This window comes from Lepidochelys olivacea, assembly GCF_965140295.1.
Source record: "Lepidochelys olivacea isolate rLepOli2 genome assembly, chromosome: 17".
NCBI lineage: Eukaryota > Metazoa > Chordata > Testudines > Cheloniidae > Lepidochelys > Lepidochelys olivacea.
The window spans coordinates 10,454,338-10,524,199 of NC_140427.1; the positions used below are offsets into that span (position 1 = coordinate 10,454,338).

Consider the following 69,862-nt stretch of genomic DNA (forward strand, 5'->3'; position numbering starts at 1 on the left):
CTCGGTAAAAGGGCACTTTAATACCAGTCTCCTGTGTGCTGGAGTCAGATCTGCTCACTGTTAACAAGTTTTTGCTCTTCTTAGCCCTGTAGTGCCAATTCGGCTATGGGCGAGTCATCTGGGTTCTATTCTGCCTCATGCATGTTCAGCAGAATTGTTGGCTAAGTTGCAATCTTTGCTGCAGCTGTCATGAGAGGCAGAAAGAGCACAGCTTGATTTTTTCAGGTCCTAGACTCTGTGTGCATGTGGTGGTGTGAACCTTGTTAAGTGAGCAGATTGCGGGGTGTGTGTGTGTGTGTGAAACCCTGATCCATTGGAGTCAATGGCCAAACCTAATGTAGTCAGGATTTCACCATTGATATATGTCACCGAGGGAGTGGGCAACCTCACAAGGTCATTTTCAGAGTCACTATTCTGAATAACATAGACATAGACTTACAATCACACTTTTAATCTTGGAGGGGGAGGGGAATGTTATAAACCAGTGGCCCTTATGTTAGACCTACCAAATGCATTGGGCTTATGCAAAGTCTAGCAGCATCACTTGACCAATTCAGAGAATATGGCTTTTTAAATATTTATGCCAGTGGGGAAAATTTCCCTACCAACTTGCCTTGGCAAAAAAATAAGAGACGTTTTCAGTAAATCAGTGACTGAAACCATTTGCATTTTGGTTCTGTCAGTATGGCCAGATTCCAGACACATTTTGGAACATGGGAACAATATAAGCAAGCAATGTAACGATATCCTCTCTCTCCCCATCTGAGCTGCTAGGTTACAGTTCAGTGGGTGTAATCCTAGGCGATGAAATTTCTCATTGGCAGAGAGCATTATGAATTAAAAATTCAAAAACAAAACAAAACCCCTTAGGCCACTGTACAGTTCCAGAACAAAAAATACAGTTTAAAACGGAAAGGAAAGTCACATGACTGTTAGGCTGTATATAGAAAGTTCCCAGCACATGTATATACAAGACATCCATTTAACAACAGAGTGTTATTGCTATGCGTCCATTTCCAATCTAGTTGTGAAGCTTTACAAGTCAACATTAAACATATTATACAAAGCATGTAGATTTCAATTCTTACACTCCCTGATATGTGCCTCTACATATAGAGATATACAGTATAGATATCATTTCTATTTATCCTTTCTGACTCACAGGGAGTCTGTGAAAGTGCTGGATAAATGCAGTGTACAAATCTCCTTTTTTAATATATATCTTACACTCTGATAGTTAATGTATACTCAGACACTAGAGAGTCTACAAACACGCTCATCCATCAACAGTAGTTAGAAAACATACATGTTTCATTGGGTGTGTGTTATTCCTTTGGACTCTCTGTGTCTGACATTACGCTTCAGATTAAGAAGTGGGACCGCTGACTTTCATTTTTGATCATTTATATAAATACAAAGATTAAAAAACCATAGATTCTTTTCAACGTATCTGCTTTGATCTTAGTGTTTTCTCTTCAAAACTAAATATATATTTATATATAGCCTCCCCACAAAAACACAGCAATGAATAAAAAGGCCAATAACAAAGTTTAGGGGCTTATCCTGCAAGCTCGTAGGCAAGAATTCCCACATAAGGGGCTGCAGGGTCTGGCCCTTACAACTAACTTCAAACGACATTATTAATAAAGGGCAAATCCTGATGTCCTTACTCAGGGCTAGATTGCAATATCCTTAATCATGGCAAGTGGGATCTTGCCCACCTGAGTGGGCATTACAATCTAGCCCTCAGTTTTTAATGAAAGAAACTCTTCAGTGAAACCTTTAGTGATGTCAGCAGGAGTTTTGCCAGAGGCATGAGTGAATGAACATTGAGTAGGGGCTTCAGGATTTAGCTCATAGGAATAGAAAGTGCTCCATTTAGCTCCTCTGTCTTGTCTATGGCTCATCAAAAACACTGTCCTTGCTCCTCCTCCTCAGTTGCACTGGTGCAAATCAGAAGTAATGCCATCGACATCAATGGGGTTACAATGGTCTAAGCAAGGTCAGCATCAGGCCCAATATTGCATGCATTTTGTATGTTTGTTGTTTTTTGGCTAATGACATTTATACTGAGGGTGACCAGATGTCCTGATTTTATAGGGCCAGTCCCAATATTTGGGGCTTTTTCTTATATAGGCCCTTATTACCCCCCACCCCGTCCCAATTTTTCACACTTGCTATCTGGTCATCCTATTTATACCCTCCCCCCCGCTATCTCCGTGTAATCTCTGATCAGGATTTTGCAAGGTTGCAGTGATACCTGCTGGCGAGGCATACCGCCACTTGGCTTCAGAGTACGAGTAGCTTGCATGCAGAGCTAAAGGGAAGATGTGGGCAGGAAGCAGGACAGGGGAAGAATAGTTGTAGAGAGCTGGAAATTAAATAAACTCCTTGAATGAGCCCATAATTATCAGTAAAGCAGGAAGGCTCCTTCAGCTCGGATGGAGTTGTTCCATTTACATACCAGCCACTGAGAAATAGATGATTGGTGGGAAATTATTTACAAAAGAGAACTATTGGACTCCTCTCTCTTTTTTATACTGAAGTCCGCTACAGTCTCTGCATCAATGATTTGATAATAAACATTTAGCTGAGTCTGCTCTTTAGGATTGTCCAGAAATGAAAAGAGAAGCCATGCAAATCACAACTAAAATAAAACCCAACTAAAACAGTGCACAGTGAATTTATTAGCTCCTCTAGTATTAACCTCCCCCTCTCCTCCCTCCCCACACACACAAAGAAAGAATGTTCTCAGCAGAACCTCTGTGAACCTGAGAGAAATAACCATTTACAAAGATGAGGTTCAAATCTTAATCAAGTCGAAGGGATACTGTGTTTCCACAGCTATAACTTGCACAGTGCAATGCAAATTGCTTATTGCTTTCACCGCTCTCCCGCAGATTGTGTCATCAGAGCAGGATAGTGAACAATCTGTGTTCACTATGCGGTAGAAATCGTATTACATTGCTTTGCCAGCAGAGGGCCTTCTCTTTTTAATCATCCTTAAGAGAAACAGACAACAGAGCATCTCATCATAGCGTTATAGGAAAACTGGACCCATAAAGTAGGTGTCCCTTAGAGTGTGCATATTTTTCTCTTGTTAATAACCTGGATGTCTAGTATAAATGCTCCTGATTTCTCCACAGACCTCTTTGCCTGGGCTTCTGAGGCAGTTTTAGCCACGAGTTGATGAGAAGCTTAACAAACAAGAGAATTGTGTCCAGCAAAATGAGCATTATAGTAGCCCAGTCTCCCAAGCAAGCGTGCACTGATGACACACCATTGTTGGGGCCAGATCCTCAGCTGGTGTAAAGGGGTGTAGCTCCACTGAAGCTGCATCCCAGAAGTCCTAACTGAAGCAGCTTGTGTGATTTTTTTTTTCTTTCAACACAAACTAATTCATTTGGTATAATTCCAGTGGAGTAACTGAGCTGGACTCTCCTCTCAGTAATGCGGGGATCACTTAGAGTGGGATCCATGGAAACACTTAGGTGCCTAAATCCTGGGGTTGGCTCCACAAAACTCCCACTGAATCTGGTAGGCACCTGAACTTACTTGATGCCTAATTTTTTTCAGGGCAGGGTAAAAGTCCCTGACTCCCTAGGTGCCTAGGTTTTTGCTTCTGCATTGCTGCCTCCCTCTAGGCAGCCGAGTGCCTGTCTCCCACCTAAGCCCCAGAGCAATCTGGAACCAGGGCAAGATAGTTGTTTCCCCACCAAAGTCACCTGTAGGGCCTGAGCCTGGAGGCTAACCACTGGGCCCTACTGGGCTGCAGAGTCATTCCCTCTCTCTGGCCCACTGACTGGTTTAGTATTTATCTACTGTGGAACAGTCATTGGGTCAGACAGAGGGCGAATGACTCTATATCCCAGTGGTTGCAGCACCCACCTGGGAAGCAGGAAACCCCGAATCCTGTCCCCCTGCTCCAACCCTCTTTGATTATGGATCCACAGTGGAACAGCTTCCACAGAAGGGAGCCTGACGTCAGAAGTCCTCTGAGAGATGGGATCCTTTCTCCCCTCCTCCTCACCCGACAGAGGTGGGCATTGAATTTAGGACACACCCATCCTCAACGCTTCCCACTGGCTAGCTTAGGCAGCTCCCCGCCTAGCAGGCTGGCTTTTGTGGATCTCATCCTTAGGCGCCTCTCTCCCCATTCACTGTACAGGGAGCCGAGATGACAAAGTTGAGCAGGGTGTTTTTCCTGGATTTTGTAGGTGCTTAAAAATTAGGAGCTACACTGCCCGAGTTCCTCTGTGGATCCCACCCTTCCCTCCTACATTTCAGGGTGAGTGTTAGCATGCCCATTGCAACATACAGTTACAGATCTCTCACTAGCTGCTTGGCTAGCACAATAAATAGGATGAGATAATCACCCTGGATTATTTCGTCCTTCCTCACACCCCTAGTTAAGCCTCATTTTATTCCTTTGCCAGGTGTAAACTCGCACCACGGGTTGTCACTAATTCAACAGCTCACTGACACCTCCAGGGACCAAGCAGGAGCAGAGCAGTGATTAGAAAATATAGGGGAAGGCGATCTTGAAGAGGAGGCAAGATTCAAACAGGATGCCCTGTTCATGCCAGAAAGTCCGGCTGTCAGGAGAAATAAATGGCCCCAGTAGCTTTGCTGGCAGAAGAAGCAGCTATGCCCAGTGTAATGATTACAGCGGACACATGCTGCACAAAGACAGCTTTGAACAGCACTGGACTGGAATCTAAAATGACAGTCTATTACTTCAGTGTAGTGAGTCAACAGAAGGAGTCTAATGAGCTGTTTCTCAAAAACAGAAGGCAGCTTGCAATCTAGTAAAGGGCCCCGAAATGACTGGATAACTGTACTACTCCTGCCCGTTTGCAGCTCACGCAGTCAGAGGTGTACCTGCAGCATGTGCTGGCAGAGCCACGCTCCCTTTTGTCTAGCTAGCCTGGCTACAACGAGCAGCTAGATTGAAGCTCGTGTTGCTATTCCAGCTCATGCTGCAGTCACATCTCTGATTGCAGTGTAGACACACCCTAAGAGGTGCAGCGCTGTATCTTTTTCCTACATCCTTCGGTTTTTTGCTTTGGAAGTGGTCAGACACTTAGGGACAGATTTTCAAAGTGCAGATAGGGACCTTATGTGATATTCGAAAGCAGGCATCTGTCATGGAAATCAAGGGGATTTAGGTGCTTAACAGGCTTAGGCACTTTTGAAAATCACACTTGGGACCTAGTTACATCTTCGGGCGCTAAATACCTTAGTGAATCTGGCCCTTAGGGCTTAATTGATAAACCAGTCCTGCTCTATACAGAGGTCTTCACAGATGAAGCCATGGCATTTCATACTGAATTCAAAACTGTGTTTAAAGATCACAGGTCAAGAACACATATCCCATAGAGGGCCAGGAAAGATTTAAAGGAACAGATAATCTTCTCTTTCAAAGAAAAGGTACAAAAATGCAATTTTCTGCCTCAGTAGAATAAATCTTCAATTCTGAATTTTATTTTTATAATTCAAAAAGTTGGGCTAGTAATTGTTACCTAGAATCTGATAAAAGTATTTTAATATAATATATAAATATTGCACTTCAAAAATAGATACCTTTGTATATGCATGAGCACTACATGAGCGACCTCAAATTATTGGTAATTAGGGCTGGTCAATTAGGACCAGATTTTCTAAGAGGTTCCAAACTGGCTTTGGAAAAATGGAGTCTGCATTATTTTCCTATAGGCACCTATATTCACATGCAAATTGAGTAGCTAGCCGGATATGTGGGATGAAATCCTGGCCCTAATGAGGTCAATGGATAAATTTCCATTGATTTTAATAGGTCTGGCATTTTAGCCCTGGTTACTAGATATTCACACATACGTACACAAACAGCCATGCCTGCAAAAAAAAAAAAAAAAAAAAAAGTGCCCAGTTTTAGTGGGTTGTGTTTGCAAATGTGTCCCTAAATATCTAAACAGCAAGTGACTGGTTTGCTGTTTGTAATATTTAACCCAGGCATGTATTTGTGCACTGGTAAGTCACAGTCAGAGCCACTAACTTAGCCACACTTCCAGCAGCCAATATAAAGGAGAGTGTAGAAAAAAAAAAGCTAATTGGTTAGAACAGGTAGTCAAAAACCACATGGGTCAAAATTTTGCTCTCAGTTACTGCAGAGTAACAGAAGATCCTGCAAGGTGCCGAGCATCCACTGAAGTCCTAAAATCAGAACTCGGTTCTCTGTCTAATCTTCACAATAATTTTTCCTTCCTCTAATTGTTAAGCCGTTGCAGGATGCTAAAGGCACATCACAGATTTTGGAGCTTTATATTGGAGGCTAAAGCCTTCAGCTTATTCATGCCTTTTGTTTTGAACTTAGGTAGTGTTGAATGGGTGAAGTGACACGCCTGAGGTCTGAGGGAGCTGTTGAAAAATACCAGAGATTCAGTGGGGTCCAAGGATAATACCATAAGGAGTCAGTGAGCGAACAAGAAGGCTCTAGCTCCTGAAGAGTCTTGGGAATCAAGAAGTGACCATAAAAGGTCCACAGGGCAGAATAGGAGCCTCTGTGGGTCTGGGGTTGTTGAAGCAGTAGGGTCAGAGGGACCATGGAAGATGACAATAATTTCTGGAAGGTCCAAGAGAAAAATCAGATGATCTCACCTCTTCAACAAAGGGCCAGTTTTAGACCCTTTGATCAGGGCTGGATTGACACCTTACGTACCCCTAGGCACAGCACCTTCAATGCCCCCCTCCCCCCACCCCTACAGCTGACCTTCGTGTTGCACACAGTTTTAGAAAGCTAAGGTGTCCCTAGAACGCTGGCACCCCTAGGCACATGCCTACTGTGCCTAATTGGGAATCTGGCCCTGTCTTTGGTTCTGGTTATCTCTTGTTGCTTCTTTTTCCTTCTATACATTTTCATAGCCTAACAAAACCAACCAACCAAAGATACTTCTGAATTTCATTTTGAAAATATAGCTTGTAAATAAATAGGATTATAGTACAATAGCAACAGATGCTCTAGGACATGTGATATTGGATAACTTCTCAGGTAGGACCCCACTCACAGCTTTGTGCCTCCCAGTGGGCACAAATAGCTTAGCAATGCAACACCCACTGGTGCATCTTAGTGTGCTTCAACAATCATAACCATCATGTGCATAAGAACTCTTCAAGGGTGTGACCCAAAGCCCACTGAATCAATGGAAATGCTCCTATTGACGCTAATGGGCTTAGTGGGGGAGGAGGGGATAATGATGTCGTTAGGGCACTAGGCTGGGACTCAGAAGCCCCGGGTTCCATTTCTGACTCAGCTTCACACTTCCTGGGTGAACTGAGGTAAGTCACTTCATCTACCCTGTGCCTGGGATCTCCATCTGTTAAATGGGGATAAGAATAGCACTTCCATACCTCCCTGGGGTGTTGTGACTGGAAGGTGCTCAGATACCACGGTATTGAGGACCATGTAAGTACCTATCTAGAAAGATGGGGCTCAAGCCCCGAAGAAGACAGATTTGTGGTTTCCTTATCACTTCCCTTCAGTATCACAGAAGAAATGAGTGGTTAGCTCTGCCACAAAATGTTTGCAATGTATGAGATCTCATCCTCAAGTAGCTCACTGCTAATTTGGTTACTTAGTCTTCTGAGCAGGACTTCAGTGGGGAACTATTGCATGCTTAGTAACTTAACTTAAAAACAAAATCCTGGTGTCTAAGCGGAGTAGTAACAGACAGTGATTACTAGGGAACTCTGCCTGGAATGTGGAGTAACTAAGACACATTTAGAAAACCTGCTGTAATAACATGCAAAACAAAAGTATTGGCCAAGGTTATAAAAAATGACTATTGACTTTGAGTGCCCACCTAGAGATAACTTAAATGGGCCTGGTTTTCAGATCAGCTTCTGAAAAATCAAACCCCTTTGAGATATCTCATGCTGGGCACCCCAAAAATAGAGATGCCCAAAATCAATGGTCACGTTTCAAAATCTTGTCCATTCAGTTTTGCATAATTATTAAAAAGGAGGAATTTGGGTGAAAATATGAATTTCAACATTGTTGAGTGTCTATTTCAGACTTGACTGGCTTGGCCATACTGTTTCTGCAGATGATTTAAAAATCCTTCTTAGACTAAATTGACCGATTGTCATTCAACTGCCGACATTCTCCAGAACCTGGAATACCATATATATTAGACATTTTGGGCCAAATTCATCCCTGTCCCAACTCCAGTGATGTCATGAAGTTAGAACCAAAGATGAGTTTGGTGCATCCTGCCACGTTCACCATCAGTGCAATTCTGCCATTCCCCCCACCCCCGCCACCCTCCACCACTACCTATGCCAATGAAAATAAGAACAGTTTTACCTAGAAGGAACAATGATAACAATAACGGTAAGAGATTTTAGTCTCAGAAAGCTTAATTTTTATGAAAGGGAAGCTCTAGACAATTGTTAATAACCATTCCCTCCGTGCTCAAACCTTCTCTCCACGTTCCACATCTGTGCCCATCTTCTCTTGGAGTCAACTCCAGGACAACATTTCAAATGCCCTCAGCACTGCTTGCCCTCCCGCTCACCTGCCCCACCATCCCTTGGGATAAGACAGCCATTCCATGGTCATCCTAAATGGAGATATTAGACGAGTCAGATTGTTTCTAGCTCCTTGAGGGAATCCAAACTGAACAGTATTTTACTTCTTGATGGGATGGCGGGGAAGAAATCTTTGTAGGCCGCAGTCTCTTTTTTGGTATAGCCAAACTCATCTTCTGCATTTAGCAGCCACACTGTTCCACTTTCTCTGTTTTTACTCCAAGCCTTTTGAATTCCTGGGGCTGGATCCATGCTGTTTGCCTTTCTCACCCTTCGAGGGCTTGGGTTTGGCTGAAGGCCTGGTGCTAGTACCTTCTGCTTGCTCCTGGGAATGAAGACAGGAGGGTCTCTGCAGACTTGAGCCCCCAGCAGCACTGTCACTCGGATCAGCCCCTGCTCTGCTAAGGGCCTGGGCTTTGGGGTCAAATTTCTGCCGATGGGGAGCATGGTGCCTTTTAGTGTATAAAAAAAGTGCTGGGTCGGGCATGGGGTCTGCCTCTTCGAAGCTGCTCATCCTCTCCCTCAGGAAGGAGTCCTTGATGACTCCCTTGCTACAGGAGCAGTCAGTCACCAGCCTCCGAACTTGAGACTTGTGGATTCGTTTTTTGGGCCTCGTCTCACTGGAAGGCTGCATAGGGAATGGTTTGTCCGGAGGCCTGTCGGAGGAGGGCTTGCCACCTTGCTGGGAGCCATGCAGTTTCTGTTTGGTGGCATGCAGCTGGAAGGAGAGATAAGCAGCAGCCTCCGTCTGCTTCTGCAGCTCCGTGTTAAGGATAGTCACCCGGTGGCTTCTTCTCTTCAGCTCCTCAAGGAATTTCCTCTCCTTGTTCCTGAGGTTGCATCTCAGTGCAGACACCAGGGTCTCCTTATGTCTGAGCTCCTTCCTCAGCTCCAGATTATCCTTCTCCTTCTCATGCAGCTGGGCTTCCATGATCTTGCACTTCTCCTCCAGTTCCCGATCAATGTCATCTAAGGAGAACAGGACAATAATCAGTGTTCAAAATGACATCATCAGTTTGCAGTGAAATGAATTTGAAGGGTGGGGAAGGATTGGACAGGATAGCTCAGGAGATATATGGAGCCCTTCAACTCCTCCTGTAGGCTGCATGCAAACTGAGGGACGTAAACAAAAATTATGCAGGAAGCTGAAATGCTGTCCCATTCCCCTAGTGCAAATGACTCTTTTAAAACCTCAGTTTCATGATTCTTTATTCCATATGTAAATAATTTTCAGTGATAAAAGTAAGGGGATGCTGAACTTGTGTGGAACATAGATAACTCTGGCACTGAAGTAATAACATGTCCCGTGAAACAAGCACTATGTCCCTGACCCCTAATTTAAATGTAATCTTGAGCCAAACACAGCATCCTTTTTCCACCACTACTGTTCTCACTTAAATGTATCATATACACAACTGAAGCCAGAACCTTCGGTCTGCTGATGGTATCTTATGAAGCAAGCCTGCTTGATATGCTGAATACAGTGATATTTTACGAACGGGAGACATTATTCTTTGGCTGTACAAGTTTAATCCTGCGCTTGTGTGTTCTCAGCGCTGACCTTGGAGCAGAGCCCTGCAATGGAGTTTATGGGTCAGGAGAAAAAGAGAAAAAAAAATGCTGAAAAACCATCAGCTAAACTTATTCGAAGGTGTCATTGACCTTTTTCCAGATACTACACAACCTGATTAGAGGGAATGGAGGATGTTAATCCAGGATTAGAGAGGAGCTAGGAGCATGGTCGACTGATAACCTAAGGAGGGAAAAAAATATAAGTAAAAAACCCTCGGCTGTACAGAAATTATGTGCATTTTTTTGCTTTGCTGAAGGGACTGGACCTTTGTACCCAGAGAGATCTGGAGAAACAGCTCTCCATGTCACTATACACCTTCATGCTTCAAAGTTCAAGCCAACTACTAGCTGCTGTTAGGAAGGCTCTTCCTCTCTGGGCAGGTTATTCCATCATTGTCCATTACTGAGATTCCTGCACCTTCCTTTGAAGCATCTGGTTCTGGGCACCATCAGAAACGAGGCACCCTGACTAGCTGGACCATTGGTCTGATCCTCTATGGAAATTCCTATGGTTCTATTAACTGTTCACTGACATGTTGTTTGGTAGTTGTTGTTCTGGGGCTTTTTTTTTTTTTTTTTTTTTGCATTCATGGTTATTTCCCATTATCTCTGAAGGAACTAAAGATTCCCCTCTATCCTCTTATTATTGGGGCTGGGATTTTCAAGAGAGTCTAAGAGATCTAGAAACCTAACGCTAAATAGATTTTGGTGCCTAACTCCATAGGTTCCCCTGAAAATCCCAGCCTGGGTGAACAGGGCTGCTTTCGACACACAGGCAGACCCTCATGGAACAGTCTTATTTTTGTTCTGTTTTGTCTTAAGCATCAGCCTTGCAACGTATCAGGCTGGCTCTCCGTTCTCCTACCCTCATTTTAGGCCAGTGAGTCCAGTGAAACTGATGATGTTGCTTGGCTGTGTACGTGGCGCTTTTGACACCAAAGAAGAGGAAGTCAGATTGTCACCGATCAAGATTCATAAAAAGGGCAGGATATTAAAGAAGAGAGGGAGAGAGATCTTTGTAATAAAAAAATCTAAGAACCAACACACAGCAGTTACTAAAAAATGTTAATGGCGTCTGCCAGTTGTCAGGCTGTAAACATGTTCACAATCTCTAGCAGATGTAATGACATAATGTTCCTTTGTCTCAACTCGCCCTCAGTTACAGTAATGATGGAGGGGCGGGGGAAGAGCGATGGAGTATAAACACAGATCATGAGCCAGTTTCTGCTCCTGAGGGTTGGACGGGTACAATGGAAGGCAGAAATTAACCCACCCTTTGCAAACTCAGAGCCCTGATATTTTAAGGTTCTCCCAGTACCCTTCTGAGCAGTGAACATTTGCCATGGAAGCTGTTAGCAATGTTGAATAATATCATTAGTAATTCGGTACCAGCACAAGGATTCTTTTTCTTGGCAGTTCTAGTCACAACATGAAAGGCCCTGTATCATTTTTCAAAGCACAAGCAGGAGGGGTGATAAGCTGCTCCAGGGCTGATCTGAGTGAACACTGTAGGGAGAATTCTCCGCATGTTTGACATTGGCTCTGCAGGTTTTTCACTGGCACTTTGCACTTGTGACAAGTTCCAGGGAAACACCAGGCAGAATCCAGGTCTCTCCTTTCTCACCTCTACCCTCAAACAGGACTCCAGCAAGGCCCCAGATTACTGTAGAATCCAGACGTCCTCAAAGCAGAGGCTGCTCTGAGGTTCACACCCAAAATTTGACTCCTAAACCCATTTCACATCCACTCCGACTGGCTGCCTTCCAGTGAATTTGCCACACCTATGTCAGCTCCTTTATTGATTCAAGCCAAACAGATTTACCAGTAGGGTGCGGCTTGTTCTCTCGAGCATGCAGAGAAAAGAATATGCAGCCTCAAACCTACCGTCCTCCTGAATGACGAGGCAATAGCCAGGAATACCATTTCCAAAACCGGAGTGGGGCAAGGGATAAAAGGTGGTTTAAGGCAGGATTATGATATAAGGCAGGACCTGCATAAACTTACTTTTGCAGCTTACTACATTTGAGGATATAGAAGGAATCAATTCCCATTCCCTGCTTCCCGGTATAAATGATCCAGCTCCATAAATGGGCTATTCGCTGGAAAGGCATTGGACTAGGCTTTCAGAGACCTTGGCTCTTCTGTATGACCTTGGACCCTGGTTCACCTTTTGTCTGGCTTGTCTCTTTAGATTGTAAGAAGTTTAGGGCAAGGTCTGTCTTTTCCTATGTGTTATCTAGCACCTGGCACAATAAACCTGTTTGCTTGGGGCCTCTAAGTGCTACCATAATACAAATAATAACTAGGATCCAGTCCCTAGGGTTAGAGGGGGTGAGAAATCAGTACGTACAGTGCACTGCTGGCTGGAACAGCCTGCGGGCCTGGCCCTAGGGAGGGGGGAGGGCTGTGCCTACATATTGGTGCCCCCACGGTAGCCTAAGTGGCTAACGCAGGAGTGGAGGCAATAAAATAAATAGGAAAGCACGTGGCAGGGGTAAGAGGAGCAGCAGCAGCCTCCTGGGGAGGGGAATGGGAAGAGGGGTCTAAAAAACCGATGCCTGCACCTAGGGCCCTAGGTGATTTTCTCACTTTCTCCACAAACGTATCAGGCTGGCTCTGGTGGGCCGGCAGCTCTATGTGAGAGGATGGTCAAGCACTCGGGGTGGGGGAACAAGTCCATCCAGGGGATGCTGGGCTGGGAGGAAGAGTCTTCCTAGGAGAGGGGAACGGAGAAAGTTTTGGTGGGTCTGGACCCCTAGTGAGCCTTAGCATTGGAAGAGAAGATTGTCTAATAGTCAGAGCAGAGGACTGAGACTATGGAGACCTGGGTCTGTTGCTGGCTGTAATAGCGGCAAGTCACCTGGCTTTTCCATGCCCCAGTTCTTAGCACTCTCATGCCTTTAATCCACCTCTGTATCCTTCTGACCCCAGCTTCACCCTGCCTTGGCCGTCTGTTCTTCATTTTGCTGGCTTTGCTCGGTGAAATCCCTTTTGCTGCCACCTGGCTTTCCCCCCGGGAGAGCTGGTATTCTGTAACCTAGCCTGTGATCATTCTGGGAAGGAAGCAGATGCAGCCCTTTGCCATATCCCCCAGCATTTCAAGTGGCTAAAGTGGAAAGCCATTGGGCACTGCAAATTCCTGTTGAGCCATCCTCACTGCAGCTGCGGGCCCCGCTGAGTCCATGCCAGGCTTGGGCCCCGCCGAGTCCATGCCAGGCTCAGCCCCCGCTTTCCAGCCCAGCCCACCCCAGGGTAGCATCCATCCCCATCTCTGAGCTCCCCTGAAGCCACGGAGCACACCCAGGGGCAGCTGGAGCCATTGCCCTCCCTAACTCTGCCCCTGCCTATGGTACGCACCGTGCAGAACCTGGGTACCACTGAATGGCACAGGGCTTGAGGGTCAAAGCAGGATGGTCCCACAAAGCCCGGGAGTATTGGGAGGTGTCCCTCACTCTCCTTTGCCCCCACCCTTGCATTAGGCACAATCAAATCATTGCACAATATCTTTATTAAGGATGGTGAGAACGGCCATGGAGCTGCAAACCCACCACACAAACACACAACAGACTCTCACACTCGTCTGTATTCCTATGAAAGATCAACATAAATAGCCACTGTGGCGTGCAGAGATTTACTGAACTAGCCCATTCTCCTTCGGAGTCTCTCCCCTAGTGTCCCGTCCAGTCAAGGTCTGATTGCTGCTATGGCGTGCGCCAAGCACCGGACAGGAGAACCCGCCCTGAAGTGAGCGGATCCCTCAGCATGACAAGCATCTGCTGAGCACCATGGCGTGCTGGGTGTTCCGCGTGTTGTCAGCATTTCTCTCTGTGCCTGTTTGCTCACTGCACAGTCACCCCTGGTTAATAATGCGTAGCCTGTTTGCCTTCTTTCGGTTCCTGTCAGCAACTGACTGCCAGAGCCTTGAAGTGCTGACAGGACTTTTAAAACAGAGATGCTGGAGGTAGCAGCCAGCTTCTCAGTGGCTCCCACCCCAATATTCCCTTCCCACACTTTGTCCTGATGACTGACGGCTTCGCTGCTCGGCCTTCTGTGAGTCATGTCAGAGCTGCCCAAAAAACAGAGCCTGGCTTTACAGGCAGAATGTGAAAGTCTGTGAAGCATGTGGTCTAGCAGACTCAGCCCGCCTCAGTGCCAGGCGCACAGTACTCAAGAGAATAATCAGCGGTTCTCTAATTTCATTGCACTGCGGCCCCCTTCTGACAACAAAAATCACCTCATGACCCCATGAAGGGGGACTGAAGCCTGAGCTCACCTGAGCCTCGCCACCCTGGGTAGGGGATTTAAAGCCCAAGCCCGAGGCAAGGAACCTGTAACCTGAGCCCTGCCACCCAGGGCTGAAGTTCTCGGGCTTTGGCCCCAGGCCCCAGCAAGTCTAATGCCAGCCCTGGCAACCCCATTAAAACGGGATCATGACCCACTTTGGGGTCCCAACCCACACTTTGAGAACTGCTATGATAGTTAGATCTGACCCCTTTTGTGGCTATGGCCTCATCCCCTTGTCTTCTCTGTGTTTCATTTTCCTACCTCCATGGGTGGGGACAATAACATATGGTGTACTGAAAACTGGTAAAATTAAAAGCTATTCCTGGTCCTGCGTGCAGGCTAGAGGGCTCTGTAGGGAAGTGTGTGATCTGGCTCCTCAGCACAGCAGTCAGTCTGCAGAGAGCAGCCTAGAGCAAGGTGGGGTTAGTTATGGTGCATTGCCCTCGGGATCAGCCTGCTTTCTCTCTCTCTCTGCTTTTAGTTTTTGTGTGCTAAATTTCTGGATATTAAGAAATAAAGTAGCATAACGTTGCAACCTTCCAGCAAGAGTATTTTATATTTTTATCTAATTGCTCTGTGTGTATGCCATGGTTATAACATGACACTTACTCATCCAGCTCACAGAGGTGTGGTGATGAAGCTTCATTAGTTAATGTCTGTAAAGCAATTTGGATAATACTTTACATTTCTATAATCCCTTCTGCCTGGTGATCTCAGAGGGTTTTAAAACATTAATGAAATGATGCCTCATAGCACCCCACTGAGGCAGGGAAATGATCACTACTTTACAGATGAGGAAGCTGAGGGACAGAGAGATGAAGCGTTTGCCCAAGGTCATCACGAAGTTTGTGGTGGAACCAAGAATGTCTCAGAAGTGAGCTGTAGCTCACGAAAGCTTATGCTCAAATAAATTGGTTAGTCTCTAAGGTGCCACAAGTCCTCCTTTTCTTTTTGCGGATATGGACTAACACAGCTGCTACTCTGAAATCAGTTCTTTTGACACACACCTAGCCACAGGACCATCTTTCCTTTGCAAAAGCAAAACACGATGTAAGTGAGAAGTATGACCATTTTTATTGTGTATGCGTAAGTCCATTGTTAGGAAAAGATCTTACTTCTACCCTTAGCATCACCTCAGAATACAAGAAAGGTAAGAGAGATTCAAAGACATGAGTGCTCTTATACAGTGTGGGTACAACCTGGAAGGTTCAGAATTGTGATTTGATTTGGACAGGAATCCTGAAGTGCATATGGTCACATGAACCTCTGAATGCTACAAAACTGGGAGGGAAAGTTCCTAAGAACAAGCTGTCTTGTGAGTTATCCTGTCATTTACTGCTTCTGGTTGGTTCAGAAATTTCAACTCTTTTGCGGCAGGTGAGAACCTGACACGGGGAGAAAAACTGAATTACAATGATTAAGGGAGAGGTTGTCAAAAGAGCTCCTCTCTTGAATGGAGTAAGAGCCTAATCATGATGGTAAATGATGTAGAAAATGGTGTGTCCATTCAGCACCATGAAACATTACAGCAGAAAATAAATGATCCAAACTCTCCCAGTGTTTTGGGGCATATGGAGCTGCAGTTTCAGTTATGGGTCATTTCAGATACTGGCAGTCACTCATGCTTTAAATGTTAAGGTAGCCCCACCATTCCAAATATCAATCAAGCCTTGTAGCTTAAAATGTTCTGTTCTTTCCCGCCTATGAATTTGTTGCTCATGAAACTAACTCAAGCCAGGCATAAGTGCAAACTGTTGCCGGGCAAACCTCCACCCCCCAGCTCTACCGGTGTAACTTGCTCTTGACCGAAAAGACCCCACTGTTCCAATGCTAGACCTCTCTCAAACAGGGATTGTGAATCACATGGTGGTTTAGAACACCCCACCTATTTTCACATGGGGTTTGACCAGGATTTGACCCAGGGTCTCTAGAGGGGAAAGGTGAGTGTATTAGCCCTCAAGTGCATCAGCCAGCCCTGGACAGAATTATCACATGACTGTTTTCTTTACAGCACCAAACAGTCTTTTTACTAGTTCCCTACTTGACAGAGGCAGCATTAAGGGAAGACTTGCTAATTAGCAATTGTCTACACTATCGTGTATTCACTGTGGGAGCTATGAAACAAGCACAGTTTGAACTATCACTAATAATAGCAACGATGCAGTATTCACCTCCTTTCCCACCAGGAGCAGCTGCATCAGTGCAGGGGGAGGTCGCTCTGTATGCCTTTCAGGGGAAGGTTGCTCTGTATGACGGCTGCCAGTGGTGGCTTCCCAGGAGGTGTGCTAAATCAGTGCATCTCCTGGGTGTTCAGACCCTGCCCGCTCCCTGTCTGGTTTGCCCATTTTATAGGTTGTTCTGACTGTCTCTAGGCCATGAGGGGTGGTAGGGCATGTAGCCTCTGCTACTATGCCTCTCCCCACATCTAGGCAAACTTTCTGCCACTGCGGTTCTGCTTTCAAATCATAGAGCAACGAAGGGAATGAATTTGGCCAAGTCTATATAAAGAGAGCAACCATCTGCTACTTAAAAGCAGCCACTTCTGGGGTGAAACTCAGCAGCGCTTGTACATGCAGTAATTGTGGACACAGTGTTCACACACAGCAGTGCATATGGGTGTTTTTGTGGCCCCAAAAGGTCCAACATTCAGTGTTATATTTGCTGCAAAAGACTATAGCCGTGCTAATGGAAGTCACAGTTTTGGAAACCTGAAACGAAAAGGAAAAGAAACAAGAAGCAGCCTGCATGACCTTCACCCTCTCTCCCTAACTGCAAACTCAGCATCAATAAAATGTACGATCCTGAGATGGAACAGGTCTGCCCGAGGCACACGGCCACACAGAATTGTCCCATACCTGACAGAGAAAAATAGCCTGTATGAAGTTTTTTGTAGGCATGGTAATAACTCATTATGGAGCCCGGTGACGTTTTCCTTGCTCAGCAATGCTGCAGCTGGCTTTTGCAAATGGTCACATACAGCAGGGTTTATTCAGGGAGATTTTACTTTTTCGATAATGGGCTTCTGTTGAAAGGGGAGCTTGCTAACACAGGTACTTTGTAATAGGATACAGAATACATGGGGAGTGATCCTCAGCTAGCACCATTCTATCTGGCCTTTGCATCTACATCATCAGCTCAAGTCTCCTCGTGGGTCTGAATCTGATGGCTTCCTACACTGTCAGGCATCACGTAAGGCTTGAACCAGTCTCTGCCATCTCTGTCTACCACACTGTTTGCCAGAATGGCTACCTTTGTGTTTCTATAACTTAACTTGTTTACAAGGATACGTTGTTGGCCTATTGCTCAACCCCCCAACCTGGAGGTTCAGAGAACTGCTTTTCATCTGGTGCCTACCCTTTGGCCTGGCCCTACCAGGGGTCAAAACTCCCACTGGCATATTTCTCATGGTCATTGCCTTCTCACTGCTTCAAGGGGTTGCGCCCAGGGAAGGCCACTCAGGTCAGAGGCAATCAAAATTGTTCCCACCTTTTAGCCTAGGCGAGATAAGGCCTATCCTATCCTAGGCCTGCTGGTTCCTTTCTTTAGATTTGGATGGCTTTCAGTCTATTGTCTAAACATGACAGACAGGCGCAGATCTAAGGGTGGTCGCCATGCACAAATATCTGAAGGAAGGAAACCCCAACGAAGGAGAAGGCGGTACAAAGAAGGGTGACTAGGAGTGATGGGAAAGAGAGGACCATTTAGGCTGAATAGTGTGATGCTGTCTCCAACACTGAAAATCTATCAACCTGTGGAATAGTCTTCACAAGTACGATGGTGGAAGCCTCTCTGCTATAGACGTTTAAAACGTGGCTGGGCAAAGCATTAGGTAATATACTTTGAGGAATAGCCCTGAGGGGTAGGTTGGTTGGTGGGTCTGTCTGTCTCCATCCAGATACACATAATACAAACACTTAGTGAGAGACAGTGATTCCCCGAAGAGTCTAAATCAGTGGTCTCCAACCTTTTTACACCCAAGATCACTTTTTGAATTTAAGGGCAACCCAGGATCTACCCCACCCCTTCCCCAAGGCCCTGCCCCTTCCCCAAAGCCCCACCCCGCTCACTCCATCCTCCCCCCCACCCGCATTGCTCGCTCTCCCCCATGCTCACTCACTTTCACCAGGGGTTTGGGGTTTGGGAGGGGGTGTGGGCTCTGGGCTGGGGCCGAGGGGTTCGCAATGTGAGAGGGAGCTCTGGGCTGAGCCTGGGGCAGGGGATTGGGGTGCAGGAGGGGGTGAGAGGTGCAAGCTCTGGGAGGGAGTTTGGGTAGAGTAGGGGGCTCCAGGCTGGGGCAGAGTGTTGGGGTGCAGGAGGGGGTATGGGGTGCTGGCTGTGGGAGGGGCATCAGGTCTGGGTCTTGGGGTGCAGAGGGGGTTCGGGGTGCAGGAGGGTGGACGGGATGCTGGCTCCGGGAGGGGGCTCAGGGCTGGGGGTTGGGGTCCAGGAGGAGGTCTGGGGTGCTGGCTCTGGGACGGGGCTCAGGGCTGGGGGTTGGGGTGCAGAGCGGGTTCGGGGTGCGGGAGGGGGTATGTGATGCTGGCTCCGGGAGGGGGCTCAGGGTTGGGGGTTGGGGTGTGGCACTTGCCTCCAGTGGCTCCCGGTCTGCAGTGGAGTGTGGCTGCCGCTAAGGCAGGCTCCCTGCCTACCCCGGCACCACAAGGCTCCCGGAAGGGGCCAACGCGCCCCTGCAGCCTGCGGGGCACGTGGCTCCGCGCGCAGCCCTCTCTACCAGCACCGCCCCCGCAGCTCCCATTGGCCACGGCTCCCCGTTCCCGGCCAATGGAAGCTGCGGGGGCAATGCTTGCAGGCAGGAGCAGCGCGCAGCCTCACTGCACCGCCGGACATCGCAATCGACTAGGAGATCCTCTAGGATCGATTGCGATCGACCGGTTGGTGACCACTGGTCTAAACAGACAAGACAGACAAAGGGTTGGAGGAAGGACGTATAGCTCTTTGGGGGAAGGGACCATCTTTTTGTTCTGTGGTTGTACTGTGCCTAGCACAATGGGGCCCTGGCCCATGTCTGGAGCTCCTAGGTGCTACCACAATACAAATAATAGTACTTTATAATTCATAATAATTATGATTATCCCCATTTTACTGATGGGAAACAGACACAGGAAGGCCTCAGGCTAGATTCTATGCTGCACCTCTCAGGGTACACTGCCCAGGAGGCCCTGCCCAAGAGGAGTGACGGCAAAGGTGCCCTAATTTATAACAGGATGCCCTGCAGCCCAGAATAGCTGTACTGCCAAGGACTCCAACCACTCCCCGTCCCTGGCAGGCCTGGACCGTGGCAACATGTGAGACAAAGCCTGAGTGTCCACCTGCCCCGCCTCTCAGTTGCTAACCCTCCCTGATCCCTAGCTGATTTCACTGCAAGCCCCAAAAAGCAACCACTCTCTTGTGAAACTGGCCAGTTGTCGAAGGGCTACCTCTCAGTCTGTGCTGGTAAATATGCACGGGCTTGTTTAAGTCGTTCATAATCAATATCCACCTTTTACGATTTGCTTTATGGCCTCCTCTCTTAAGTGTCTGCTGTGGAGAAAAATACTTTATAATGAGATATTAAGGGAGGTGGTTGCATCTGGTAATTATTACATAAATGGCATTTGAAGAGCAATTATTTGATGGCATCTTAATTTAGGTTGTTGCCCCATAAATATAGTGAGCAGCACTATATTTGCTGCTCACAAGCAGCTGAAGTGCTGGATGCGAGGAAGAGCTGTGTGGGTGGTACTCATGGAAATTAGGTACCCCATGCGGGCACACTCGATGAGTCAGCCACCGATCGCACCTATGACGCAGCAAAACAGATCTGACGATGTACATTTGCATCCAAGAATCCTGTGGAGGCAGCAGCCCAGTCTGACAGCTCCTGTCTGCCTCATGTCAAGTATTTGAGCGCTACGGAGCCGTTTGGGTGTGATGTGGAAGCTACGTCAGTCTTCCTTTGCAAGAAGGACATGTGTAATCCGCTTAGTCTGGGCTGCGCTGGCAGTCAAATGCCAGCTACTGATGGGAGTGGCTGGCTCGGTTTAGCAGCTTTGTTCCTCCCACCGGGAGACTGAAACTTGGGAGAAGGGGTCAGGAGAGGAAAGGGGCTGGGTTTACGACTTCCAGGAGCAACAGTCCTGGTGACGATGAAAGGCCTTTAAATTCTGCAGTGAAGAGGCAAGGAGCATTAGCATTCTGGAAACGCAAAGCAGGGGGTGGGGCTTGCACCCAACCCGCTGAATCCTCACCCTCCACTCAGCAAACTTGGGAACGTTCAGATCTGCAGCTAAACTTTGCAAACTGCCTGATTTCCCTGGATATGGACTCCCTCTACTGAGGACGATGGGAGCTCAGAGCCCTCAGCACCTTGCAAAAGCCTATCATATGTGCATATCAGCACCTCCTAATGTTTATGGCCAACTGTACTGTTTTCCAGAGGTGCTGAGCAAACCCAACACCTGTTGGAACTCAGTCCCCTTCAGGAATCAGGCCCCGAGCTCTCATGTGTGTCAGCCAGCAACCGCCTGCCTTCTGTTCAGTTTTGTGGGCTCTCATTCGCTGAGAACTGTAGGTTGCTTCAAAGCCCTGTACTGCGGCATGTTTGCTTTTTCTCACAGCAGCAAGCACCCAAGGGGGGTTGGAACTGCCCAGGCACTGTAGAGGGTTGGAACGAATAGCAATGGACAGGAGTGGGACAACCGAGTCCAGCAGAGTAGCTCATCACTAAGAGGCAGAGGAAGTGGCAGACCTCTTAAGGTTAGCAGGACTAGGCGCCACTGGGGACTATACCTGAATCTGCATCCATACGGGGCTTAGGCAGTCCCTACCTTTCTGAGAACAGAGAGTAACAATGCAGCCACAGGTCTCAAAGCGCTTCCCCCAGGGTGGACCAAGTTTCATTATCCCCATTTATAAAACGCAGCTCAGGGTGGTCAAGTGATTTGCCCCAGTTCACCCAGCGGGTCAAATCTGGGAGCAGAACCCTGCTCCCAGGACTTCCAGCCCTGTGCTCCATGCACTGGGAAAAGCATGGTTCTCGCAGGGCCACTACTGCTGGCACGGGCTGTTTGAATAGGGGCTCCCCAGCTAACTCGCTTTGCCTTGCTGCCCAGCCCCGCACAACGCCGTGTGGTTAACTGGACATAGCCACATAGTGCCCCCTGCTGGTCAGATGGTGTCTGAGACCTAGGCAGCCTCCCTGGCCAGTTGCACCTCTCATCGAGCAGATGTCAAGTAGGGTGACCAGATGTCCCGATTTTATAGGGACAGTCCCGATTTTTGGGTCTTTTTCTTATATAGGCTTCTATTACCCCCCAACCCCTGTCCGATTTTTCACATTTGCTGTCTAGTCACCCTAATGTCAAGAGAGCTGCTATTCAAAAGGAGGAGAAAGGAGTCAGAAAGGGGGAGGGATGGAGGACAAAAAGATAAGGACAAATATATATTGAAAGTCTTTCCTTTTTGTGGGATTCAAGAGTCTGAAATCAGACCTTTGCCATTCTTTATACTGTAGAAAAATACAGCTATCACAGGACTCTTTGTGTGTGCTTCTAATGGGCACGAGGTCTTTCCTTCTTTCTTTCTTATCTTGTTTTTATCGTATCTATCTTTCTGCCTATCTGGGCTGGCTGCCTGCCTTTGTTTCTTGTGTCATACATGCAATCTGCCTGCCTGCCTGCCTATCACACTTCACCCTGATATCTCCTCTCTGGCAGGTCACATTGTGCTGCCTGGTGTTTTATGAAGGGTAGACAGAGAAAAACCCAAGGGAGGTAACTGTCCTGAATGTGCAGGGGAGACCTTTGGAGACAACAGTGGAGTTTGGACTCTGTGACCCATACAGTCCTTGGCCTTTTCGTTGACCCTGCCAACCAGGGGACCAATTAGGGATCGCTGCAGTGGGGGTTTGTAGTGGATTTGAATTGGACCAAGACCTAACAATCTCATTTCACACAGACCACTCAACAGACACCAGACTAACTTTCTGGTCCCTTCTGGCCTAGGGTGCATTCAGACCAGCAACCCACATTCTGGAATCTGCAGTCCCTCACCATCCCCCCACATCAGCCTGGAAGGGATTCTGCTGCACAATCCCAGTGGCAGAAGAAATTATTCAAGCTTTAGACAGAGCTTGGGTCCAATTCTCAGCACTTCTGCATTTCTGTAGAGACATTCAGCATAGCTCCTTGTCAATATTAACTTGTAGAAGGCAAATATCGTTACATGTATTTTACTCAGCGGTAAACAGACATATAGAAGGATTAAAGGCCCAATCCTGGACCAGTGAAATCAATAGGAGCTTGGGCATCGAATTTCAGGGGGAGACGGATCAGGCTCTAAGGCTAGAATTTTCACAAGAGCTCAGCACACTGGAAATACATTAGGTGCTGCTAAGGTCTTTTGCAAATCTGGGGAAAAGTTGCACAGTGTAAACTGTGGACGCTAGACACTTTTGAAAATCTGGCCCTTACTTAGGTGCCCAGATGGAAGATGAGGTCGTATGAAAATCTGCCTTCAATTGTGGGTGCTGAGCACTTGAAAATCTGACCCTGAGCTCTTTTGAAAATTTGTCTCCACACGACTTGCCCCACCGAGAGTAGTAAGTCTGTAGTAGACCTAAAACTGGGAACAGAAACCAGGAGTCCTTCCTAGTGCCCCGTCCACTGTTCTGATCACTGGAAAGCACTTCCTATAATTATTTTGTGTATAATCCCAGGTCTGATCCACAGAAGCTGTCACTCGCCGACCCCTCCCTAGCCTTTTTCACATCAGAGCCCTCGTCAGGAAGAGAGAGGCGTGTGGCTTCATTAGTCAGGTGATATAGACAGTCATCCCTGTTATTTCAGAAATACATTTTTAATGGCAGATTTTTGAAAAACCTGCTTCTCCATCTTTGCTGCTATTGGTCACAACAGTCCGTGATAATGTCCGCCTTCGAATGGAGACCTGGAAGGGTTCTTGTCAGAGCCCTTGGGCAAGGGACAAAGCCGTTTCAACTCCACCTGTACACATAATCTGTTGCATATACTGCAGTTTGGAACAGTAATTGTGCCAAATCAATAGAACTGCAACCCTCAGTGGGACAGGATAGCGCAAGGGAATGGTAATGTGCTATGAAACCCTTCCTGGATAGCTTAGAAGCTCAGCTTCAGCCTAGGTGGGTAGTGACTGGAGGTGGTTGACGTTTTTCACACAAAAGGATTTTTTTGTTGGAAAATGGCCTGTTTGGGGAAATGGTCTTGAAATGTTCTGTTTTTCCAGAAATTTTTCATTATATTGTTTTTTGACGTTTTTATCAGAATTTTTTGCACTCAGTGTGATTTTCAGGAAAGGATTTGGTATTTGAGCACTAAGGAGTCATTCAGGTGTGATATGGGAGTTCTGTCCTTGTTCCCTTGCAAGGAGGATGTGTGTAAAATAGTTTAAAATGTTCACCGAATATGTTGCGAAAATGGATCTGTTTTGAACAGAAATAGAAGCAACCTTGGTATTTGGAAAGGGTTAGCAAAATTGTTTTCCTGTTTTTTGACCAGCTTTAATCAGGACTGAAAGTTATTGATGTCTGATGAGTGGTTGGTGGCCTGCATGGGTTTGATAATCTTAGATCACTTCCATATGGACAGGGGTCTAGGTTACAAAATCATCCTCCCAAACAGGAGCAGTTAGCTGTCTCAGCAGTGAAGCCAAATGAACGTATGACTAGATAAATCATATACGCCTGCAACATTTTGAGGATCTGGATCTACAGCCCTGATCCAATAGCTCCAAAAATACAGGTCTCTATGCACTGAGTTGAAAGATTATACCCTTAGCTGGTAGCAGTAACAGTTCCTTTGTTCTCTCTGTAGACCAGCTGCTAGAGAAAAACACTTAACAGTCACAAAGCTGGTGTATTACACTCCAACCCCTAAAATTAGCCTCTCCAGGTTACGGTTGAATCCTGTTGTCAGGCAGTGTGTGGATGCTTGAAGTGTTCCTTCCTACATCAGCCTTGTTGTTCTCGGCCCATCTGTCAAGTCCCAAACCACATGAAAAAGCTTTTGATCTTACCTTGCTGGTGAGTTTCCAGTTCCTTTGTCTCAAGGTCATGGGTCAGATCTAGAAGACAAAGCAAACAGCCATCAAAAGAAAATGTATCATTCTGGCAGACTCTGCTCTTCGCATTTACTCATCATCATGTTTAATGCTTTAAAAAGTGGATTGCTGGATGGCTTGTAATTTATAATGGCTCTTGATGGTGTCTCTTAGACTGAGCCCAAACCGTCATGACAAATGTTTCTGTCTCAGAGAATTCAGTGACATGCTGATGTGGAAATAGATATTTCTTGCTAGATGGAGAGTATTAGTATATTATCAAGCAGCCATGTAGCTTTTACATTCTGAATGACAAGTCTCCCCCATGTGTAACCAACATAATAATTACAGATGCTGCCCCATCAGCTGCAGTGATGGAGCAACTGGTAATTGTTTAGCATGGCAATGCCTCTTTTTAAAAACGGAGTCGCTGGAGCATTCAGTTGAACCATTTTAGGTGCTTATTTAAGCCAGGACAAAGAGCAGAGCAAGTGAAGTGAAAACAGAGCAGAGTGTAAACTGCCTACTGAAGGATCTCATAATTTACTCTGACTGACTCTTTCTGTCTGTCTGCCTCTTGCTCTGCATATTCTGAAAGCAGAGCACTCTTGTCTCCTGTACTAGAGACTGTAATAAGGATGTTGTCGGCACTCTTCTGGCATTGTCCAGCTTTTAAATCCTGTCACCCAAGGTAGCTTGGATAGTATATGTGACATCTACCAATTAAGCATCCAAGTTCTCAGCCACTGGGCTTCCATTCTGATGATGAAATGCTTGTAAGTGAATATCCGTATGTAATGGTCACCATCATGGGCTGTCACCACAGTGGGGTTGCACTTGAGACCCCCAGCACTAAACGTGTAACCCTCTACTAGTTGAGATTAAGGAAATGCCCTGATCCTCAAAGGTATTTAGGCACCTAACTCCTTTAGTTGGTAGTTGTACTAGACTCATACCTGCTATGGATCATCCATGGGAATGGTGTGTGAAATACAAAATGAGCAGCGGATTACACTTGCTTGGGCTGTGCTGGCTGAGTTCTGAACTGGTCTCTGAAATGCAGAGAGCTCTCCTGCTTGTGTAGTTGAATTAAACTGTCTTCACAAAGCAGCTGCTAACCAGTTTGCTTCTGGACTCTTACCCTTTGCTCTAAAAACAACATGCATATCCTTGACCCATGCTCCTGTCTTATCTTTCATATCATAAAGATATATAAATATAATGAACGTACAACATGCTTTTTAGGTTTACGTTACTGAAATCCCATGATTGAACAGAGGAAAGATATTTTGCAATCACAAAAGGTTGCTAGCAGTGTTTTAATATTCAGAGATGAGACATATCAGGGCTGCACGCTATAGACATTATGATAATGATCTAACAGTTATCTATGGAGCCGAGCCCTGATCCTGCTTGCATCCATGCTGAGGGGAGCAGGAGCAGGCCCATTATGTGAAGCTGATATATAACAGTAAACTCAAAAGATGAATAAAAGCCTCTGAGAGTTTGTTTCACTGCATTTTTAAATGACTTGGCACCTGGACCTTATATTAAATCCATTCCTTTCTGCTGATGAATAATGGGGCATACCGGCAATCGAAAGAGGATAGTGTGTGAGCACAGGGGTGGTGTGTAAATTTGAGTGCAATGAAGGGGGGTCAGTCTGTGGGGAGAGAATGCGGCAGCAGCTGGGTTCAAACCCTTTGGTTTACAATAGTTTCAGAGGTAGAAGCAGAGTCTGATACAGAGGAAGCTGGCTAGGAAGCTGGGACCCGATTCAGTTTCTCTTTTTAGCAGATCAAGGTGAAATGCTGCTCGCTATAAAGCTGTTGGGAATTTTGGCGTTGCCTCCTTTGGGACCAGACTTTGGCTCTTCATTTACAAGGGAAGTGATGAATTCGAGTTGCTTTCCCTTTCTCCAATGGGAAAAGGGAGACAGAAGCTTTCGATCCTGGTCAGCTGGCCTTTTGCAGCGGGCTGTGTCTTCCCAAGCCTGGGAGCACTCAGACCTGCTGCTGGGGCTGGTAGGCCGAACTCTACTGCCATGTTAGGGCCCAGCCCTGCAAACGGCTGAGCGCATCCGGAAAGATACTGAGGGACCTCAACCCCTTTTGCGGTTAGTCGGAGATGAGGATGCTCAGCAAATTGCTGGAGGGACTCTGCAGCTGGCAGGATCAGGCCATGCCATTGTCAGGCATACTAGAGTGAATCTATTGACTGGGCAGCATCCAGCCTGCGGGACAGGAGTTTCACCGAGCTTTGTGCTTATCATCCCTTGTCATTTGCAGGGGAGAGGAGGCCTGATCCACCTGTCGTTTATACCCATTTTACACTAATGTAGTGCCAGGACCTTCTAAAGAGCTTCTCCTGATTCATCCTGGAGGCAAGGTCATGTCTACACTGCAATCTGAGGTGTGATGGCAGCTTGGGTAGACATGCCCCTGCTAGCATTGCTAAAAATAGCCACGTAGACACAGCAGTGCAGGCCTCAGCAATGCAAGCAGGTCTCCGGGGTTGCAGCCATGCTTGTACAGACTGTGCCGAAGCCCGTGCCGCCGCATCTACCCTGCTGTTTTTAGCAATGCCGGCGCTGATATGTCTGCCTGCGCTCCAGACACGCCCGGGAATGCAGCATAGACACAGCCAACGTGGGCATGTCTACACTGCACCTGGAATGAGCCTCCCAGCCGGGGGAAACAGACTTCGCTTTAACGCTGCAACTTGGGCTGCAGCACGGGGCCTCAAGCCCTTCCCACCCGCCCTCTGAGGCTTCAGAGCCCGAGCTGCAGCCTGAGCAGCAATGTCTGCACAGCGATTTTTAACACACGAGTGTGAGCTCGGCTAACGCAAGCCTGTCGGCCCAGGCTGAGCAGTTCATTCCCAATGAGAAGAGAATTAGGCCCAAAGAATCTTATTCCTGCCCTTACCTCGGCTCCCGGTTCACCAAGCCACCATCCTCTCGTCATAGAAATGTCTCATAAAGACTCATTTCTTCCCTGACACCCGCAAAAGGGAGTTTGCAATAATATATTAAGACAAATTCTTAGTAACGTCTGCCTCAGGGCTTCCCAAAGTGTCCTGTCTTGTAGCAACTGGAAGCTCTTTGGGGCAGGCTCTATATTGATTTCGTGTTGGTACAGTGAGTTTCCTTTTTTTCAAATTTTCTCTTTGGGACCAATGGATAAAAGGAATTAGAGAGATATTCATCCTAGTGAGCAGAAAGATGCTCTCTGTGTTTGGGACTCAGGAGAGCTGGTTTCAATACATAACTCTGCCACAGACTTCCGGCACGACCTTGAGCCAGTCATTTAATCTTTCTGGCCCAGATCCTCAAAGGTATTTAGGCTCCTGACTTCCATTGAGGATCTGGGTCTCTGATGGGGTGACTGCCCTACAGAGAACTAGAAGGGGTTAAGATGGCCAGCAGACCAATTAACTCCACAGGCTTCACCTGGAGGAAGAGCCATGGAGCAGGGAACTAATTAGAAGCAGGTTCAGCTGTGTAGCCACAGGAGGGGTCTGTAAAGAACCAAGCAACTGGTAACAGATGGAGGCTGCTGAGAAAGGCAGATGGTAATAGTTCCTGTGAAGAGGGTTTTGGTGCTGTTATACCCAGAAAGAGAGAAGGGGAACCACGTGTGGTGAGAAGCAGTCCCTGGAAGGAGCAGTGAGGGCTGAGAGAGGAAAGCACAGAACTGCTGAGTTGGAGGTCCCTGGACTGGAACCCAGAGTCAGGCTGGGCCTGGGTTCCCTACCAGCTGCGGAGGGAGTGGTGCCATGGGGCAGCGAGAGGGACTTTGCTACCTTGGAAGGGGGAACACTGAGTGGCCTGGCTCCAGCGCTGAGTCACGAAGCCCATGCTGCAGTTTTTGGAACGAGAGATGGGCTGCAGACCAGAGGGAGAGACTGAGCAATAGCGTGTGAACCCTGGAAGTGGGTGTTGACCTCAAGAGCTAATCCCCAGAGCGAGCAGCAGGAGGAGGCACCAGACCAGTGGTGAGTGGTGCTGTCTGCGATGGCCTCATTTCCCAGTCTGTAATAGGGGGATAATCCTAATTCCTTTTGCCTACCCGTAGGGTTTGTCAACCATGGAAGTTTTGCTGCTTTCACTTTGCCTGCATAGATACAGCAGCAGAAATTACGCCATACTCTAGACAGATTTAACGCTAATCTAAAAGGGGCTTATAGCTTGTTCTAGTTCAGGTAGCAAAATAAGACAAACCAGTATAAGGCACCTGTAACAGGGCAGCCTGCCCCTTTCAGCTCCAGTTCTGCCCCGCTACCCTGTAGCGAGGTGCAGCAGGGCCAGATTTAGGGGCAGGTGACCCGGGTGCGGGGCTTAGAGGGTGCCGGGCTTGGGGTGCTGTGTTTGTTGTTAGGGACAAAAGGGTCCATAGAACGTCTGAGGTAACGTGTTCCAGGTATTCTGTATGTGGATTCATTTTTCGCTGACCTCCTAGAATGTTCTGGACCTTTGTAGAATCTCCTGAGGTATGTCAAAATTTGACAAATTGGGGGGGGCACCAAAGATGCTCCTTGCCTGGGGTACCATTTGGTCGAGGGCTGGCCCTGGGTGCAGGGGCTGGGATTTCTACAAAGAGGCCCAGCATTTGAGGGTTAACTGGGAGACAAGTGGACAGGCTGCTCCTATGGAGATGGAGGGGCAGAAGCCTAGGTGAGGGCCAGGGGGCTGTCTGAGGACTGTGGCCACCCAGATGGCTTTGTAGAAGATTGGGGCCTCGACTGGAGGGTGGTATGGCTCAGAGCCTGGATACCTGTGGTGGGCGTTGAGACAGGCTGACAAGAAAAGATGCTGGATTGAAGATCCTCTGTTTTGTGGGTCTGTTAGGCTTGGCTGGAGTAGCCAAAGATAGTTGTGGGGAAGCTGAGGTGGCGTGCTGCAACGCGAGGCCCGGCTGTGAGGGGATGCTCAGAGATGGTAAGTGTTGGAACAGGACCTTTATATTAGTATCAGTGTGTCTGTGCTACGGGTTGTATTGGTATAACTATAGTGGTAAAAATAACCCCCCCTCCTCCCCAACTGACTTATACTGGTATAACTCTTCTAGTATAGTATCAGAGGGGGAGGTGTATCCACAAAAACAACAAGGAGTCAGGTGGTGCCTTAAAGATGAACAGATTTATTTGGGCATAAGCTTTTGTGGGGCGGGGGGAGAAAAACCCATGTCCAAATAAATCTTAGTCTTCAAGCTGCCACCGGACTCCTCATTGTTCTTCTAGTATAGTCTCTAATCTGTCTCGCCTACCTTGATCAGAAAAGCTTTTTGGGTAAGCACTGTCTATGTACAATGGGGCTCCAATTTCTCTAGGGGCTACTGTACTTCAAATACTCATTGTTGTATTAACAATACTGTGAATAACGCAAACATCGATATGGGCAAACATCAACAATGTTGAAGATAGTATTGGGGTTTTGTTTTTAATGATCATGCAAGCCTAAGCGTTTGTTGTCAAAATGAAGTGCGGCCACAGATTAGAAAGTGTGAGTGAACAAACGAAGCCCAAACAATTTGGCTTGGAGACTTTTAGAGCCTGCCAAATAGTTAGATATCCTGTAACAATGAGAAGATGCTGATCATGACTCCTTTGGAGACAATGGGGACTGAGAGGCTGCGTCGCAGCTCGTCCACATGGTGCGTTAGTGTGTGCTAGCTGGGGGTGTAGATTCTAGTCTGCGCTCCCGTGTCGTGCACTAACTGGCCTGCGTGGACCCTGTTGGTGTTCGCTGGAAGTTCCCTAGTGCGCGTTAATGTAGCCCTGTTTGAAATGGGGTGCTCTCCGTGTGCAATAGGGAACTAGTCGTGCATATCGGCAGGGTCCACCTGGGCCACCCAGTGTTCACCAGCATGTTGCGCATGAATGCATCATGTAGATGAGCCCTTACTCGAATGGGAAAGACCAACTGTACTTTCTCCTTAACCATGAAAACCAACAAGACTTATTATTTTATGCAAAACTGCTGTGATTATGTCAGTCACCCCCAGAAATATGTCATTATTGTTCCATGGGGAGTTTTATTCCTGGTTTGCTTTATCAGGCTGTTCCTTGTTCTCCCACACAGACAGCTATATCACCAGCTGGATTAACCGTTTGTTAATATTTCGTAGATGAGACCCATAGGATTTTGCTTTAAGTTACACCAGTGCAAATCCAGAAACACACCACTTACATCAACAGGATTACACCAATGCAGAGAGCAGAATCTGACTGTCTCTCTCTGTCAGCATTCCCCCCCCCCCACACACACACTGACATAGAATAGTATCTACGCAGTGCAACGTGTTTAAGAATGACGAGGTCTTTCTACAGCAGGAGTAGCACTTTTGTCCTTTCTTTGTTCTAGCCATTGCCTGTTGTCTGCCAGCAGCGTGCTGTCTCTCTTCCTGTCACTTAGGGAACACCTTTACAAAACAATCCTACAGCATTCCTGGGCGTCCCAGATTAGACCGCAGGCTTTTCCAAGTGGGAGCTTTTAATGTGCCCTCACAATGGGGCCCTGATTTTGGCTGGAAACTCTAAATGCTACTGGAATAAAAATAATAGTCCAATAAAAGTAGAGGAGAGATTCTCACCCCCCATCCCAAGTGCCTCTGCTATAAAGAGGCTGCAAGTAGCCTGGGAGTTTTCCTTTAGTGTAGGGCTGCTGTCAGTGGCCCTAGGCTGCCCCCCCTTCCCCCCCAGTGTCTCAGCAGCGCTTGCTGAGATGGAAATTCTGGGTTGTGACACAGCTCATAGACAGCATCAGAAGGCTGCTGTAAATCAGAACAGCCAATAGCTGCTCTAACTTGTGCAGAGGGCTGCACTAGGCCCAGACTCCAGAGTAAAAGAAAAAGTGGCATAAAGTCTCCCTTCCCTGCCCACCTGGACTGTGTTTTCTGTGCTGCATCTCCTGAAAGCATACAACCAGATCCTGCGCCACCTCTCCAGGCAGGATGTTCTTTTCCTAGGCCCTGCCCCTGGCTCCCAATAGTCTGACTCTAATAATGCTTCAAGCAATTGTATTCAGATCAAATGCCTCCTGTGCTATAAAATCCTATACTCTTACTGATCTATTAACAATAAATTTGGGAAGCTTGGGTAATCCCGGCTGTCTGTCTTGTCTGAGATATTTTTTTTTTTTTAATTATTTTAAGGGAAGGGTCCTGCATGTTGTTTGCCTACCAGTAATTCACAGAACCCCCTGCAGTTGTTTTCCACCTGGGCACTAATCAACACACCAGTACTTTGCTAATAATTCTGCTGACAGTTTGCTTTTGGATCTCATTTGCCCATATGCTGTTCATGATGACGGGACAGTTATTCACATCATGTGGCATCACCAGCAACACACACTGGATAGGAAACCTATCACCATTTGGTGAGGAGTGTAATTTCTTGATATTATGTGGGTGCCGCAGGGTCATGACTGTTACAGGCAAGCCAAACTTTCAAAAGTAGCCACTAATTTTGGATGCTCAGTTCAAGAAAGAAATTAGAATGCAGGGGATTTTCACACAATTTTCTACACAGTCCAGGCTCGTTACAGGGATGCCCCCAAAGCAAATTCCCACATCCAAATGCCTCTCAAACTTGCGGGGATTTGGAATTAGAACCTGACTCCAGACCCAGGTTTTCTCCTCTATCTTAGATACTTACGTGGCCTCCATTGCCATAGTGCCTCACAACACCACTATGAAGTAGGGCAGTGCTGTTGTTCCTATTTCTCAGAAGGGGAATTGAGATCAAGACTCAGTGTCTTGCTAGAGATCACACAGGAAGTTTTTGTGGTAGGAACAGAGAAATGAGCCCAGGTCTCTCAAACCCCAAACCAGCTCCCTAGCCACAGGAACATCCTTCCTCTCTTCTGCCTGGTTTCTATTTCTGTAAGAGATCTGCACGTGCCCAGACGTTGAGGCTGGTGTGTATGCGCTGAAATCTGAACCAAATTTTGGTGCTCAGGCTCATTTCTAGATAACGTTGCACACCAAGTTAAAGTACTGTTGTAAGGGGCGGTGGGGGAAAGGAAACTCCTCTCTGAAAGCTTCTTTGGAGAAAGGAAGGCCCTCCAGAATCACTGTTTAAAGGGGGCCTTTATGTCTTCTCCTGCTCCTTGGAAAAGTGCCATATGGGTGGATTAAAGCTAAAGGGGCCTGGATCCATCAAAACTTTGGGGACTCCTAAATAGACTCTACATCCCAGATATATCTAATGGACCTGGGGTTTCCTTCCAAATGTAGTAGCCCAGCTAACACACCCCCATCTCAGCAGACCAGCAACTGACAGCCTCAACTGACAGCATATCCTATTGATCTGCCTCTTGCAACTTCTTTGTCATTGCCTCCTGCTGCCTCAAGTCTGGTGGCCCAAATCCCAGGCATTCTAACTTAATTTGCCACTGCACGTTCCCCTCCATCCTGTTCCTCTAAAGCCTGGTGGCATCACAGCAGAGCCGTCTTAAGTGCACCAACCACATAGTGTCCAATACTTGGCAACCCATGGACTTGTTTGCATGGCAGCCTATAGTCTTGCTTCACAGGTGCTGAGCCACAGGAATTAGACTTGGACACAGCACTGCTACAGAATGGTTATGAGCTAGGAGAGCCTACGGTTGAAATGCCAAGCATTTTGCACTGCTTCAGAATCCCTGTATCTAGTAACTCCTAACAGGGAGTAGGTCAGGGAGACAGAGATGGGGGGTGGGGAGGATCTAGTGCTCTGAGCACAGGAAGAGGAGCCAGGTGCTCCTAAATCCTCAGCCTGGCTCTGGCACTCCCTCCATCTGTAGCCTTGGAAAAGTCACTTAACCTCTCTGCCTTAGTTTCTCCCACATGCAAAATGAGGGCTGTCTGTACCTACGTCACAGGGCTGTGGAGTTCATGTTTGTGGAGCGTTTTGAAGCATGAAAAAGCATGGCATCAGAGCTAAGTATTTTCACTAAGAAAAGCAAAACCAGCATCAAGTGCAGCTTATTGTGACTCCTGGGTCTTGTCATGCTGTTTACCGGGAGCAGAGACGTGCAGGGAGTGTGCTTTATGCAGTCACACCACAGCTCAGTCTTCAGTCACCGGGCAATCGGGGCAGCCCCAGAGGTGGTTACATAGGGAGGCCGTGCTAGCAGCAAAGAGCATTGCAAGATGGAGAATGGGGGGGGGGAAAAAAAAACCCCTGGGTGCTGGCTGTCTTTGAACAAAGATCAGTTTTTAATTCCTAGGAAACACATGCTGTATGAATGTTTGTCTCATGCATGTCTCTACACATACATGCTCATGTGTGAGTGCTTGTGTGTGCATAGATACCTATGCTTGCATTCACATAGTTCTGCTTGGGTGCATGTGTGTATGCACTTGTGTATATTTGTGCGTGCATGCCGTTCCAGAAGCTCTGTAGGTGTTAACAGATAAAGTGCCAGTAGATGGTGCTCCAGAACATGCAGCATCATGCCTCGGGTTTTGTAGGAACAATGAAACTTGTTGTGCTGGGCAAATAGGAGTTCTTTACATCAATCCTGAACATACTCAGAATTGCCAATCCCAAGATTCAAAACTCAGGAGTCAGACACCTCCACCCCCAAATCATCAGATTGGCTTAAAAATGAGAACTCTGCTTTCTGGGTTCTTTTACTTTGCTTTCCAGTCTTGGAAGCTTTAGAGATCACGTTTTCAAGCTTTTCTCCATAATTACCTTTTCAAAATTAAAGCTGAGATTCTCCGGTTTTTGTTCGACTCCAGAGCTGGGGGTTTAAGGAAAGCATCAAATCTCATGGGATGCACAATGAAAACATTGCATAAAAGTGTTCATGTGCACAATTCATGCACATGCTTCTTTGCTGCATTTTTGAGGCTTCTCAACTCTGATTTCCTAGCAGCAATTTCAAAAGCCCCATATCAGTTTGGTGGCAGCCCTCTCCCATATCCAAGGAAGGCTTGCTGCTCTTCCCTCTGGAGTCCCTCAATGCCTTTCTGACCATTGGGCAGAGGGGTTGCGTCCTCTGGGGATGGAGGACAGACCTTAAGCAGTGATGGAAAGAAGGGTAGAAATGACAGGTCTAATTCTACTTCTTGTTCATATCCAAAATGCCACAATTCATATTTCTGACTGCCAGGAAAAATACTAATATATGGCTATGTTTGTGTGTATCAAAATGACTGCTTTGACCTTATTGTAGCAAAACATTGCAGTAAGGCGGTTTCAGAAATTTCAATCTTAAACTTTAATTTTCCAGGAAATTCTGAATCTTTAAATTCAGGGCAACAGGAAACTTTGAAATGTCACAATTTCCTGACCAATAGAAACTCAAGTTTCAACCACCTCTAGTGCAGGGATTCCCAAACTTGGTTCATGGCTTGGTTCGTGGCTTGTTCAGGGTAAGCCCCTGGTGGGCCGCGAGACACTCTGTTTACCTGAGCATCTGCAGATACGGCCGCTCGCAGCTCTCGGTGGTTGCGGTTTGCTGTTCCTGGCCAATGGGAGTTGCAGGAAGTGGCACGGGCCAGGCCACCGCTTCCCGCAGCTCCCATTGGCTGGGAATGGCGAGCTGCGAGCGGCCGTACTTGTGGACGCTCAGGTAAACAAAGCGTCTTGTGGCCCGCCAGGCACACTTACCCTGAACAAGCCACGAACCACGTTTAGGAACCCCGCTCCAGTGAGTAGTGCATTGACTTCAATGGGTCTACTCGGATGCATGAAGTTAGGCTCTGATCCTGCAAACACATGCATAAGAGTTGTCCCAGTTCTGAATTAGGATGATATTTTCAGCTTTGATTTTTATACGGTCAGATTAAACCAGTGGTTTGGGAATAAATCTGCTTGGTGAGAGACCATAGGGAAATGTCAACCCAAGACCACTAAAGTTACTCCAGATCAAATGTGCAGCTTCTCACTTCAATGAATCTCCGTTAAAAACTACATTGGCCATTCATTCTCACACAAAGATCTTTCAGGGATGATTATATGTGTTACAAAAACGACTGTTCAACCCAAGAATCCTGTTTCTTTCCCTCTTCCTAGACTTGGGCTACAAACATGATTTTACTAGTGATGATGGGGATAGGGGTGGGGTGAATTTGCATCTATTAATAGTTTGCTTTTAACCCCAAACCTTTACAAATTATCTTTCAAGATAATTATCATGCAACCACCAAACCTAAAGCAGCTGGAGAGCTAAGGGAGGTGCGGGGGAGAGTAACATCAAAATTGCTAGGTTTTTTCTGAAAATTGAATTTAAATGGTTAATCTTTGTCCTAGATTTTTCTGTTAATCTGCTTTCATATTGACTTTAATCTCCACAGTAGCACATCACATTAGACACTGCTACACTTCAGAATCTAATCACTTGGCTTGATTTCCGCCCTTCCCTACCCCCCCCCCCCCCCCGGCCTCTGTGCTTTGTCTTTAAAAATAAATCTGTAGTGACTGTACCGGTAATGGAGAACCTACTGTAATTTCTGGAAACCATTCAGCACTCTGTCCATTGGAAATCAATATCGACCGCTTTATTTTTCTACAGCTAAAATGGGATACAAGGCGCATTTAAAAGCGCAGCAAAATCTCCTGTGGCTGTATTTTAGAACAAGACACCGCTCTCCCTGGCTTGGGGTGAATTTAGGTCTCAAAGTTTTGATATACATAACAGGGGGCCTTGATCCTGCATTGAAACCAATAGGACTACTCATCTGAATAAGGACTTGCAGAATCTGGCTCCTGTCCACACAGGAAAGAGAGAACCTGGAAGAGCAGTGTCCTGCATAAGTAAGGGCTTTTATATGAGTGGGGACTGATGTGAGTAAAGGCTTCAGGATCAGACCTTAGCTTTGCTAGTGGATGTTTTGAGCTTGTCCCTCTAGGTCTGCATTGTCTCAAGATACAGACTTTCTATCAAGGTGAAATTACTGGTGGTCTAGTCTGAGGTGGGGAGAGCACTGATTTATAATGGCCTCATGCTGAATTTAGCAGCGAGCCAACGCTGGGCTTTCCAGGGGTGGAAGGTAAGCTTGTTGCATAAGCAACGCGCGTGGCACGGTATCCGTGGGAGGGAGAGCTGGCGGCACCATTCATGTACTGTCAGGCCTTCACTCCCCCTTCTCCCTCCCCCACTCCCGCAAAAGGAGTGTTCCAAGCAGGGTTGGCATCTGCTGCAATGGGACCTTGATGGTCTTGCTTCGAATGTGTGACCTAAATTTTCTTTAACACACACACACCCCCTTCCTCTCTTCAGCATTAACTTCCTTCAGGTCTTGGAAATGCTTTTTATATACTGGTAAGAGATCACATGCAAGACAGAGGCAAAGTCACAGAGCACTAATCTCCCTCCCTCTCTCCCCAGACTAAATCACACCATCTTTAATCAGTCTTTGCTCTGGCAAAGCTGAAGAGGGCTCTAAACACAATCCAAACTGTGCTTCTTCAATTCTCCCTCTCCAGGCTACAAGTACCTTCCACTGACGTCAGTGGCAATTTCCCATACCTTCTGGGAGAACAGGGCCACGGACCGCTGCTTATCACTACAACTAAAGCACATCAACCTCATTTAAGGCCCTCAAATGTTTTAAAATCCTTCCCCATTGGTGATTCTCCTTTAACTTGGATTCCTTCATTTAATTTTAAAATAGGATGGGTTATAAACAACATACTGCCAAGCCTGCAGACCTGAGAGCAGAACAACCACCCTGACCTGGGAGGGAGATGAGCTAGGTGACTTAACAATAGAAACTCCAAGCATTTGCACTACAGAGCGGTTTAGCTCCTGATGTTCCACTCTGTAAATGTGTGCTGGTTGCTGCCCTTAGAATCCCCTGGCTTGAGTAAACTGCCTTTACACTACACAATGGTCACCTTGCTACATCCAGCTGTGTTGCCTGGCTAGTTTGGGAAGCTTGGGTTGGTCCCTCCATGTGGCTGTGTCAAAGGGAAATTAACACACTTTTGCTCCTTAGCACTGATATTTCCTGACAGTGCTGACTTTGAACAGGAAAGAGCTGAGTGATTCACTGTTTTATTTCAGTTTGCTTCGTGTAAGCAGCCACCGGTGAGGCAGCTTCTCTTATACGTTGCCATTTCTCAAGACAATCCAGATTGTCAAACAAGGATCCATCCAACGTGGAATCCAACCTCTGCCTGTCAGTATTGTCCGTTATTCTCAAGGAAGGGTGCTGCTTTTGTCTTATTGATGCATGTGTTGTGGAAGGGTTAAGACTGTAGAAGGGGGACATTGGAGGGAAAGCTTCTTGAATACTGTCATTTGAGAAATATGGGACCCTATTTTGCACTCTCACTGGTGCAGACCAGCAGTTACTCCACTGAGGGTGATGGGCCTTGTGCACTCCTGTACACCAGTGAAAATTGAGTGTAAAACACCACCATGGGAGCCATTTACACTCACTGTGCACTGGTATAAATGATGGCACAAAGGGCAGGGCAATGGAGAACCAGGCCTAGTGGCGTTGCGTCCATGTAGAACGAGCGGGAGGCCTCGCTCTAGCCCAGCGGGGTCTCTGGCTGTGGCCCAGTGACATGCCTTGCTCAAGGTCATGTTCTAGAACGGAGAATAAAACTCAAGGCCAGAAATGGCTAGTGATATTTGGGTGTCCATTTGGGGGGGGGGGGCAACTGAAGACACTTTAAAAAGTGGCCTGCTTTTCAGAAAGCGCTGAGCATTCTCCCCCTGAAAATCTTTAAGGTGGCTCAACCTGGGAACCCAAAAGATGAGGCAACCCAAAAATCACTAGTCTCTTAAATCTTTCAGACTTCCTATGGTCAGTGCTGGATTCCATGGCTAATCCCTCAAGCTGTCACCTCAGGACCTCTTCCTGAAATTCAGGCCCCGTGCCTCCTGCCCAAGCTCTCCCTTACACAGCCCTCTGTTCAGAGGCGCTAGCAGATCGCACAAATTACTGCCAGAAGGTTTAAGTTTATCTTCTAATTACTGGAGAGGGATCAGGAGAGAGGAGAAATAGTCAGAACAAATCCATTTCTATTTCTGACGTGTTTATGCTGCCCAAATGAAAATGGTCGATGGGGCGGGAAGCCAAGTTTTCTGTCATTTCAATAAATGAATCACCATAGGGCTGTTAACAGCATTTTTCTTCCTATAAAACCTGATACTGTAAATACTGGGGGAGTGGGGGGGACTTCTGAACTGACCCAGGGAATGTGATTTGTCTGAAATGGTTTTGGCTGCAATATTTAGTAAAGATGCTTTCCCCTCCCCCATCCCATAGCATCTAAACAATGCTAGAAGGCGAAGTAGGATTTCAGCTGAATTTGCTGGCCAGGAGCTTAGAGGATTGGAATTCTTCCATTTGAGTCGTCCCCGTCCCTCCATTGGAAGGATAACTCCATTTGGTAAATTGCTACCGAGGAATCTCACTCTGACTGCTGTGAATGCCATTAACCAGTTGTAATTTATGACCTCCAGTCAAATATTCAGCAGACTTTACATGCCTTTCACTTACTGCTTATGGAGTCTTCTGTAAACTTGCTTTCTTTCTTTCTTTTCTTTCTTTCTTTTCTTTTCTCTTTTCTTTTCTTTCTAAAGCTTTACTGGTTAAAGCTGTGAAAAGGTGAACTGAAGTTCCTGGAATCCATTAACTTGACTGGATGCTTTGGGTGGGTAGAGCATGCTTCTGGAAAGGTGGGTGGTTCAGAATTAATCATCCTGTGGTCCACCTGAGATTGCCTGTTGGCACATGGCAGGTGACGGTGGTTGTCTTGCAGGCAAATCTCATGCTGTGGTTACATGTGGAAGGTGCTAAATAGATGTTTATGGGCCTCAGGGAAGGCTTCAGGGGAGGGAAGCCGCTACTTAATCTACAGTGCATTTGACAGGCTGTCCAAAGGGTTCTTGCTGATCTCTGATTCATTACCTCACAGGAGGAGGCGGTGCAGTGGTTTTTAAAGATTTTTCCTGATGAGTCGTTATTAGTAACCCGATATTGACAAAATGTTGCAACAGGAATGAAAAAGCCCTTTTGGGTGAGAGGCTTATTACCAGAAACAACAAGCAAATGGTGCATATGTTGGCGTGCGCTGCTTACAGCAACCTGTGTCTAGAATTCCTCTGGAATCTAAGAAGTTAGGATTAAGACAAACTAGCTATTCTGAAAGGTAATGCTGGGAAATGGGAGAATTTGCTAAAGTAGCAAAAAGTTGCTTTTTAGAACAGACACCATGCCATACGGTTCTCCCCAGGGCTAGCCTCCTGCTGAAAGATAAAGGACGACATTGAAAATGTGACATCAGATCCTAGCCCTGAATGATCACGACCAAAAGTCGCTGCTGTCTGATGTTGTATCAGTGGCCTGTGTGACATAAGATACTCTGTCTCAGGCTGGTTCCCAGTGGCTAGGCATCCTCCTCACTAAAACTAGCCTTATCAATGGTCCTCCGATTTGGAAACCTCATCCAAGAAATCAAGGGTTAAATGGCTCATGGGCACATCCAGGACCAAGTACACTGAAGTACACTGGTGTGTGGGATCTTACATTGCTTCTGCCTATGCTGGACTTAATTTACACACATCTTGTGTATGCATCTATGACTTTGAGAGGCACTCCGACACTAAGGTGTCGGACACAGGATAGATGACCATATCAGTGGTATAGAAGTCTTACGGTGCCTCAGCTAGCAAAAATCAGCCTAGCTCTGGAGCCAGTGGAGCACTGCTGATTTACACCAGTTGATCTGGTAAAATGGTACTATCCTTAGACATGGTGGGGAAGAAATGATCTATAATGTCCAAGTATGAAATGGGTCATTGAAGCCAGTGGGCATTTCAAAGCCTCCAAACCTGATTTATGCACAAGAAATCTATTTCCTCTCATGGCTGGAAGTGCTGCATTTGGGTCTAGTTAAAAAATAGAACAGCGAAAGTATGAAAGGGATGGGGAAAATAGATGATTTTGTCACTGCAGACTTATCTTTGTTTCCTTGGAGTCAGTGAGAGAGAGGAGAGCTAAAAGACAATGAGTAATTAGTCATTGCTGAATTATTGATGAAAGATACTGTACGAGTTAGAACAAATTTCAGCAATGGGAGGGAGTTAAGTGAATCATTTGCTCTTCATAAAGCCTCTCCAGATGAAGACACAAATCTGTTCTGACCTACCCATCTCCTGCCATGGGCAACAACAGGATTTTAAAGTGACCCTCACTTTCCCAAACTCCAGTTCACACAACCCCCCAGGTTCACAGAAGGTTCCTGTGGCTCCCCAGTTAGCACATGGTGAATCTGTGGTCCTGTCACCCCCTCTTAGCTTCAAGCTTCATGTCTAAGACTCGCAGAGCTGGAGATAAGCTCCTTGGCCACACGTCTCCTGTGCAATGCCTAAGCTCTGTGAGAAGGTTTTATCTTAAGGCATGTGCCCTGTGGGGTTCCTAAACACTGCAAGTCTGAAGCTCCTTGGGGGCAGCCTCTGAAACCCCCAAACCTATGGATGCTTCAGGTGTCCTATAACTTCGCAGAATCAGTCCCTTAGTAATTCTTTAACTTCTCCACGTTGGGAACTTACGCTGTATTCATGAATCGTAGAAATCGGAGATTGCATTAGTTGTTAGAACCTAGGAAATCTAAACGAAGGTCAAGGCCCCATCACAGTCTAGTCCACTTCCTTGTCAAATTTGGATTGCCCCCTACAGTATATTTAAGTGATTAGATCCTTAACCATTTGTTTCCTATGATAGCTCACAGAACTTCTGGCCTAGAGCAGAAGATACTGGGTATGGGTCTTTGCCTTGTGTTAAAGCAGGAGTTCAGACTAGATCTAATGAAGAGTAGTACTATATAAAAGTAGGTATTACTCTGAAACTGCATTTTACAACATTACCCCTTGGGCTAGCATTTAAAAGCTAGCTCTTCCATTTGTCACTTGCACAATTGTATCATTAAACAAAATTTCCCAGGCCACAAACTGCGAATCTTGTGGAAATGGTGGGAGGTTGCTTTGCAGCAGGAAAAAGCTGCAGCTTGTACTGTGATACCTTGGCATGAATTTTTAAACAAGACTTTTTTTTTTTTTTAGATGAGCAATGGGGGGGGAACCCAATATATTTATGCTGCTAGCTTTAGCATCCATCTAGCATCTCTGTCCTAAAGCAGCAAAACAAGAGGGCTGCTGATGCTGCATGTTACTGAGCTGCTCTGGACTGAGGTGGGGGTCAGAGAATTGATTTCATATTTCCTCACTGCAAAAAAGAAGAAAAGATCCCATTTCCTGTTGCTCTGAAGGAGACTTTTGGTATGATCTCATCCCTGCTGTTATCAATGAAGCCCAGTCTTTCTCCTGTCCTTACGCATGCGGGAGAAAGAATGAACTGTTTTTACATCTGAATCCATAAACAAGAGGCAAAATACCTCTGAAGGCACAGATCAGTGGAGGAAGTGGCAGGATCATCTTTCATGCTCCCCACCCCCCCCCCAAGACCAGTGAATTGCTGCAGTATAGATAATGCAAGATAAAGCAATAGTGAGTCAAACACAGAGTAGCAGCTGAACACTGCAAAAGCTAATTTCCTATCAAGAAGTGCATTATGATCGACTGTAGAATTAAACCAAAGGGTAGCTTTACAATGATGGGTTATAAGCACAAGTCTCTGCCAGCTGAGTGTCAGAGTAAAATGTGCCCATAGTTTCCAGCATGTCTCTCAGCCAAGGTAGCACTTTGTTACCCACAGTGCGAGAGAAGCTTTAGTGGCTATTATTCAAATTGGATTCAGTGGGATCATCGTATGCCTGGTTAGGATTGTAGGACCATGTTTGTAAACTGAGAACTGTGCCAACAGTGTGAGTATTCAGGATTAAGGACACTCCGGGTATGTCTACACTGCAATGAAACACCTGGGGTTGGCCCATGTCAGCTGATTCATGCTCAAGGGTCTTGGGCTGTGGGGCTCTAAAACTGCAGGGTAGGTGTTTGGGCTCAGCCTGGAGCCCAAGCTTGGGAACCTCCCCGCCCCCTGTGGGGGGTCTATAGAGGAGTATCTTACTCCATGAACCATCCCATTGTCTGCAATGGTACTGTAAGCAAAAAGGACAGCATTGGATTCCCTGCAGCCAGTTAAGGACTGGATTTTTGCATTCAGGCACAGCCATGATAAGCAAGAGGTGGTGCACAAGTTATCCCCCAGGAGATACTGTCCTTAGACATGTTTCTTTGGCAATGTCTATAACAGGGTTGGCACTGTAATTTCCAGTTCAGCTAGAGCTACGTGCGCAAGCTTTGATTCAGCTAGCTGCTAAAAATAGCCGTGTAACTGCAGCTGCATGGGCAGCAGGCGGGGCTAGATGCTGTGGGTATGTACCTCCGGTTTCAGCTGGGATTGTACTCAGTGCAGCTAGCTGTGGCCATGCCACTATTTTTAGCGCACTAGCTCAATCCACGCCAGTGCGGGTATGTCTATCCGAGCGGGAAATCTTACCTTCGGCTGCAGTGTGGGAAATGCTTCTCCCTCAGAACATGGAGAGGAACAAGTTATTCCAGTCCTTGCAAAGTGCTGCTTCCCCCCCCGCCCCGCATCCTTGCATCTGACCAATAAGCTGCAGATGTAGAGTAAAAGCTTTGTTCGCTCCCCAGCTCCTTGGCTTCACCCACTCCCAATTCACTGGCTCACAGCAGGGAGTGTTCACAGCAGATCAGGAGCCACAATCTTGGTAGGTCACATCCGCCTAAGCAGGTGGCGTGGTGGAGCCTTAGCCCTCTTACAATCCCATTTGTGTCCTCCGCTTGTTTAGACAATTTAGCCTGGAGGCTGCAAAGCAGCATTTAACCTTCTGTCCATCAAAATGTGTAATGAAGAGAGGCATTTCAAGAAATGCTGCAAGGCTCTCTTGGTTGGTAGACATAAGGGCCAGCTGTGGAGTTTGGTTCTGGATTGTGAAATGGATTGGAACTTCCCTGCTTCGTGGGTTGTGGATTTTGGATCTTGCATTATCATTGGGTAATTATAGTAAGACGCTATTCTCCTTGTTCAGTGGCTTCTAAGCTTGCGTGTGCTGCCTTCTCCTTTAGGAAATTCACAAACTCCTGCTTGGAATCCATTTTCCCCTTGTCTTTTGCTCTTTACACAGCAATAATCACACAAAGAAATTACACAGGCACAGTCGGGCCCCGATAACCATGTCACTAAACCTACAGAAACACGTAGGGCCTAGTTATGCATATACACTGCTCTGGCTGATTTCTAAAACATACAACACAGTGAGCGCCACAAGAGGGTTCACAACTACTTAAAGGGATAACTACTCAATTCCTGTACACCATAATGGGAGAGTATCACACTTCAAAGTGTACATGGCTTTCATGTCTGTGGTACCTGTTCTATGGGAAGATGTATGTAGGTGTCCTAGGTGAGGCTAGCCATGACATCAAAAATTCACCTGTGCAGTGCTTTTGCAATCTGAGGATCTCGAGGTGCAGGTCATGGAGCAGTTCCATCTGTTCCTTCTTCAGGAAGGTGATATGTCGTTGCACGCTCTGGATCTGGTGCTCCAGGGACAAAGTCTCCATCGCAACAAAATTAACAGTCCAAGCCTGGAGGGAGTAAATGGTTCGTGATCAGACATGCAGCTGTGTACTGTACTTGTGATTCAACTGGGGAGGTGAAAATTATTCCTGCAGCTTTACAAGAGACATTTAAGAGGGGAGCCTAATGCTACTGGAGATATATTACGAGCAGCTGAACCCCAGTCTTTCCTTTCTCTTCTCACACATTTGGGGCCCTGTGAGTCCGTTTACCTAGAGAGATTTCACCAGGGCTTTTTACTTAAAACCCCCATCGCTTTGGTCTCTCACATGTATTACAGATTGGGCAGAGAAGTTTTATCATCCCCCTTGTGTATATGGGGCATGGAGACACAGATTAAACTGCTTTCCTAGGGTCACACATGGGATCTGAGGTAGAGCAGGCAATCTAGGCCTGATGATCCACGTGGCCATCAATTGATGTCAGATATGTTTTTTAGTTTACTTTTTAGAAACTAGGATCTCTCTCTCTCTCATATAAGAACATTAAGACTGCACAGTCAAGTACTAAAAAGCTAGGAACTGCTAGAATTGCATTGAAATGCCTGTGCAACCTTAATTCAGAACCTTTGTGCATATGCCTTTTGCAGTCTTTCATTACACTCTTCCATTTTATTTCTTTTTCCATAGGACCCCTTCCTCATTCAGGGCACAGAATGTTTGGTGCTCACTGAATGAGCAGCTATTCAATGTTTTGTTTTATCCTCACTGTTGCATGGGGCATACATTCCTTACTTACTGCCCACTTTTCAAACCTTGCTCTGAAGACAGAATTATGCATTTCCTCATGTGTGGTGGTTTTTGAATGGCTTTCCTCACTATAGTATCAATGTATCAAAGATTAATGACTTCATTTTCACAACAGCCTGAGAGGTGTGGGGGGTGGTGGTGGTGGTATCTCCATGCCTCAGTTTTCCATCTGTAAAATGGGAATAAGGTCAAAAGTATCAGCTGTTTTCTACCTGACTTCAGACATCCAGCACCTGATTATTTTTTTTTTTAAGAGTACATAGCATTAGATAGCACTTCATATGTTCAAAGCACAGCTCCCATTGATTTCATTTGCAGCTGAGAGTACTTGGCACTTCCGAAATCCGGCTCTGAATGAGGCAGGGGTCCAGTGGGAAAAAATAGTATGTGATCAGATGTTTAAAGACTGCATCTTAATGCATAGGCACAAGGAGGCTGAATTAGGCATTGTCTAACTTTTGAGGGTTGACTTTGCAACCTTAATGTTTTAGTGTGTACATGTCCATAAAATATGATGGGATGGCAGAAGAACTGTTAAGGAATAAAATGCTTAGCCAAATTGTCCTCTGTTACTGATATAAACTGGAACAACTCCACTGATTTGAAATTTACACCAGCATAACAGAGCAGAATTTGGCCCTTAGTATAGGGACATTCCTACACTGGGGACTGCTTTTAAGAATCAGTGTAAGATACAAATGGTCTCTATTGTACTACATATGTCTTCAGTGGAGCAGTTAATACATAGCACTCTATAGTGAATTTCCTCTCTCCTTTACAGAGGCTTGAAACCAAGCTCAGATCTGCACCCCCTGGGTTGGAAGCTGGACTCTGATCTGGATCCAAATTCTGTAGCTGGTCCCTATGATCTGTAATAAGATCTTGACCCGAATCCAGACACCAAACTTTGGAGAGGGATTTGTTTCTGGATTCTGAGCTGCAATTTGCAGCTAAGCCCCATCTCTAGGACATCCTGACCTCTTAAAGAAATAAAAATGGCTTTTCTGAATCCACTTCTTTGTCCCTCCTAGAGCTAAAGTGCATGTGAATACTTTGTGTGAGGCTTTTGGTAGAGCTGTGGCCTAAGGTGAAGCAACTTCTATCTGAAGCAAAGCAGTGATATGGACTAAGACTCTGAAATAGTTTTGAGAAATCAGGGGAAGCTCCATTGCTTGGGATACTTTAAAACCAGACTGGCCAGAGCACCAGAATCCAAGTTTAGCTAGGAAGGATATAATTGTATCCAAATTTGTGGCTAACACCCCTGCTCTTTCCAAAACTGTCATGTGTTTCCCAAGGACCAAAAGTAAGTTAGGACGTTGGTTTTATTTAAAAGAAGGCAAATTCAAAAGCACTGTGGTCTCCAACCCCCCCGCAACATTATGAAGGGGCATTGGTTCAGGATGGGGGCGGGAGAGGACGGTATCACTTACTGAATCACATGACCACTTGATGCACTTCCTGGGTTTTCCTTGGAGGTCTCCTATCCTAGTATTGTCCTGGCCTGAACTTGTTTAGTTTTTCTGAAACAGCAGCAGTAATTATATGCAGAAAATGCTGCAGTGTAGTTCCTTTCCCATACATCTTACAGTTATGCTTTAAAAGCAGATTCATCGCTGAGTGGAGTTCTATCTGGGACAAATTCACCCCGAGTGGTGTTACACCAGGGTAAATTTGGCCCATCAGTTGTCCTTTGACAAGCTATGTACTCTGAATGCATGAGATCTAATGCATGAAAAATACAATATGCTCTGTCTCACCCAATCAGTATTATGTGGCAAGGAGATTTGTCTTCTCTTATAGAGGAAATAACAATGTTTGCTGGTAATTCACATAACGGGCAAGCAGTGATGTCAACTCTGTTTGCCGGAGGATGAGCTCCTGGAGGTTAGGGAGTTCATCGCTACATGTTAATTTCTTCTGTAATGGTGCTGCATTAGCCTGCCTACCTGTGCCACTGTGCTGCAGAGATAAAAATAAACCTCAAAGAATCTGTAATCCTGGGAAACACCATCACATGTGGATGTGGTAGCCATCCTTATTCCATGCATAAAACCCAGAGGGTGGGGGAAACGATAGATTTTTTTTTTTTTTTTTTAATCTGCATCAAACCATGTTGGTGGCTTGTGCTTGCTGGCAAAATCTTCCAAAGGATGGAGTGCATCATTCTGTTACTTAGAAGCTATTCCCATTTCTTTTTTCCTCTACATCTGACATCTTTTGCCATAACAGTATCAACATTAAGCAAACGCTTTAGATTATGCTTACAGCCCATGGATTTTTACTTAATTCTGTGGCATTCCCCCCTACCACCACCACCTCCTAATCAAATAAGCTCGATCACTGTAATAAGCCTTGGCAAACACCAGTTTCAATGCTTTCTGTTGCCAAAACCTCTAAAAATTTGAGAGCCTTAATATCAGGACTTCCAAAATTAGGCACTAAAGCTAAATTAATAGCTGTGTGTGTTTAATATAGCCATATTTACATGTGCTACTGTTGTGATCACTTGCTGATAACCAGGTATTAGACAAGTCCACTCTAGTAATACTTTGCATTGTATAGCACTCTTCCTCCAAGGATCTCATTGAACTTTACAGATATTCATTGATGCAGCCATACCACACCCCAGGAGATGGGTAGATGGTTTTAGCCCCAGTTTACAGATGGGGGAACTTGGCCACAGAGGTGAGTGACTTGTCTGACTTACAACATGGCTGAAAGTCCTTCAGACCTTGCTCTAACTATGAGAGATCTTATCGTCTCAGTTAGATTTTTTTTTTTATTAAGGATTGTTTTTTGATGGCTAAGACCATACCATCCACTGGCATAGAGCAGAAGGTTTTCTTTTGGGGGTGGAGAGGCTTTCTTATGTGATAGCTGCCATCTCGGCTGACCACTGGGGATTGAATGGGGGTCAGGGAGGGCAGAAGGGGCACCTCTAGAGCTAAAAGCATGAGCTACTGCAGCTTGAGAGAAACAGTGAACGTTCCCCATGTGTGGCAGTAACAGACATTTTCTGAAGATCAGGCTCAGGGAGGAACCTGTAAGAGACACTTCCTAGAAAGACTGGTCCTTAGCTCTACCTCCACTGTGCAGTGTTAGTGCTGATGGCTTTCTCTTCTTTTGGGAAGAGAGGTGTGGACTTTGTCCCAGTCCCATTCCTCTGCTGATCCCAGTGTGTTTCCACTCCTTTGAACTATCCTTTACTTCCCTGAGAGCTCTGTACTAGCTATTTAAAGTGGAACTATGCCAGTTTATACCAGCTGAAGATAGGTTTGTCAGATTTCATCTCCTTTTAATGTATGCAAAATGATGCTGATCATCCTCATGAGCAAAGCTGCCAAGAAGCCTTCTGAACAGTGAGGCATTTGGGCTAGGACTTTCAAGAAAGCTCACTGGTGGTTGGCTTAACTCTGCTTGATGGTAAAACTCCCCTTGACTTCAATGGGAGCAGAGATGGGCTAACCAACACTGAATACTTTCTTTTTACATCTGATGTCAGGCTTACATTTGTCAACAAGGACCAAAACGGGGGGTGTACCAAATCTGTGACGTTGCCTGATACTGTGTTCAGTTGCTTAGAGCCATGAGCCACAATTAATGTTCTTTTCTTACGTGCTGCTTGGGGCATCAAACTGAAATTACTCATTGTTGCAGTCCAAGAAGATCAAAAACCAGGATCTCTGTTCTGATCATTCCATTGAAATCCATGGGGTCACTCTGGATTTGCCCCGGCAGTATTGCTGAGATTAGAATTGTGTTAGGGCTGTGTGTTTGGATTCTTCAAAACACCAAAAAGAGGGAATTTGGATAAACGTGAATGTAGCTTATTTTGGTGGTTGTAGTTTTCCATTGGCTACCACTGGGAGCATTTATGAATGCAAAATAACAAGACTTCTGGTCTTCTAATGCTGTTTCCACCATCTAGATTGAACAGTTCATGGGAGGTACAGAAACCCACTCATGAGATTTGTAAACACAAATAGATAGCAAAGGCCAGATCCACACTTATACTGTCTAGCGTTGCATAAAGTGTTCTTTGTATAATTTATATGTGCTTTAAGGTCCCTTTACATAGGGAGCGATGTAAACAAACATCAAGCCCAAATACTCCTTTGCCTATTTACCCCTGCATGTCTGGATAGCCCATGTAGAGGTCTCTAGGGGTTCCTGACTCTCCCAGGAAGGCATGTCATCCAAGTCTCAATGCAGTCCTTAAATTCTGTGGGTTTTTTTTTTAAATCTAATAAAATCCAGGTCTATATTAGTTTGACTTCCCAATTATTCCTATCTTTCTGTGTAGAAGCAATATAACTTTAGTCCTGTTCATTAATTTTCTCTGGTTAAGTCCATCCCATTTCAGAATATTTAGGCTGGGAACACAAATATAATTAGCGTTTTCATCCCATTCAAAATACAGCACTAGCAGCTGGACACTAACAGATCACCAGACTGTGACCCATTCTTAACCATCTAACGGTTGATCACTTATAACTAAAACAATGTGCAAAGGTTAAGACATGGCATGATGGCCCATAACAATTTCAGCTGAGCTGGCGCTCCTTTTATGTGCATCTTGTAGGTATCTAAGTACTCATTGAATGCTAGGGGGATATTTTTATTTATGGCTGTATGTTTGTGACAGTACTTGCGGAATCACTTTTAATGGCTTCTGTGATTATAATGATTATAACGTTTTCCTGACTCTATTGTCCAGGCATGATGAGACCCTGCAAATACAAATCATATTGCAGCAAAGGACACATTCTGCTCTCACTTACCCTGGTATTAATCTAGACTAATTCCACTGCCTCTGGATTTATGGAGGTGTAACCAAGATCGGAATCTGGCCTAAGTGAATATCAGGAAATTCATAAAGGTGGAATTTATCCAGATTTTGAACAGGGTTTCTAAAAGGAAGTTGTGGGAATCACATCTCTGGAAACATCTGTCACTAGACTGGACAGAGCACTTTAGTACATATATATCTATAGTGCTATTTTCAAGTGATCTTGTCGTGTCTACATTAAATGTCTCTACTAGAATTGGTTGAAAATTTTCCATTGACCCTTTTTATCAGTGGAAAATAGATTCTCCCCCCCTCCCAGTGAAGAAGGGAAGAATGAATTAAAATCCCTCTGACATTTCCTCAGTAAACATTAAACAATGGAGCATGGTTTTGCTTCTTTCCAAAATTTTAGTGGACACTATCACCAGTTTCTAACTAGTTCTAGTCTCCAGTGATGTCTCCCTCTACCTCCCTTGTGAAATGGTTCTCTGGCCTCTAGTATAGATACTCAGGTAAAATTCCTGCTGTAAGAACTGCAAGCTTTGCTCCAAGTCCATTAGAAGCCTAAACACTCTCCACTGACTTACATTAGTGTAAATGAGGAGTAATGCCACTAAAGTCAGGAGACCTGGGTTCTACTCCTGACTCTGCTGCTGGGTGACCTTGGGTGAGTCACTTCAGAGCCATGCCTCAGTTTCCCCATGTGTAAAATGGGGGATACAGTGCTTTGAGAGCTACTGATTGAAAAGCCCTATATAAGAGCTGAGTATTATTAAACTAAATGCAGTTACACTGGTACAACACCAATATGAAATTAGAACCAAGATCTAAGGCATTTAAATCTATTAGAAGATGTATCCTGCTCCTTTGACTGGCACAGTGGCTGACCTAGTTCTTATAGGCACTGATCTAGCAAAGCACTCAGAGGGAGATTTCCCAAGACAGTAAGCTGCCCAACTCCTATTTGAGCTTTTGGAAATCTTCCCCCTTAAGTACGTGCTTGACTTCAATGGGTCTACTCGCCTGCTTAAAGCACATGCTTCGGTGCTTTGCTGAATGGGGGCCATAGAGCTGGACTTCTTCACAACTTTTAATTTTAGAGAGCTGCTGTATCACCAGGAGGCATGTGTGTGAAATTGCTGTGAACACTGAGACTGGCACAATTGTGTTGACATGACACGCACTTAGTTGTGTTCATTGGAACGCCATGGCATCATTGGTAAGAAGGCACAGTCACGCTGCTGTCACTAAGGGCAAACAGCAGAGAAGCCAGAGATGGAAGAGTTCAACTGAGTCATTGTCTACGTTAGCTGGTGGAGCTAAGGCTAGGGTCAAATCAGGGTTGAAATGCAATGATACCTCTCATGCTACCACTGAGCTTTCTCAGGGCTGCCACTCTGTCACCTTTCACAAGCTCTAAACCCACTCTTCAAATCTTTTCATTTTTAAGAAATGAGTCTTCTGTTCCCCTTCTATTTATTGTGCTTCTGTATATTCTGAGTATCAACCTAAGGGCCAATAACAATTACTAAGGCTGTAATTCAATCTCGGGGTTCCGATTAACATTTATAACTTGCTCAAGTGTGTTATATTATTGGAACCCTATGGCTGAATTACTGCTTTACAGTGGCAATCTGCCTATCTGTTAACCTACCTGGATTGCTTAAGAATTTTTAAATCTGATTCTCAGTGAATGATTGTTTCCTTTTTTTCTCTGCCTTTACTGTAAAGTAGAAAGAGCAACAATTCATTGAGTATTTAATTCAATGAATATAGGTGAACAGTCACTTCACAAGATTTAACTGCTGTGCCATTTTAAAAGATGAGGAGCTATGCACAGGTCATCATCTGTAATTCCTGATGTATAGTATTTTTTCCTATTGGCCAAGGAACAGTTGATTGGTAATGCTTTACCCTTCTGTAGCATTTTCCATTCAATTACCTCAAAGCACTTTACTCCGAGGACCTTGGAGTGCTTTACAAACACTAACAAACTCATAGCCACCTTGTGGGGTAGGTACATACCTGTACCCCTGTTTTACAATAGGAATGCTGAGGCACAGAGAGGTTAAGGGTCTGATTCACAGAGATGTTGAGCACCAGCACTTCCTTCCCATTGACTCACCATTGAGGTGGCGAGCGTATAGGAGCCATGAAAATCAGGTACCAAGAGCTGGATCCAATGCCCATCAAAGTCAACAGAAGGACTCTTCAGTGGGCAGTGGCTCAGTCCATACATGACTTACCTGTGGTCACACAGGTAATCTTTGGCAAAGCTAGGAAGAGAATCAAGGTCTCTTGCACAAGATCCCTTGTTCGTGTGCCAGTCTTCATCCAACACTTCTCCATCACTTGAAGTCTTTACACTGAGACCAGATGCCTTTCTAAAAGAGTTCTAAAAGCTACTGGGCTTGATGCGGGAATTCCTGGTTGAAGTTCTAGGGTCTCTGATCTGCAAGAGATCAGACTAGATGATCATAATGGTCTCTTCAGGTCTTAATCTCTGAAAGTCCCGCTCACTATTGGTTCAGTGTACATGTTAATTACTAAGTGGAAACTCTTTGATTTACTGGCAGGAAAATGTTTGCAAAGGACTTGTGTGGTTAAAAAAAAAAATAGACCATTTTAAACCCCAGGCAGGAGCCTGATCTCAACTAAATTGAAGAATTCTGAACAGATTTATTACTAGTAGATAAACTCCTCATGTTGACTACTTGGAATACACCATAAATTGCTGTGAATTTTTGGGCATCAGTCCTGCAAAGGGAACCGGGCAAATTTCAAAAGGTATAACAGCATTCATACACCTAAAGATTCCTAGTTGCTAGTCTTATTATCTGCTTCAATCAGGGTAAACATGAATGAAAAAGCTGTTTCCTATCAATTATTTAAACATTCCTGCCCGAGTAACAGCTAATGTCTTTTTATTTCACTACATACATTAAACATAAGGCCAACTTCTGTTTTTTGGCTTCACTGGAATTACTGCGGTTCATGTTTGCATTTCTGGGAGCAGAATTTGGGCCACGATCAACACTGTGCAGAGATCATAATAAGTGATTCCTTTGGCCTGATCCTGAAGTCACTGAATTCAAAACTCTGAATGGCAAAACTCACATGGACTCCACCTATTTCTACCAGCAATTGCAGAGTCTCAGGCACCTCTGAAACCATTATCTGCACCAGAAGCTCCAGGAAGGAAGAGCTATCAGCCCCAGGGCTAGGCAACTTCTAAAACTGCACCAAGAAGGGCTCCAGGCAACTTCAGGAAGAAAAGTTCCCCCAGGTTACACAAGACCTTTTCACCACTGTAGGTCTAAAACCTGCTTGCATATCCTCTTAGGGAGATGTTACTTCTGTTGGCCCTAGAAAAGCTAAATCTGTGCTAGCTCTTTAATTCTTGCAGGAAAGAACTGCAGCTTGGAACCACTTTAAAGCCCTTCATTAGCTGGAGAGCACAAGGGAATGCTCTCATGTGGGGTGGAGAGAAAGCGCATTTATAAAGGGTTTTAATAACTTAGCACTAGCAGAGATATCAAAACCACCCCCTCCCCGCCATCAAACAGCTGGAATTCACCACCCACTGCTCTCCTTGCACCACCCTAGCCTCAGTGAAATGGGCCCTGCTGGGACTCAGGGCATGGTTTTAATTAGAGAAGTTGGTGTCAGGGTCACTGAACAGGCTCTGAACCCACTAGATTTTAGTGTTTAATTCTTTTCTGAGTTTAACCAGGCACTAAAGGTGCTTCTCTTCTCTTCTTTCTCTCTCTCCCTCTTCCGCCCCCCCCCCCACTCTAGTCTAAAGGAGAGGACAGATCTGAGCAGGACACAGCTCAGGATGACTTTGCCTGATGATCATCCCAGTTCTGAAGCTGCTTCTGGACCTGAGTCCCACTCAGCTAAGGACATTCATGAACACTAGGAGTTCCCATGCAATCATGCCGCCGCCGCTGCCTCCCCCCCTCCCCCCCCGCGGACTTTCTGTGTCGCACCTCTTCTCCCCCTCCCGCCATCTCCAAGACCAGATTTCCCCTGCTGACCACCACCCCCCCGCCCCCAGACAACATGCCCATCTTCTCTTACCTGGGGAGGCGACAGGAGAACGTGCTGGCAGCTGCAGGGTGTCATCAAGGGAGATCTTGCACAGCAGCTGGACAAGGGCGAAGCTTGTTGGAGGGGTGGAGGCTTAGAAAAGCCAGGGCACCCTCCCAGCGTTCACCCGCATCCCCAAAACCCACCCCCCCAAAAAAAATTCTCAGATGGGGGGGTGGGGCGCAATGCAACCCCCCCTTCCCCCAGCCCCTCTTTTCCTTCTGCCCTAGATCTCCTCCCGGCGCACTGGCCAAGAAGTGGCGGTCTCCAGGGCCGGGCCGGGCCCGGGTCGCCCCCCCGCCGCCCTCCCCAGCGCCGCGGACCGGGTTGCAAGCCGCAGGCTGCCGGGGAGCGCAGAGCTGCCGGCCAGCCAGCCAGCCAGGCAAGGCGTAAACACACGGCAACGTGACCGGAACTGGTGAGCTCAGAGCCGGGCTGTCTGCACTGACAACCTCCGAGTGATGAAATCCTCCCCGGGCGCGTCCCGGGAGAGGTGCCCGCTGCGCCGGAGGATGCTGATTTCAGCACGGGAAGAGGGGATGGGGAGTGGGGGGGGGGTCGAGGGAAAATCACCCCAGCAAGAGAGCTGCCTGGGTGGGAGCCCTTCGCCCCCTCCAGCCGCCCCACGGCTTCCAGGTCTGCTCGGCTGCCCCCGGGGAGAGGCCAGGCGTCCAGCTCTGACCCCCGGCAATGCAGGACCCCCCCGTGCACGGTCCGTCTCCGGGGAGGCGCCCGAGTCCCGGCTTCCCGCATCCCCGCGGGTCCAGGGGAAGGCGGAATAAAACTCTCTGGCCGCCCGCAGGTGGGGGGGGGGGGGGTTGAGCGGTGCTGTCCAGGGTGCTGAAAAGCCTCCCCTGGGAACGGAATCCCTCTTTCTCCCCCACCCAGCGCCTCGGCAGAGGCCTCCGGAGCTGCAGCCAGCTCACGAAACGATTCCTCGACCACTTGCCACCGCGTTCCTTCGTCGTGTTTGGAAGCTGCTCGGGCCGTAAATCTTGTCTTAAAAAAATTAGCTCCCAACCTTGTGGGATTTTATGGCTGGCACATGAGGCGGCTGTTGTAGCCAAAGCTGCTTCCAGCTGTTTAAAGTGTAAGGGCACATATTGAGTGTTCAGTGTATAAACTGTGCCCGACAAGTAATGGCCCAGGAGAAGGATTTTTTTTTTTTTTAAATTCAGTGGGAAGTGGGGTGGGGGAGGGAACATGGAGACCATGTTCCGGTCTGTTCCCCTTACCTCTGGAGTTTGGAAGAAACTAGAAAAATTCAAAATCTTTAGTGAAAAAGGGTGGGGGTGGGGAATTCCTTGATGGTGTCTAGAGAATGGTTTACCCCCAGTTTGGTGCAAGTTCTACTCCCCCATACATACAAATGGAGCTACTCTGACCTGGCCGTGTGTGATATGCTTGGAATCCATGTGTGGGGTTTCATACTATAGATCTGATTATTATAAAACTACCCACAAATACCAAGAATAATATATACTAGGCCAGATCCTCAGCTGGTGTAAATAGCTCGGCCGACATCACTAGATGGACAGCGATGTGTAGTCACATCAGCTGAGGCTCTGGCCCACTGGGGTTATTCAGCTATGAAAAGTGTTCCAAAACACCACAACAATGCAACACTTCCCCATGGGTTTCTTAAGGCAAATGCCAGAGAAAATAAGTGTTGCAGCAGGTCCTAAACCCAGCCAACTCAAGATCTGTTAGAGAGCCCCTTGTGTCGGTCAATTAAATGTTCTCTCCATTTAGGGTGAGAACATAATTTGTGTGATGCTAAAAACTTGTCTGGGAAGAGTTTTCTAGATGCTACAATCAAAAAGGCAGCACCAATCAGGTTATCTATTATGGGCGTTGCAAATATAATATATAATATGTTACACTTTTCAGCTTTTCAGTTGTAGATCTCAAAGGAAGGTCACACAGACTCAGATCCTCAAAGGCCTTTAGACACTTAACTCCCATTGAGATCTTTGAGGATCTGGGCCACAGTGGCCAAGGCAGGAATTGAGAAAGAGGTAAAGCCTCAGCTGCTGAAAACTCTCATTGCTCCATTGATTTCAACGATGGACTAGGTGTAATTTCATAGGTGTGTTCTACCTCTGGGACTCTGTGATTTTAATAAGCAGAAGGCCAGATCCTTCACTGGTGTAAATCAACATGGCACTATTGAGTGGGGCAATGCTAATTTACACAAGCTAAGGACCTGGCTTAGAGTTTGGAGTCAATTTATTTTATGGAGCAAGCTTAATTTACACTAAACCAGAACTGGTCAAATAAAGGAAAAATACTGGTGAATAATTATTAATAGGGAAAACCCCCTCTATTTTCAATTAATTATTCAGGCTTTTCGATTTAATTCCCAGTCTCCAGCAAATGTAACGGGGAACTCTATCTCTTCCTCACACACAGCCATTCATGCCTGCTCTTGCGGGCTTTTCTTCAAATGAGGTGCTTATAACAAATGAGTTCCTTTCTGGAATGCTGAGTTAAGTGATAGATTAAAATGAGCATAATGATGACTTCCTAATTCAGAGAAATGCTGTTGCATTATTACTGCCATCCTCACATTTGTAACGATCAGATCCACATTTGCCAATACATAATTTATTTCTATTCATAATTTGCTCTGCCGGAAGGTTTATTTTTAGTGTCTCATTTTCCCTTCCCTACATTATTTTATCCTTCAAAACTATGAATTGTATCAAAGGGGTGGGGGGGAGAGAAAGCGAGGGGATGATTTCTGAATGCATCATGTTTCACTGGATTTGTATGCTCTTCATTGATTTTTCCACTATATAAAAGACAAGTCTGCAAACGATCAAGGTCAGACATTCAGGGACAGACAGATGCCTCCTAAATGAGGTCATTGCTCCAGGATACACTTAGATTGAAGAGAGGGGCAGTAGTGGAATACAATCTATCCTTTGTGCCCAGAATTAAGTGTGGATAAAGCATCCTGACTCTTGTGATTACCTAGCAGCTTGGATTCAGCCACAATGCACACATGCTATTAACACATTTTTGAAGAGTGTTTCTCTAGCAGTTTTTCTCAGTTTTTGATTGGAGTATGACAAAAGTCCTTCAGCTAAAGCCTCCAGACAGTGCCCATTATCTAGTAATATTTCAAACCAAACAACAACCATGATGATCCTTACTAGTTAATCAGAGTCTGCTTTACTGACCAGTATGAGGGTGATCTGAGATCAGTACCATGGGGAAATTTACCCTATGCAGAGTCTTGCACAAATCCTGTGCCAAATTAAAGTCTCACTTAAGCCCTCAAACTAGAAATAGAGTGAATATCAACCTATATTGTATTTAATTGAATACATATTAATTACATTGAATACATAGAAATGGCTTCACTATTGCATACTTTTTCTTGGATTTAAAGGATAACAAAGCTCTGGAATAAAGATATTATAAAAAAGTTTCCAGTGACATACACAAATAAATCTGAAGATACTTAAATGTCAAGAACAAATTACGGGTTCACCTAAACCACTTGGCAGATAATGTGCTGCTGTCAGTACTCCGCAGAATGAGATTTCTGCAGTTTATTGGATGAGCATCCTCCTCGGGGAACCCCTTAAGATAGAGTGGAACCTCTCGTAAGAAAGTTATAGGCTAAATACTGATCCCATCGAAATCAAGAGTAGTTCAGCCATCGACCGCAGTAGGATCAGCTATGGCCTTGTATACGCAGGTTCACTGTGACTAGAATTGCGGTCTATTCTCTACAATGCTCCGCAAGAACTAGCGGGCTTGTGCCCCATTCTGGAAACATTTGCTCTTGAGCATTGTGTTTACCCTCTAGTAAGCGTATGCATGAATGTGCCCTTTGGATTGACTTCCCTGGAGACAGAATTGCTCTATTGCTCGTCACCAGAGGATTTCTTTACTAATGTTCATTGCTTTTTATTTTGAAAGCAGGCCTATAAGAGTTCAATAAATCTCCAAGAAATAAATAATTCAGTAAATCTAGGGGAATTCTGTCTGGATTTCGTGCAGTCTAGCACACTAGGAAGTTCCTTTACCTGACACTGACCTCTAGTGGCACTGACATAATAGTCAACTATGACCCAGCTGATTCAAAACCATCACAGACATTCAGTTTTGCACTATTACATTACCAGTCCAAGGCCCCAGGCCTGCAATGAACCCTGTGCTCATGTGGAACCTCAAAGAAACCAGTGGGACCCTGCGTGGGGGAAGAAATCTGCCTCTGCAAAGCTTATTGGAGGGTGAAGCCCTAAACTCCTTTGATTATGACTAATACATTGTGGGTAACGTTTGCAAAAGTGCCTAAGAGGTACAGGAGCCTAAGTCCTGTTTTCAAAGTGACTTAGGTGCCTACAACCCATTGACTTTCAATCTATGTATTTTTAGGGCTGTCGATTAATTGCAGTTAACTCATGATTAACTCAAAAAAATTAATCGTTTAAAAAAATTAATTGTGATCACAGTTTTAATCGCACAGTTAAACAATAGAATACCAATTGAAATTTATTAAATGTTTTTGCATGTTTTTTCATATTTTTCAAGTATAAACCCTCCCTACCACTGCAAATTTTTAGAGGTGCTGAGTATATACATCTCACATTGATTATACGTGCTTGGCTTCTCTGAAAAGTGAGCCTCAAGCTTTTATCAAAGCAGAGATCAGTAGAAATATTTCCATAATTTAAAAAGGAACACAACACAGAAGTTGTTTTTCAACCAATAAACATCCTTCTGTGGCATTTGCAACCCAAACATTGCACCAAAGTAGAACTCTCATTGATTTCATGCTTCCAAGTGCCTGTAAACAGAGCCTGGCTTCATGGCTTTTCTTTATGCAAACAGAGAAATACATACAGTAAACAAACATCTTAGACTGTGAAAAATCAACTGATCAAACCAATGCTTTCTAAGGTGTTATCAGTAACATAGATAAAGGAATGTGTTTATTTGCAGTATTTGGGTATGAATTTTCTCCACAGTAGTGCTCATCTGAACAAAGTTACTCCTAGAGGGCTTGATCTAACTCCCAGAGAAGTTAATGGGAGTCTTTCCAATGGTTCGAATGGGTGTTGGGTTGCTAGCCATGTGTAAGTGTTTGCAGAATCAGATTTTTTTTATTTTAAAGCAAGCAATGTCCTTTAAAATGGAGAAATACATGATGGTGGTTTCCTTGTTTGGCCATTTAGTACTTTATTTTCTTTGCTTTCATGTTTTTTCTTTCTTTCAGGATTCTCTCTCCAATGTACTTTGTTCTTTTGGCTCCAGGCTGTATTATCTTTCCCTCCTAAACTCTTTAGGACCTGCATGAGAATTAGATTGCAAACTCTCTGGGGAAGGGAATAGCTTTTTGTTCTGTGTTTGTACAGTGCCTAGCACGATTGGGTCCTGGTCTGTGACTGGGACTAGGTGCTACAAAAATACAAATTATTAATGACTATGTGACTTCTTGCTCTCTCCTAATCTCCACTCCTCTCTAAGGCAAACCATTCAAGGTGGCTTAAGGGGTATAGGAATGGGGTGGGGGTGGAGGACACAGTATGATGAAGGATGTTGACCTGTGGCTGATCTGTGTGTAAACTAGGGGTGGAAGAGGAGTAGGCTGTGTGGGATAGATGCTCTTACCCACGGGTGGCCAACCTGTGGCTCCGGAGGCACCTGCGGCTCTTCAGAAGTTAATCTGCGGCTCCTTGTCTAGGCACCGACTCCGGGGCTGGAGCTACAGAAGCCAACTTTCCACTGTGCCAGGGGGTGCTCACTGCTCCACCCCTGGCTCTGCCACAGGCCCTGCCCCCCCTCCACCCCCTCCCTGAGCCCGCCATGCCCTTGCTCCTCCCTTCTTTCCCCCAGAGCCTCCTGCATGCCACAAAACAGCTGATCGGGAGGTGCGGGGAGGGAGGGGGAGGCACTGATTGGTGGGGCTGCCGGTGGGCAGGAGACGCTGGGAGTGGGGTGGGGGGAGCAGATGGGGGGCTGCTGACGTATTACTGGGGCTCTTTGGCAACATACATTGGTAAATTTTGGCTCCTTCTCAGGCTCAGGTTGCCCCCCCCCCACTCTTACCCAATGAGATGTAATTAGTGTTGAGTGAATAATTTATACTGGATACTTTGTTCAGTGAATTTTGCCTCCTCTTTTGCTTGCGGAACAGCTGTGAGCAGGTTGTGATTTCCTCAAATGTATTCATCATTCCAGTGTATTCCAGGCTCAATTGTGCAAATGTTTGGATTGCAGGCACTATAGAGGGGACTGTTTCTTGATTTTTTTTAAAAGCAAATCTGGCCCAGGGCCATTTGATCTTGTGTAGGACCATTTCCTGATGCTATCCAGAAAATTGAAAGTGTCCCTCTAATTGTATTGAGGCTGCTGCTGCTGGAAGAAATGGATCCTGTACTGCATCTAGAACCCTTCACTAGGTGGTCAATCCAGGAACATACAGACAAGGAAGCCCAAGTCCAGATTCTGGTTCCTTTAGTTATGCTGGGTAGCACCTTACTCCAGAGAGGTCCCATTGATCTCAGACAGGCCACTGAGAGAGTAAGGTCCTTCTCAACATCAGTAAAGATATTGGAATCTGGCCCCCAGTCTATCATGCGAGAAACGGAACTATTGAGTGCATCAACAAGAAGTGTGAGGGGGGCTTGTCGACATGGAAACTGAGTGTGTGGTAAGATGGGGTGAAAACGTACATACTAGCTTGCCGTGTAATAACTGGCTGTGTGGACCCTGCTACTCTGCTGAAATGGCAGCAGGTCAAAGTGCACTGTAAAAAGAAAAGGAGGACTTGTGGCACCTTAGAGACTAACCAATTTATTTGAGCATAAGCTTTCGTGAGCTACAGCTCACTTCTGCAGTTTCCACAGTATGCATCCGATGAAGACATTATATACACAGAGACCATGAAACAATACCTCCTACCACCCCACTCTCCTGCTGGTAACAGCCCATCCAAAGTGACCACTCTCTTTACAATGTGTATGATAATCAAGTTGGGCCATTCCCAGCGCAAATCCAGGTTTTCTCACCCCCCCACCCCCATACACACACAAATTCACTCTCCTGCTGGTAACAGCCCATCCAAAGCGACCACTCTCCCCACAATGTGCACGATAATCAAGGTGGCCCATTTCCAGCACAAATCCAGGTCTTCTCACCCCACCCCCCCACACACAAACTCACTCTCCTGCTGGTAATATTACCAGCAGGAGAGTGAGTTTGTGTGTGTAGTTTTTGGAAAGGGGGGGGTGTGAGAAAACCTGGATTTGCGCTGGAATTCTCACACCCCCCCCTTTCCAAAAACTACACACACAAACTCACTCTCCTGCTGGTAATATTACCAGCAGGAGAGTGAGTTTGTGTGTGGGGGGGTGGGGTGAGAAGACCTGGATTTGTGCTGGAAATGGGCCACCTTGATTATCGTGCACATTGTGGGGAGAGTGGTCGCTTTGGATGGGCTGTTACCAGCAGGAGAGTGAATTTGTGTGTGTATGGGGGTGGGGGGGTGAGAAAACCTGGATTTGTGCTGGGAATGGCCCAACTTGATTATCATACACATTGTAAGGAGAGTGATCACTTTGGATAAGCTATTACCGGCAGGAGAGTGGGGTGGGAGGAGGTATTGTTTCATGGTCTCTGTGTATATAATGTCTTCTGCAGTTTCCACAGTATGCATCCGATGAAGTGAGCTGTAGCTCACGAAAGCTTATGCTCAGATAAATTGGTTAGTCTCTAAGGTGCCACAAGTCCTCCTTTTCTTTTTGCGAATACAGACTAACACGGCTGTTACTCTGAAACCTGTCAAAGTGCACTGTGGAACTTTTAGTGCACATTGGCAGGTAGAATCCTGCCTGGGACTCTTTTTTTTGAATCCTGTCCTGCTATTACGGCAGCGGGTCCTGCAGGACGCATGGGGGCCCAGTCCCACTGCAGGGCTCTGTTGGCAGGTTCTACACAGCCACGTAGCGTGGGTAAGCTAGTGTGCTGTAGATTCACTCCCTGGCTTGCTCTCTCTAAGTCTCCGTGAGGACAAGCCCTGTGCTAATCAATGGTACTGCTCTGCATAAAACCCATCACTGGCAGAAACAAGAAGTGTGTGCAGGATTGAGTTTTAAGGCACTGATTCAGCAGGTCACTTAAGTATGTGCTTAACTTAAAGCATACGAATAGTCCTATTGATGTAAATGAGAGTACACCTGCGCTGAGAGTTAAACGTGTTTAAAGTCTCAATTCAACAAAGCACTTAAACATATGTTTACTTTTAATACATGCTTCAGGGCCTGATTCTCAATTATCCTTCAGGCTGGTCTGCACTGAGAAGTTTTACTGGTACAATTTCAGTGAGGGTTGTGGTTTTTTACCGAAATAATTATACTGGTAAAAGCCCTAGCATGCATGCAGTAATTATGGTATAAAAGGTGCCTTATTTTTATTCCCCTTCCCATACAGGAAGCTATACTGGTATAAAGTACCTTCATAATAACATAACTGCATTCACCGAACGGGGGTGGGGTCCCCACCCCCAATTTTCTAGTGTAGGCAAGGCCTAAGTCCCCTTTACTCTGCTCTGGGAGTGTAAAAGGATCTTAAAATGGGAGTAAATTAGATTTACACCAAAATCTCTTCACAGTATGATATAACGGAGCCTTAATGTAACTGAGAATCAGGGGCCAGATTTTAAAGGGATTTAGGCATGTAAAGATGCAGATAGGTACCTAATGGAATTTTCAAAAGTGTCTAGGCACCTAACAAGACAATACAAGTTATGCACCTAGGTCCTTTTGAAAATCCCACTTGGTGGTTTTCTACACTGTGCCTAAATACCTTTAAAAATCTGGCCTCAAGCCCGTAAATCGGCATTGGCTTAAGCATGTGCTTCAATTAAACTTGTGCTTAAGTGTCTAACTGGATCAGAGACTCAGTATGTATTTAGCTGCCTTCATCTTCCAAAACTAGTCTTTAGGGCAATTTCTGCTGTAATATAATTTAATTTGACTTTAATTTTGCCTTAAATGCTATTTCTCAGTCTTATTGAGGTGTGTGGTCTTCTAATTGCTGTGAAGAACCTCATAAGAAACTCCTTTAAATGGTGCAGGACTGAAAACTAGAGGGTTTTGATAAATTGAACATTACTTAATATTACCATGGGGATTTAAAAATATCAGAGACTTGACGATATTTGCTCGAGCTAAGGAATGCAATTTGTCATCCTTCAAAGAGATCCTGCTCTGCATGCTCACAAGAGGACAGAAGAATTTTAGCCTAAGCAATGTTGTTCAGTGGTTGTGGTGGCATGACCATATTCTGCGAAGGTTAAATGCACCTAGATTTGGAAAATAAATAATAACAGGCAGAATCCTGAAGAGGTCCTGGTCTTGCAGTGAGATCCATGCAGGCAGACTCTTGTGGCTCATTGAAATCAATGATGCTCTTTGCTGACGCAAATCCCACCTGTGCAGATCCAGTTGTAGTATTCTGGCAGAAAGTGGGAGTCAATGTAACTTACACTCACTTTATTGTGCCTTTACCCTGCTGGAGTGGTGTAAATGGGTCTTAATATCGATGAGTCTGACCAGATTCATGCAAAACGCTTTATTACTGTTTCTTTTTATCACATGTATTTACTTGATCTCCATCGCCATCTGAGCACCACACAATCTATAATTAGGCTTGGCAGAATTTTATTTTAATTTTTTTATAATTTCAGTGGATAATAAAACTGTCATAAATTTTCACAACTCTGAAAATTTGTGGGTTTTAATCATTTTATTGATTTAAGTTTTCACAATGGGGGAGGGTGTCAGACAAGAGGGGTGCCAGACAATAATAATTTAATGACCGTAGATGTTGAGATTCAAAAAGTTAAAGCCTCATAGCCATTAAAACACAACTTTGTCAACGTCGTATGTCAAAATATACAAAGTAAATATCTTTATATCAAACTCTAAGTTTGCAAGCAGCATTTTCCTCACTTTGTCTATCTGTAAATTTCTGATAATTACCGATGGAAACCCTTTTTCATCAATTTGTGTGTAATGGTCTACGGACATTTACCAATAACAATCAAAATCCTTCCGAGCCTATCTGTAATGTATTTATCCTCTCAACAAATCCTCCTGTGATGTAGGGAAGTGCTGTTATGTTTTATGTTTATAGATGAGTACTTGAGGTACGGATCCTCAAAGCACCTAATTCCTGTTGATTTCAATGGGATTTAGGCACCTACCTACTTCTGAGGATCTGAGCCAAAGTGACTTGTCCAAGGTCACCCAAGAAGCCTGTGGTAGGGCATGGACTGGAACCCACATCTCTTGAGTAGCATCTGGCCACCTTGGTATTCCAATTGATCCTATAGGCCCTAACCAAGATTGGAACTCTTCTTCACCAGGCGTGGTACATCTATGTAACAAGAGACAGCCCCTCGCTTGTAAAGCTTATAATCTTCTTCCATGTGAGTTTTGCTTATGTTCTTGAGGATTGGTCACTTACTGCATCATCATAAAAACATTTCTGTACATTGCATAGCATTGTATTTTTTTTAGAGGGGAAACTGGAGCCGAAAGCATGGTCTCATCGCCTGGCAGTATTGAGTCCTCTGTTTTAGCTTGTGAATTTATAATGGGTGTGTGACAAGGGCACTTCTTGATGATGGATGAGTACTGCAATGAGATCCCAATCTTGGGTGATAGCTTTTATGAATATAAACATCATGCATTTTTGTGTATGTGGACATTAAGCAGCCAGAAAATACATCTGCCAAATAGTATAAGCATTTGTGTTAAGATGTAAACGGGGAAAAAGTGCACAGAATTTAAGGGAGGCCTTATAAAGTCAGTATCAATAAATGTATCTAACTCAAGGATTGAGTACATTGAATTGTATGGGAAACACACCTTTGAAAGGCACACGATAGATCCTCTGTGTATTCTGCCATGGAATTTGCCATGGAATCCATCCTTCATCTCCTATTCTAAGCTCTTTTCTCCTTCTTTTATTTAAAAGAGAGGTGCTGATCCTGCAAAGACCTAGGTGCATGCTTAGCTTGATCTACTTGAGTAGTCCTATTGATTCCACTCGCACTACTCATAACCCATGAAGTTAAGCATGTGCCTACATCTTTGCAGGATTGGCGGCCGATTGTTTTTATATCCTCTTGATTGTGAAGGTGACCTTGAAAACATGAACTCGAGGCAGTGTTGTCATCCTGAATTGATAGGCTCTGTGAGGTGGGAACCCATTTCCTCAAAGGGCTGTTAACCTGGAACCCTAATTATGACAATTCAGGTATCAACAACTGCTGGCTGATAATTGCTTCCAAAATATCCTGCTGATGCACTTGGTCCAAACTGTTTCCCATGCCTCGTCAAGTGTCAAAAGCCCCAACTATCAGCTGACAGTGCCTCCAGCCAACTTTCACTATGTAGCTCTGTGTTATCGTACTAGAGAAAACAGTGCCAGGCAGAACACTTTCAAGTCCCTGCTCCCCACAGGCTTCCTCCAGTGTGAGCTTGAGCAAGTCATGAGGGTCTCTCTATGCCTCACTTTCCTATTTGTAAGGTGAACATAAGAGTACTTCTCCACCCCCCAGAGACGTTAGGAGGGATAAATATGTTAATGGTTGTCAAGTGCTCAGACAATATGGTAACACACGCCATAGAAAAGAGAGATTAAAAAAACCCTCAGTGTTTGATTTAAATGAAGCTGCTGCAAAATTACTGTTGTGTTGCATGGATCCAGGGAGTTTGCAATGGAATGTAGGTCCCTTTGCCTGGGAAATACAGTGTCTTGCATATGACTTCCTAAGGACTAGGCTCCAAACACCAAGCATGATCCAAAGCTAGTTGGGCATCTTTCCACTGACTTCAATATGCTTTGGATCAGACACTTAGTTTGCAAGTATTTTTCCTATGTATTAGAATTCTGGTTCTATCATATAGTTTCTTATATTGCTTTCATCACCACCGTATCTGAGCACCTTCCCTTGTGCATTAAACATGATTTCTCGTCTGACTGTCACATGTGGTTCGTTCTCTCCCTCAGCCACTTCCTTGGAGAGAACTCTGTGCAGATAGAGTAGTGTGTTGGTTTTTCTTTTTCTTTTTCTTTTTAAATGGACAAAATGAAGAATATAAACAAATTCTGTGTGTTGTGGGGACATCCCTAAGCTTCTCGTTATAGCTAAGTCTAAAATCTGAGGGTTATGACCATAAAATTCCTATACATTTGTGTGCACCTCACCTATGCATGTAATACCTGGTGCGTGGCAAACTGGATTATTGGGGGAACACATTGGGTATTGGTTTACATAAGATAGACATGCACAAAATGTTCAGAGGAATTGCCTAACTTCAGAAATCTGGCATTTTCCAAATGTCAGCTACATGAAACGAGCATCTACATATTAAAAAACAAACAAACCACACCTTTTCCTAAGACAATGAAATCATAATTCTCAACAGTGCAGAAACAAAGGGTTAAATAAGTGCGCAGTTTCTGAAAATGTCAGTAAAATATTTCACTGCAGATGAATCCACATCTGTATTCTTTTAAAATGCTCTAGATAGATTTTTTTTTTTTTGCAGCACCCAGAGGCTTAAATCAGTAGTGTTATTTTGAATAGGTTCTACTGTTGGTTTTTGCAAGCCCAGTGCCATAAATTAAAGAAGAAAATCTAACTAATTAGATGTATGTAAATATATGCTGCCAGCTTAAATCAAATGAATTGCACAATTATCCTGTATCTTTCCCCAAGTGCCTTGTGAATAACATCAACTCTGAACAATTTAGGACTGTGCCCTGTGTGAAATGAGTTTTATGGTCTCAGCTCAGTTCTCAGTCAAGGGTCATCCATACCACAAAAATTCCCACCAGCTGTGGGACTAATTGTCAGAAGGAAGGAATGGAGACAGACCTATGCATCCACCTCTAGAAGTGGTCCTTCCAGGTTATGATGGAGGGATGCACTATGGTCCCTAATGTCCCTTATAGACAGACTTGTCCTGTCCCAAGAGTCCCCTTCCCTGCAGTATCCCCTCTCCCTTCACTTTTCTTTCCATCCCTTCCTAACTAACCTCCCTCTTCCCCACACCCAGTGCCATTTGCTGCTATCATATTGTTCATTCTGCTTGTGTTCTATCCCTTCCCTTACCATGTGTCTGTTTTACTTGTAAGCTCTTCAGGGCTGGAGCTGTCTACCGCTTTCTGTTTGTACAGCGCCTAGCTCCAAGGGGCTCTGTTCTTTGTCCGCTCCCAGGTAGGACTGCAGGAAACAAAATAACACCAGAATAATGTCCTTTGTCCAGCACTAAACTCACAGCCCCACGGAGTACAAGAACAGTCTGAGCTCGAGGTTAGCCTGGACTAAGCCCCCACCCCGGCATCCAAATAGCCCGAAACTTTAGGGGCAAGTCCTGCTGCGGGTTCAAACGGGGGAGGTGTCTGTCCCAGGGCCGGGGAGCTTGAAGTCCCACGGGACTGAGCTGCTGCCAGCGGGGGCCAAGCACGGCGGTCCGGCAGCCAAGAAACCTCCCTCAAAGCAGGAGCCTGAGCGAGAAACTCCAGCTGCCCGGGGTTTGGGGCTGGGGGCGTCCCGTGAGCGTCCCGGACCCGGGGCTGCTCGGCGCGCGGCCTCTGGCCTCGCCCCCTCCCCCCCCCCCCGCTCCAGCTGGCGTTTGGGTGGAAATCTAGGCTCGCTCAGCCCTTTTCTGCCTTCAATGCACCAGTTCAGGGGCTAGGGCTGCTGCTACCCAGCCTCCGCTCGCCCCTGGCTGGAGGCGCCGTCCGGAGCGGCCCCCAGCAGCCCCCCCAGGACACGGCCGGGGGGGGGGGCATGGCATGCCGCAGAGCGCCGGGGGAGAAGCGATGGGAGCTGGTGCGATGGTGAGTGGGGGGGGGGGGCGGGATCCGAGTTTTAGCAGGAGGTGCTGGGGAGGGGTCCCCGCTGCTGCCCTGGAGGTGGGTGGGGCCTTGAGGCTGGTGAAGGGGACTTGGGGGTGAGTCCGCGGCTGCCCTGGGGTGGGGTGTCGTCCCCCCCCCCACCCCGCGGCTGCCCTGGGAGGGGAAATCCCCAGATGCTGCAGTAGGGGTGAGGTGGGAGGGGGGCATCCCCGCCGCTGCTCTACTTGGGGGGGGGGGGTCCTAGCTGTTGGATGCGGAGGGGGCGCCAGGGAGATCCACCGTTGAGGAGGAGCTCCTAGGTGCTGGTGACTTTGAATCCAAGCTGCTGCCCTGGGGTGGGGGTGGGGGTGGGGACAGGCCCCAGCTTTTGCATTGGGAGTGAGGGGAGCCAGCTGCGGTGTTGGGGTTGGTGGTGCCCTGGCTGTAGGGAGGGGGGAGTCCCAGAGGCGCAGCATCCCAGCGACTGCACTGGAGGTCTGTGGAGCATGGGGTCTTCCAGCTCCTGCAGGGGTCCTGGGCAGTGGGGAGGTGTGTCCCCTGTCTGCTGCAGGGAGGTCCTGAGGAGGAACCCCCCACCCCGCCCGCCTGCCCGCAATTTCTTGTAGGGGGTCTATCTCAGACACTGCTCCAGGGGAGGGTCTTTGAGGAGGGGCCCTGATGCTGGTGAGGGGGACGTATGGGATTGTCTCATCTCCGGCACTGGGGAGGGCAGAGTCCTTGCTGCTGGTGAAGGGGATCTTCCTAGGGTAGATCCATCTTTGCAAAGGGCAGCCCCTCTGCTGTTGGAGGGGCCAGAGGGGGACGGGGAGGTCTCAGGAAATCCCCACCTACTGGAGGGGGCAGGGCTATGTGCCTCTTGGGATTGTGTGTGTCCTGGCTGCTGCAGTAGGCTGAGTCTCAGTATATGGGGCTATCCCAGGTGTGGCTACTGCAAGGGTGTGTTGGGGCCTGTATCCCTATTGCTACTGCTACAAACGGGGCAAGTAGGGGGCAGGCTGTCCTGGTCTGGGCCCTCTTTCAGAGGGGCTAGTGGAGGATTCCAGCTTGGAACAGGCTTTCTCTGTGCTAGTTTTTATTTCAGTCGCTTATGATGCCAAAGCCCCCCACCCTTGAGCGGGATGCTGCAGCAATGCCGAAATGCAAATTGAATGACTTTCTGGGTTACAGCCCTGCAAAGCTTATGTAACAGCTAGAGACCGGTCCAAAACAAAATCCTGTGTTTGAACACTGGCAACGCCTGGGAAAGCTCAGAGCCAGATCCGAACGATGTGGCTCAAGATGCTTTTGGGGGCAGAACCCAAACTCTGCATCTGAACGTTGCGGGAGGGATGAGTTGCTTTGGATTCCAACTTTGTGGCCCTGCCCATCACAAGGGCAAACCTTCTGAGGAGGATTGTTCTGCGAAGAGAATTTTAAGCCTCCAGTGACTTTATGCTCTGCAGGCAAAACTTTCCCTCTGCAGTTTATATTTTGCCTACTTAGCACTTGCATACTTTAAATGCCCTGCAGCCTGCCAGAGAGATCTTTATTCCCGACAGTGTCTAAGTGCCTAGGCCAATATTTTAATACTTAGTTTACAAAGTTGCTAAACCCGCACAGTATTTTGCAGCCATGGCCCCTGTCCCAAAGCAGTGGATACTACAGCACTAGTACTAAGCATTTGGGGACATTGTTGCAGACTGTGTAGGAGGTGTAATGCATTAGCAGACAAACTAGCTTCTTTTGGAGCTTGGATGTCTCTGGATTCACTAGTGAGTGAGCACACAAAGGTGAATACCCAGCGTGAAAAGAAAACCCAGGGATTTATTATCGATTATTAATAACTGTGGTAGTACCTGAACCCTAGTCATGGACAAGACCCTATTGTGCTAGGCACTGTACAAACAGATAATAAAAAGGCAATCCCCGCCCTAAAGACCTTACAATCTGTACCTCATCTGTTGTTTTGCTAGCTAGCAAATCATGTCTCTCTTTGCCAATGTACCATGAAAACAAGAAGTCATGATTTCATCATGACCATGTAATCCATGCTGTGATGTCCTTCAGGAATGCAAAGAACATTCTGCAAGGGGTGCCGAAGCTGGGCACATTCTGATGCACCACAAAGCTTCCTAAAAGGGATGCCTCGGGCAGCGTCTCAAACATGGCAGAGCCAAGTCAAGCCGGCTTGGGTGAGCTGCATAATTCTGACAGCCAGCTGCACGGTGATGTTCACGATTTAAGTGCAGATGGAATCCCGTGATGCAAATGACAAACATGCTGACTCACCGGAGAGGTGCTGATGCGTAAATAGCTGTTGCTGCAGCCAGTTGACTGGTGCTGTG

At 46.0% G+C, this 69,862-nt stretch overlaps 1 protein-coding gene across 1 annotated transcript; it reads right to left on the minus strand.

Annotated features, from left to right (window-relative positions):
- Positions 1–8,422: 8,422 nt before the first annotated feature.
- Positions 8,423–44,014, minus strand: CCDC92B (coiled-coil domain containing 92B). Its single transcript, XM_084651186.1, has 3 exons — positions 43,864–44,014; positions 24,472–24,519; positions 8,423–9,534 (listed from the first exon to the last, which is right to left on the minus strand). The coding sequence occupies exons 1-3, from the start codon at positions 43,991–43,993 to the stop codon at positions 8,780–8,782; spliced, it is 933 nt and encodes a 310-aa protein (XP_084507312.1). The 5' UTR covers positions 43,994–44,014; the 3' UTR covers positions 8,423–8,779.
- Between the last annotated feature and the right edge of the window lie 25,848 nt (positions 44,015–69,862).

What these genes read in the sequence shown, in the direction of transcription:
- CCDC92B (XM_084651186.1), bottom strand. Translation starts at nt 43,993, where the DNA reads ATGGAGACTTTGTCCCTGGAGCACCAGATCCAGAGCGTGCAACGACAT. An exon ending in ATTGCAAAAGCACTGCACAG is followed by an intron (nt 24,520 to 43,863) that starts GTGAATTTTTGA and finishes TTTGTCTTCTAG; the next exon opens with ATCTGACCCATGACCTTGAG. An exon ending in ACTGGAAACTCACCAGCAAG is followed by an intron (nt 9,535 to 24,471) that starts GTAAGATCAAAA and finishes TGTTCTCCTTAG; the next exon opens with ATGACATTGATCGGGAACTG.